Below are 70269 nucleotides of genomic sequence, written 5' to 3'. Positions count from 1 at the left end.
AGGGCGGCTGTTCCAGTGTGTCTCCGGCTCTCCGATTCTTGTCCCAAAGCTCCTCACACGACACGTCATCCACTGTTTCACACCATCCACACTGTTTTACACTCAACCCCCCCCCCCCCCCCCCGGACAAGACTGGACAAGAATAGAGAAAGAAGTCTTCGTCTTGTTACGCCGGTTATAAGAAATGAAGATTTTGCCCTGGCAGATTGATTTGTTTGTTGCTGCCGAATTTCCCTGAATTATTGTTTATACTGTTTTGCAGTGTCATTCCAGAAGTTGGAGCACTGGAGGTATAGCAGCTGGCTGAAGTATGAGGCAAACAAACCACCAAAATGAGTAAATGAGTAAATGAATCTTGTGGGTTATTTTCTACTTTAGTTTCCATGCAGGCTCACTGATGTGTGCCAATGTTTGCCACCCACGTTATCTCATCCAAACTCCAGTTTATTCAGTCGCTTCGAGTCATTCACTCCAACTCTATTTTATTTTCTGTCTCAGAGTCTCTCCATCATCAGGAGGGATAAGCCCAAACAAATCTGTCAAAAGCCTTTGCCGGGCTGATGGTCTCGTAGTGATACCTATTCCCTCTCATTGCAAACGACACTAATGGCACATCGACGTGTGTGCAGATGAACAGATTATTGTGTTTGTGTGTGTATGCTGGGTAGTACACACTCATATCACTGCATTTTTTAATCGAACTTCAGAGCATTTTTTATCATTTCTGATCACTCAGAAGGAATCTTGTCCTTTTGCCCTCCTACCGTAAACTGGTGCACATCAGCATGAGCTGCATGAGCTGCATGAGCTGCATGAGCTGCATGAGCTGCATGCTGCATCAGCTGCATGCTGCATCAGCTGCATGCTGCATCAGCTGCATGCTGCATCAGCTGCATGCTGCATCAGCTGCATGCTGCATCAGCTGCATGCTGCATCAGCTGCATCATAACCGCTTTGTTTAAGTCTCCTTGATTCCTTGTGGACCGACTCAGATCAAAATCCATTACAGCTCTGGGAAAAAATACAGTAATATACAGTACTTGCATTTGTTATTTCATTGATGTATTCATTATAATTTAAATATGATAATTCTGTCAAATGCATGGATGTATAGTCCCTTCTCACTCATTATATTTGCTGCAGTAAATTCATCTCCTTTGTCAGACATCACGGCAGCAGTCTTTTGCAGATGGTTGTTGGGGTTTGGCTATTTCTAAAGTGATAATAAAACCACAGAAAAGGGGGACTTGTGGGGAAGGTGAGTGTGGTGTGAGTCATCAAAAATATCCCCTAGGAGCCATCTCAGCCTTTATTCCAAGCCTCGTAGCTAAAGTAATATCGTGAAACGATCTCACCCTCATCCTCTGGGTGTGTGTGTGTTTGGTCATTGTGAGGAGATGGTACCCCACTGGGTTTAGCATTTTGTCCATAGACTCCCTTTCTGCTGAAGATTAAACTTTACTGACCTCACAAAACGGCACCACCATGGCAACGTTATAGCAAGTTACGCTCTGGCATCTGTTATGGGAAAATATGTCATGGTCTTATGCTTTAGGATTGAAGAATGTAAGTCTTTTAAAGTGCAGGCACAAAACCTATTTGAGTAGATGATTCTATCAGTTTTGCATCCAGGTGTTTTGTTATCTGTTATCTTGTTATCTGTTCTCCTGTGCATTGTTTCTGTCTTCAAAGACAGCGACACACAGGTCTAGATTACGGTACTTCCTGATCAGCATCAGCTGAAGAGCATGACCCTCTGTATGTATATGTGATATGTGATGGTAAAACAGGCTTATTCAGACTCTGTATTTCTTGTGACTGAACTCTTTGATTAGGTCACAGTGACCCAATCAAAGGAAGCAGTATAAATGTCCATGTATCTGACTATGTTGTCAGAGCACCTCTAACAGATGACGGCGATGTGTCTGTGAGACTGTGCTCTCTTTGCTTGCAAGACATGTATCTGACTATGTTGTCAGAGCACCTCCTGCAGATGACGGCGATGTGTCTGTGAGACTGTGTTCTCTTTGCTTGCAAGACATGCATCTGACTGTGTTATTCAGAGCACCTCCTGCAGATGACGTGATGTGTCTGTGGGACAGTGTTCTCTTTGCTTGCAAGCAAATAAATTGACTATTACAACCTTGATCATTCATCCAGACTCTGTTTCATTTGACATTGATTTGATAACACTTTGACACTCTTCTCCCGACTTTTCATAGAAATATTCCACAACAATTTGGCGTTGTCGGCAGGATTCGCTGTCTGTCTGTCAGAGCTCCAGAGGGACTGACCGGAGGAGAGGCCTCTCCCAGGAATCCACAACTGTAGTTTCCTGTCTTATACCTCATTGGCCGAGAGAGAGAGAACCGGCAGACCTGAGGGAGTTTCTGATTGACGGCACGCGAATCCAACGAAAAAGAATTAATTTCTACAATATCGGGTAAGAAAGTTACAATTCCAATTGTAAAAGTAATGGTAAAATTATACTAAGGTCATATGATTTAACAGACACAGATGAATGGTCAAGTAGTCATTTTTTTATTTTTTATTATTTGGGTAAGAATTGTTTTTGACGTTCGTGGTTTCGTTTTACGAATGTGGTTCATGTAAACTCCCTTTTTCATTTTCTGGCATATCACTATTTGCACGCTTTTACGTAGAAGACAGGATTGTGTTATACGGTGATCGTACACACAGATCGCTTGACTACAGATATAGGTTTGTTGTAAGACCGTTGTTATGCGCTAAATACGTGAATTCTACTAAAGCAATTGATAGAATAAGATTCGTGCGCCAATACGTGAATTCTATATTGATAGAATAAGATTCGTGCGCCAATACGTGAATTCTATACTGATAGAATAAGATCGTGATAAATAACTAACGTGAACTTCAAATAACATTTGAAATAAGAATCGTGGTTTTCCACAACATAACGTGAGTTTCAAATAGGTTTGAAATAAGAATCGTGGTTTTCCAACATAACGTGAGTTTCAAACGAGGTTTTTTGCAAAAAGTTTTCCTTCGAGAGAATAAACATACGCTGTATGGTGACGACTGTACTGTAAAGGTAACGTTAACGTATCCACGCCTGAAAGATGGGTGGAAAAAGTAGTAAAAGCGCAGAGCCCTCGGGTCCAATAATTGATATGATGCGACAGAAATATGGAAACTGGTGTTTAGAATGCCTCACGTGCTGGTCAAAGGAGTTTGGTTTTCCTGAAAACGGCTGATTGAGCGCCGCGAAGCTCAAAATGTTAAGAGGGGATTTAGAAGGTAAATTGAAACAGATTAAATGTATGAAGAAAGACCGAGTCAAAGACTTAGAAATAAAAAGGTGAAGCAGATACAAATAAGTTGATGTCCAAGAGGAAACGAAAATAGGTGTAACTGTTTAAAATAGACAGAGAGGCATATGAGCAGAGAGAGAGAGGAATGCAGGGGGACACACACACACACACACACACACACACACACACACACACACACACACACACACACACACACACACACACACACACACGCACACACACAGAGGCACGCACACACAGAAACACAGAGATCTAAGAATTGTATCTCTACATGAGACAACGTTGTCTAACATTTACTGCTGAACTTTCGGCAGCTGTTTTGTTTTGTTTGTTTTGTTCATTTTTAGTCCTTGGTCCTGGTCTGGGGATTCCGCTTCCTGCTGTATGCTCCCCAGCCACAAACAACTTGAACGACACCCACCACTCAACACGTCGAGGATGAAGAAGACGAACGAGACTCGTCAAAATCTACAGAAGGCTTTCCGCCATCCATAAGCCTGGAGAACATCACACAAGAGAGTTGTGTGACATGCAGCATGCTGAACATGAGGATCAGTTCAACAACGGACAACAGAGAAGTTTCGTCAGCACAGATGCAAGCATGCCCAGCTGATAATGTATCAGGGCATGAGAGGAAGCTGAAAGACACTTTGAGACTTTGACACACACCAACTGAAGACTTTGTGTGCCATAAATGTGGCAGCTTGAACATTGAGGAACAGATGCTCACGCTCCATGAACAAGGAGTGGTGGGAGGGCTCGACAATCAGCCATCAGGGGGGGTGCAGCAGGGACCGGAGTGAGACCAGAGCTGGACCAACGACGCGCACACAAATACAACACAGAGGGTGAGTTAACTTTAGATTCTTTAGATGACAAACTTGTACATTTAATACACGCATTAGATACTAGACAAACACCACTCACACTCACATATGTATTCGAATGAGATTGAAGAATTTAGATGATTTAGAGAAGTGGAAATGATATAATGGTATAATAAGAGTCTGTTGGACAAAAAAGTACTGCTGCTGTCTGTTTCTCTGTGTCCCACACAATCTGAGTTTGTAAAGGGGGAGGATTCCACATGTTTCCACATGTTTCCACATGGTACAAGCCCAGGACTGGTGTGAAGGACATGTCTGACTGGCAGCAAGTCAGACTCAATTCACTGACTTCAGCAATATAGAGGATCCTGGTAATGTACAGTAACAAAGATGAAGAGCCGCTCTCGACACGTGTTTATGCCAACAAACACAAGAAAAGGAGAACGCACAACAAAGATGAAGAGCAACCACGACCAGCGCAACAACACGACTTTTGACTCAGACAAAGACAACCCAACGACGCATAACTGTACCAGACGCACCGCAAAAAAAAAACAAAAAAGAAAAAAAACTTGAAACATGATCTCTCAGCTATTCACCAAACAGCTGACTATGTATTGTCATGTGGCAACTAACGACCAACAACTTGACCTGTTTCCTATTACTGACTATGCGGACGACTTTGACAGCGACACTGATTCCTTTGATGATTTTGATGTGCAGGTCTAAAAGACAGATTTCTGTCTTTTTATTCTTTTGTGTTAATTGAATTATATTGCCTGCTACATTTCTGGGATCTTTTATCTCACAAGAACTGTTTTTCTTCAGATATTTCAAGTGATGTATTTTCGAATCATACTTTTGGGTAATACTACTGTTGTTATTGAAATGTCCTTATAACATATTTTTACTATATTGTGTGATTACTATGTAATCAAAGAGTGGAATGTTATGGGAAAATATGTCATGGTCTTATGCTTTAGGATTGAAGAATGTAAGTCTTTTAAAGTGCAGGCACAAAACCTATTTGAGTAGATGATTCTATCAGTTTTGCATCCAGGTGTTTTGTTATCTGTTATCTTGTTATCTGTTCTCCTGTGCATTGTTTCTGTCTTCAAAGACAGCGACACACAGGTCTAGATTACGGTACTTCCTGATCAGCATCAGCTGAAGAGCATGACCCTCTGTATGTATATGTGATATGTGATGGTAAAACAGGCTTATTCAGACTCTGTATTTCTTGTGACTGAACTCTTTGATTAGGTCACAGTGACCCAATCAAAGGAAGCAGTATAAATGTCCATGTATCTGACTATGTTGTCAGAGCACCTCTAACAGATGACGGCGATGTGTCTGTGAGACTGTGCTCTCTTTGCTTGCAAGACATGTATCTGACTATGTTGTCAGAGCACCTCCTGCAGATGACGGCGATGTGTCTGTGAGACTGTGCTCTCTTTGCTTGCAAGACATGCATCTGACTGTGTTATTCAGAGCACCTCCTGCAGATGACGTGATGTGTCTGTGGGACAGTGTTCTCTTTGCTTGCAAGCAAATAAATTGACTATTACAACCTTGATCATTCATCCAGACTCTGTTTCATTTGACATTGATTTGATAACACTTTGACACTCTTATCCCGACTTTTCATAGAAATATTCCACAACACATCATTTTGTGTTGCTTAACCATCAAATGCTGAATTCCTTAGATTGAAATCTTAAGAGATCATTTAAATTCAAGCTGATCATGAATCAGAGAGACAGGTACCGACATCAGCAGCCAACTGAACCATCTGTCGTCTCTTTGAAGTGAAACTGGACACATGTAGCTGCAGCTTGGTTGTCCAATCTTCTTGTTAAATTGGGTCAAATGACAATGAAATTGCACATATGTGCGGCTGGGTTGGATGGCTTGTTGCTGGCGTCATTGCTCTGGTAGGGACAGTCTTCCATTAACGTGATCCTCGACAGAGACAGATTGAAAGTCATAATGTCCGTCATCAGAAATTCACCTCTGCTGATGATTTTTTTGCTACAATATCTGAAAGATCAGCAGGCGATTAAGCAGCAAATCATCAACCAGAGGCACTCTTCCTTCGGCAGTGGATACTGTCTTGTCAGTGTACCAGGTGCTGTTCGTGCATTCAATACATGGTCTGCCTTCCAGCAAATCTAATCCACGTCCTTCAGTAGCTCTGAGTCCAGCTGAGGCTCTTTCCGCCTGCTCTGTCCTAGTTAGCGTCTTGAAAAGTATTTCTCACCAACAATGATGTAGTTTGCACGTTGGTTTTCTCTGGTTTCTCAGTTTTCTCTCAAATTCTACTGACATGTACATCAGCTGGAGAGGAGGTTCTGTTCGGAGGTGTGAATGCCTGTCTAATTGTGTGTTGGCCCTGGCAACGCACAAGATTGTATTCTGCCCTCAGTGTGTGTTGAGATACACGAGATATTAAACGGTTCTTAATTCATGCTTGAGTTATTGGATGGGATCGATGGGATCAATTAGAAAAAAACGACTGGCCATTAGCTACATTAACGACAATAGAGCTGTCATATCGACACAGTAATCAGATTTGAGTGGGTAATATCCACTTACTCTGTTAAAGAAATGAATGATTGGTGGCAGACGCACACACACACATCACTTCCTATCTAGCAAGGTAGGAAAAATTAAAACAAGGCCGCAGTAGAAAGGATGTGGTCAAGAGGTCACAGAAGTCGAGGCAGTTTCATGTGGGAGGTGGCGTAAGGGTCCGGCCTCTTGTTCTCACCCCTGTTTTGATGAGTCAGTCCTGGGTCTCTCTCTCTCTCTCTCTCTCTCTCTCTCTCTCTCTCTCTCTCTCGCTCTCGCTCTCGCTCTCGCTCTCTCTCAGCTCCCACCTCTGCCTGCCTCCACTGCTGTCACTGCATATCAGCATTGTGTTACTGCTAAAATCGCACCATTCCTGACTCTGCTCACCCACTCAGGAGACAGAAACAAAGAAAGAAAGAAATGAAGAATGAAGGGAGAAACAAAGCCAGAGAATATCAACAGTGACCGGATGAACACAGATGAACTAAGATTACAACAAAATAACCAAAAGTTGGTCCAAATGTAAGAGAATGCATTATTTACATCGTGTTTGCTAAAAGAGAATCGATGAATCTTCACCCTGTTTGCGAGGGCCATGCTGTGTGGGACATTCTCCACCTCCGAAAAGCATGCTCCATATTGTGCAGGCATATTGGTGTGGAGGAGAAAATGTAATTAAGTTTTATTCTACACCAAAATCTCCCTGACAGCCGACAGAGTGAGCACATCACCAAAAGTCTCGGGGGAAATTGGAAGAAAGAAGCAGTTTTCACATCAGATCCAGCACTGAACTGCACCCATTAAGCTCTCCTTCGCTGGCAGGCTGCACATAGAAGGCAGGCAGTAACAGCAGCTGATTGCATCATCAGCTGCTGCCTTTAGTAAATCAGATGCTAATTACACACAGATTGCGACTGCAAATAGAAGGAATGCTCTCTGGTGCTGAGTCTTTGCACATCCATCAATTCATCCGTCCATCAGTCAGCATGATCAAGTCATCAAACCTTAACATGAGTTAGTGCGCTGCCTCATCGCCTATATGCTTTATTGGTTGGATAGTTTTATTGAACGTTAGACAGTTATGCTTCCTGCAGCTTGGCACCCTGAAGCTCTGCCTATAGAAGACATTTTACACTTAATGTAAGATGTATGGAAGGTCCACGGCTTTTCTCTTTCAGGCAGTCTGAATGTGCCAACAACTGGACAGAGCTTCCTTACAGCGGTAGAAATGGGTCCTTTACCTACGCTGAGATGAACCATACAGAGCAAACTGCAGAATGATTTGCATGGTGGAGCAAAATTTAGGTTTTTTTTTGTTTTTTTTTGTCTGAACTTTTGAAATATGGGTCCTAAGAACAAGGAGAACATAACAATAACTAGCACCCATCGTGCAATGGGATCACACCAGCCACGACGCCATATCGGACCTGCATGGGGCAATTTGGGGAAATATACATATTTTCATTCTTGTCCACCAAATGTTCTTCTGTTTTCACCTAATTGTTAGAATGCTGTTAACTATTGCCACATGAATCAGCTTTTTGATATCTTTTAAACATTTTGAACTGCAGCAATTTAACTTTTATGATTTTTCAGCCCTTATCAATGAGTAGTATTACTACCACTACTGCTATTACTACCACTACTACTATTACTTATACGACAACTGCTACTAAAAGTAGTAATACTACGACAGCTATTAGTACGACTGCTACTAGTACTACTACTACTGCTACATCTTCTACTACCATTACTATTACTACTACTACTACTACTACTACTACTGTGATATTAAATACTACGACCAATACTACAGCTATTACTATGACTACTGATACTACGTCTTCTACTACTTCTTCTAATTACTAATACTTCTACTACTAATAATACTTCTACTACAACTTCTACTACTACTACAAATATCACTACTACTACTACTACTAGTACTTATTCTAATGCTACTAATACTTCTACTAATAATACTTCTACTACAACTTATACTACTACAAATATCACCACTGATGAATTTATTTAAGCCACAGAAACTGTTCAAATATCAAAATGTTCAGCTCTTTCAGGAGAGGTGTGATATGACTTTTCATATTTTAATCTTTAAGCTTTTTGAATTATTAAGCTTTTTGCAACGTTTTTTGAATGGGTTTCTATGGAGAAGATTTTCAAATCCTCTTAAACTTCTTCAACTTTCAAATCCTTCAACTTCCTCATACTTTCAGCTACAGACACCATTTCAACTTTCAAATGTTGCCGCGTAATTCAGCTTTCCGATATTTTTTAAACTTTTTGAACTGCAGCAATTTAACTTTTATGATTTTTCAGCCCTTTTCTGACTTTATAATGGGTGTGTATTGCACAGCTTAGAGTGCGTGATGTCACCGCTAGAGTGAAGAGGAGCTTGAGATTCTTGTGAAAAAAACATTTGTGTTTTGCCACTGTGTCCACAATCTTCACTCTTCATGCATAGTTTCTGGATGTAGAAGTAGCTAATATTGTCCTTGTCGTAGAAAAATTACTGCGGAATCCCACAGATTTCCACATTTGACACAGAAGCCATTAATTGAGAGGAAAACCAACTTTCTGCTCCATAGAGACCAATGTTAAATTTTGCTTCAAAAACATCTTCCACAGAACACGGTACCCCATTTCTATATCTTTCCCCCCTCCTCCACCCCCCCCCCCCCACACACACACACGCCATTTTAAAATAAAAGCCCCACAGAATGAATCCTAACTGAAATGCTTGTAATGAGTCTGTCATTTAATAACCGGTTTGTGTTTATCTAACATTATGATTCTGTCTCCTCTCCCCTTCTCCCCCACACCCCATTTCAAAATAAAAGCCCCAGAGAGTGAATTCTAACTGAACTGCTTGTGATGAAGCCTGTCATTTAATAACCTCTGTTTATGTGTCAAACATGATGATTATGTCTCCTCTCCTCTCCCCCTCCCTCCCCCACCCAGCCCCACCCTTTCAAAATAAAAGCCTCATGGATTAACTGTATTTAAACGTTTGGCTCAAAATTAGGATTTTTTGTTGAAATAATGAATGCTCTTACTAATACTGCAACAACTACTACTACTGCTAATATTTCTAGTAACTACTACTACAACTACTACAACTTCAACTTTTGCTGTTGCTACTATTACTACTACTGCTACTGCTATTACTGCTACCATAAATATTATTACTACCACTACTGCTATTACTACGACTACCACCACTATTACTTATACCACAACTGCTAATACTGCTATGCCTGCTACTACCAGTACTAATAACCAGTACTAATACTACTACAGCTATTAATACGACTGCTACTAGTACTACTACTACTGCTACTTCAAAAACTGACTTTACTATTACTACTACGACTACTACTTATTATACTACTACTACTGTTATATAAAATACTACGACCACTACTACAGCTATACTTACACTGCTAATAATACTTCTACTACAACTTCTACTACTACTACAACAAATATCACTACCGCTGGAATTCTTTTAAGCTACAGAAACCGTTCGAATATCAAAATGTTCAGCTCTTTCAGGAGAGGGGTGACATGACTTCATATTCGTAATCTTTCAACTTTTTGACTTATTCAGCTTTTTGCAATTTTTTTGAAAATTGGATATCTATTTTCAGCAATGTTTTTGAGATTCATTTCAGCTTTCAGCATTCCAACGCATTTTCAGCAGGAAATGCATTTTCTAGTTCGTGCTGAATATACAATTGGAATTTCATAAACAAAACGTATTCATTTGTTTTGTGGTATATGTGGCACTTACTACCATGAGTATTAAATGCATTGTGGAATTGCAACGACATTAAGATGACAGGTGAACACATCTATAGGTGCAGCAATCATGCAAAAATATGTCTGCATTATAGTGATACTGTAGAAATGACTGATTTTCTTGGCTGTCTCATGTAACCCCATTGCAGCGCTGGTCACATTATCATAACAATGTGTGTTTTAATGGCGCCAGCACTGCATGACAGATTTAAACCGTGTCCCTTTCTAACAGTACCCATTGTGCACAAAAGTGTCCCCACATTGAAGTTTGTTTAATAAGTCCTCCATCCCAGCTAAGATATGGGACGAGTAATGACAGATCTGTTATCTCTTTTGGCCATTAGCCTGAGTGTGTGAGGTTATTAGAGGATGTAATTAACTCCTATTGTACTAGAGACGGGTCATTAGCAAACCAGTCGAAGGCGAGTGTAGCATCGACGCAATTTGGTGGTGACCTACATGGGGTGAGGAGTTAAACGGGCTTTTGTGGTGAGACTGCCAGGCTGTGTCCATGCTGCGTCTACAGCGACGCGTGATCACAAAGCAGCTCTGTTTCTATGATCGCCTGCAGAATGCAGTTGAAGTGCATTGTTTCCTCACTTCATATGCAGATGCAGCATTGCAAAGGCATTCATCACTTTACAGAAGTGTTGGTACTGAGAGAACACGCTGCTTTTGTGAGTCGCAGATATGGAAAACAATAAAACAAAAAGGCCTGTCCAGATCGCATTCTTGTGTGCTTTTATTCAAATCTGCGTCGTTGAAGGATGCTCCTCGTTTCTTTCTGCCTCCAGAGAACCAACTGTCAGCGTGCAGGGAGAGTATCATGAGTGATATTCCTGTTCCTGTACTGGCCTGTCTGTTGTGGTTTATGTTTTACACCAGAGAGCTCACTGGGACGCCACCCATTTACTTCAATATTCAGGTTCTTTCATAGAAGGGATATTTGACACTGTGCTGTGTTACAATAATAGCACTTACTCACCAATAACTAATTGCTCACAGACAATCATACAGATGCTGTAAAACCCTCAAGTCAGCCAAACCTACTTGAAAGTTGGAGTGCGGTGAAGCTCAAGGAGCGCAGACAAAGGAGAGCGGGACTCTGAGTCGAGAGATATGAACTCCGAGGACCAAGTGGAAGCAAAGCACTCTCTCTGGATCAGGAAGCATTGCTCATGTTCATGTAATACTCATTAGAGATACAAACTGATACGACTGAACCCCTCACTCCTTCGTCCTCGTGTCAGATAAGCACAGGTTACGTGATTTCCGTCCACCGCTACTGACTGACGGACACCTTTTTGGGGTTTTTCCTTCACATTGTTTTATGTTTGCAAGCTCTCAGGGCTTCTGTGATCATACTGTCCAATAACTGAACACACATTTTATTTGTTTAATTCTCCCCTCGAACTACGATTTGTCGTTTAGAGTAAAACAGTAAATCTTCCAGCGAGTGTTTGTGTTTACTGTACTCGCATGCATTTACACATTCTTGTTGTATGTCTGTTTTTCTCCACGTGCTTGCTGATGGCTCCCATAAAAGTTCTCATCTTCCACCAGACTAACAGCGCCCAAGTCAAAGTCTCATGTTTGACTTCAGCTGCACGCATTAGCATGTAGAATGCAGCGCAGCAGTTCCTTGTGTTGATGGTTTGGTTGATCGACCGGTCGTCTGGTTAGATTACATGTCTCATCTCCGCGTTGATAGATTATTGTGAACTTGCAGTGTGGTTGTCGTCGGCTCTGGTTTCTTCTGGTGTCCGTTGCGCAAACAGCGGACATGTTTGGTGTTTGTGGATTTACCCGTGCATCGGCTGGGTATGCAGATGGGAGGATTGACCTGCTGAGACCTTGGAAGAGTGCCCTGGCGGAGGACGACGGCGACCTCGGGATGGGCAGGACATGCTGCAATGCAGCAGAGCAGATCAGTGGCGCTGCATGCTCTCTCTCACACACACACACACACACACACACACACACACACACACACACACGCACACACTCAAACACATAAACTGCAGCTCACAAACACACTTCACGCTCGCAAACACACCTACTCTACATAAATACCATTAAACAGCACAGTTGCACACAAATCAATAGAAACACACACACACACACACACACACTCTCTCTTTCTTTTCCTGGATAAGCAGTCGAGGGCGTGTCTTAATCAACCTGCCACTGGCTGGCTGGCTGAAATGCACACACCACCCACATGACTCTGCATGTTGAGCAGCACGTAAACAGGCACATGCTCACACACATTTGCTGCCACACCTCTTCATAGATGCACACGTGTATACAGTCTGTGGGTGCACACACACACACACACACACACATACACACACACACATGATGTGGAAGTAACAAATGAGCGATCATATAAAGTATTGTAGTACACTTCATTTACAGCACTATATAAACACAATTACACACTAAAGATAATGCTCTGATTCATTTTTACAACAGCACCAAAGATAACTTTCCTTTTTCTCTGCATGAGAGCAACATCCTCCTTATCACACAAATAGCCGATACATCTCTCCGTTTTCTTTTTCCTTCTTCGCACTGCAACAACAGTCACTGCTTTACAGATAAGAGGATCACTCAGCTGCAGCAGGACGTCCCATCGGAGGACGATATGCAGCAGCAGTGCCAAGATGTCTGATTCAAACACCAGCACAGCACCGACCCTCATTAAAGAGACTTTCTGGGGCAAATAAGCAAACCCTCTAATTACTCTGAGCAATCACATCAAATCAGATCAGTTTGCTTTACTGAGTGCTCTGGTAATACTTCAACCCAGTGGACGACCTAATACACATTGGCGTTTGTTCTGGCGGACCCATACCCAACCAAACCCATGACTCGATCTAGCTCGAGACGTTTTACAGCGAGCACATTTTTGGTTTTGTTCTTACATGTTCAGCTTTACCCTTTGATCAAATAATAAATACACACACGCACACAATGGTGTCGGAAATCCTTCGTAGTGTAGCAGATGTTGTAGCACAACTGGATTGAGGCTGTTGCAGGATGTGAGGGAAGGTGATGGGTGCAGAGGAAGGGGAGCTGGCTGTTACAGTTCCACCGACTGAACAGGAAATCCCTCCCAGTTTGACCCTATTGTTTGACAGGATGGGACATGGCAGCGCGTGAGGGTTAGGATGTGTTTTTGCTTGATTGTTTAAACTCATAATAATCTCTATTATCATATTGGTTTGCACATGTCCAAACAACTGAGAAACAACTCTCGCTCTGCTCCGTTCTTTTGTCATTGCTGCTGTATGTGACCAATAGATTTCTTTCCTAACATTACAATCAGCTTCACGACGTGTCCAATGTGACTTTTGGCTGCAGGGTCAAAGGTCAGCACACACTCACCCGAGTCATTTCAGCACACGGAAATAAAAGCTGAACAAGCGATGCACTTTTACATAAAGAAGTCTGTTTATTATTTGTTATATATATATCATATGCATCTTCATATAATAGTTCTAATACCAGTAAGTCAAAAATAATAATCATATTATATTTATATATAGATATATAGAAAACTAATCCAATAATCTACTTTTTACTTGGACTTTACTTCCTTGTAAAAAACAACATGGAGAAACGTATAATCTTCTCCCCAGCTTCAATATATAGGCGCTTTAAGGGAGCAAAGAATATCATACAAAAAAGAAAAATAACACCTGAACATTGCATCTTATAGAACTAGAACATCTGTCAGCAGCTTGTAATGGTGACCATCTCGGTTTAAGACACAGGAAGAGGCTGTTTTCTTTTCTTTGCTCGAACATCTTTGACAAATATGCTTTTTGTTTGTTTTTAAATTCAGTTGAAATGTCTGAGAACATTGAAGACGACGGCAATCATGTGATCGGCTGGATTTGAGAGACAGAACATTAGATTACACCAGTCTCATTACACACTGAGGATGAGGGGTATCTGAAGATGAAGGGGAGGAGGCAGAGAGTGGTTAGACAGTCAGGGAAAATATAGGTTTACTACAGCAGGGTATAGAAATTCAAATGTATGTGCTTCTCCACCAATGATGTACATTTGTAAACAGAGGGTAGCAGCACAAACAGCGCACTGTCCTCTCCATCTTCTCTCACTGATCCCCAGCATCCCTCCCTTTCTCTGGGTGCTCTACGGGAGGTAGCCGTGTCACGGTTGGAAGGGAGAGATATCCTCTCTAATCCACTGAGCTGCGGCAGTCTCTGCGAGATTTACCAACCAATAGCACCCCCCCCCCCCCGGAAACCCCCTCCTCTCATAAACTCTCAATATGTAGAACTGAAAACATGGAGGCAGGCTGTTTTCAGGGCTGTGGACGTGGAAGAAGCCATGGACGGCGGGCCATCCGGAGTCGTGGAGGATGGCGTCCACTGGCTCTCGCGTCTATCGAGGCCAGAGACGCAGGAGGGCTGCACCGCTGCCACCTCTGCTCCGTTTGAGGAGCCTATCTGGTCAAGTCGGGGTCAAGAGGAGGCGTCAAAGCTGCACAGGAATAGAAGAACAAGAATAAGAGTTCTCGTTATTACATTGAAACGTTTGTGGGGCACTATTGACTGATTTGATGAACACGAAACACCGGCGGATAAATGCACCTGAGCCACTGCATGCCTCTTTGTTTGGAGTGTTTGGCAGCAACATGCTTTCATAGACTGTGAAGAACCTTTCAGGGATTGTTGTGCTCGGATTGACACGTGTATTCCATGAGATGTTTGGTGAGTATGTGCCGTATTAAATTAACTTGTTGTTGATCACGTACCTATTGAGCCCTGAATGAAATCAGGACGACCATAATACTCAACCATCAGAAATACAAACATTCTGTTTGTCACAGCAGACATTTTGACTTGTTATTGTACGAAAAGCAAAGGTGTTGCTACTGTAACAACATAAGCGACGGCTCGATCGGTTCTATACACGTGTCCCAGTCGGCCGTGACAGTATGGAAGCGAGGTAGCACGCACAACAACAGGGCCCTGAACCTGAATCAGATAAATGGAATCTAAATGTTGACCTGTGAATGTGAAAATATCATATGTGAAAAAGTCTTCCAATGCCAGAAAGGTACAGATCACCTGACTCTGATACCAACACAATAATGGAGTTTAACCTTAAAGCCAATATTCAATTCTTACAAAAAGCCTGCAGTTGTATCTGCTAATAAATTGTTAGTACATGGATTTTGGTCCAGATGCACCAGAGCCAAATGGATTTTTTACAATCTGGCAACCCAAAAGACGCTCTTGGCTTGTTCCTGAACTATAAAGCATGAGCAAATGATTTATTAACCATAAATAGCGCCATTAGCAACAACTTGTCAGATAGATAGAAATCCTATGAAAGCAAATGAAACCGACAGAATATAAGTGAGCAAGATGTTCGTCACCGCAGGCGTCTGTGTTGCTGATCAGCGACACATCCTTTTGTTCCCGCCTGCGTCTTCCTCTACCACAGCGCAGAGCCCGGGGACGGCCATAGGACCCGACTCCAGCACATGAAGTACACCTTCTGTTCCTCACCTGAGTCATTGATATTTCAGTGTGAGATAAGATGGAGTGGGCTGAAAAAGCACAGGCACAGAGGGAATGACGAGGTGAAAAGACTGATGTGGAAGAAAAGGGGGATGCGTTCCCTGGTTGAAAGGGTCACCATATATGAGAGGATGTGTTTGTCATGAATGTTTGTATGCATATGATTATGCATGTTTGTTATGCATGTTTGTATGCATATGATTATGCATGTTTGTTATGCATGTTTGTATGCATATGATTATGCATGTTTGTCATGAATGTTTGTATGCATATGATTATGCATGTTTGTTATGCATGTTTGTATGCATATGATTATGCATGTTTGTATGCATATGATTATGCATGTTTGTATGCGTGCGTGTTCGGGCTAGTGGGGGCGCGACTATCCTCTGGGGAGGAGGTATGTCTTGTCTTGCAGTCATTAAATATTAACATCTCGCCCTCCCACTGGGACCTGATTGAAGATGGAGGATGGCACACGGGGACGGGACAGGGTCACCCCCATGTAGTCCCACTGTAAACCCACTGTGACTCCACCTGGGCCAGACCAGAATGCAAACGCATTAGTCATCCGGAGCTGGGACGCTGGGCTAACTCAAGGACTGACCCTGCAATGACGTGGGATCACAACAGAATATGAATCTGAGATATTGTCTCACCTCATGATTATCAGGAGAACAGAGTAAACATATTCTATTATCCTGTAAAATCCTGTGAGAGCAATTTCTGATTGTCCTCACGAATACCCTCCAACCCAACTGCTAAATGCAGAAAGGTTTCAAGACTCAGCTAAAGGAAGCCCTCTGTGGGCCCTCGTGGAAAGAGCACACCATGACCGTCATTGGCTGTTCTTCTTTTTTCAAAGAGAGGGGTCCTTACCTGTCCCATACCTTGACATTTCTACAGTTGTTGGTGCAGCAGCCGGCTGATATCAAAGCTGTGACAAAGAGAGAAGAAGAGAGAGAGACGAGTTTTAAATGTGTTGTTTGGACAAGAGAGGAGTTCCTCATTAATCGAATGCTTTGGAGCTGACAGCCGTCTTTTCATACCGCCAAAAAAATTGAAATTTAATTTAGATGATGGAGTACTTAAAAGAATGTATTCACGGAAAGATATGTAAATGATGGAATTGGTAATGTTCATCATTGTCCCAGACACCACTTACGCAAAAACTGACTGAACCATGTACCGTACAAAGGAATGTTTTCACAGTATTTTCTTTTTTTGCCGAGAGTTAGATGAGGAGATTGATTAGCTTAGTTCAGCAAAAAAAAACTGGAACCAACAAAACCCCAGATTACTGTATTCATTATTTAGTATGTCAACAGATTAAACAAAAGAGATATAACGTGTTAATAAGTGAGCGTTGGAGGTGCTGGGGGGCAGAGGTCTTCACTTTGGACACAGAAGGCCGTTTCCCTAGCTTTCATACTTTATGCTAAGCTAGGCTTATTGCACCCAGGCACTCGCTGCATATTTAATTCAGATGTTGGTATCAGAATTCTCATCTAACTCTAAGGCTAGAAAGCAAATAAGCGCATTTCCTTCTATGTGTACAGTGCGTTACATCTCACAGGCTTTCATCTTTGTCTTCTATGAACTCAAAGAGTTTTGAGACAGAAGTAACAATCTAGATGTGCAGGTAGATGAGCTTTTAGAATCCGCTGAAAGACATCGTGCACTCCCTCGGCCTACGGCCACCACTTAATGACGTGTTGTGTAGAGCAGCATTCACAACGTTTCCACATTCTCGTCTGTTTCAATCTCTGCTGCAATGGTGCAAGTGACAGCGAGCCGAGTGGCATCAACCTTCACGGAAAATGTGAACCATAATGTACAGGTACACACACACACACACACACACATCTGATTGATCAAAGCGTATCAACTGTAGGACGGGAAGATTACCTGGAGCAACAGCTGGAGACTAAGGGGGGCAGACAGCGAGAGACCGGATCGAGGATTCATCTCGATAGTTTCAACAGAAACATGCTTTTTCACACCGACAAGTGTGAGACATCAAACTATATTGCAATAAACACGATTGTCCTTAAACACACGGCGGGCTCTGGACTCCATCTTGACATCCCTGACCCAAACATCCTGCGCTGTTTTTTTCTCCTTGGCAAGAAAAATGTTGCTGTCAAACCAAATAGTATAAATGTAAAGGTGTGCACGACACACAGCATCCGCCCTCGTCCTCTCTGGCTCTGTGAGCACTTCTGGTCAGACCTTGGTTTGGTTAAGCGGTGGAAAAAGAATGCCTTTGCCTTAAAGCTGTCCAAGCTTTATATATATATATACATATATATATATTATCCCTCTGTACCAACTTTTGCCCTTCAGAACAATTCTTTCATCCTGCTTGATATCTCTCTCTTGATATTGTCTTTCGCTCTCCACAAACAGTTTCCTCCCCATGAGCCTATAATCATGTTTTCAGCACATTTCCTCTCCTTGGCGCGCGAACATCTCTCATTAAAGATTCATGACGCTCTTGTGACCGCCGAGTTCTGCGAAAGATTCCGGTAGCCACCTTCACTGAGTTCCCTGCCCCTTCCAGCACAAAGAGATATGAATGTCAGGATGTACGGAATGGAATTGATTTCACGGCTGAAGCGGCGCTCGTAGAGCAGATAGAGAGCGGTGAATACGTGATCACATGTCACACGAAGACAAACAAAGACACAGGAAGTCTGTAGGAAGTGCAGCTGATAGCTGGAAGCAGGACTGTGTCTGAACATGCTCTGATAGATCGATGCAAACAGAGTGGTCCAGCAATTGGATCGATGCCAGAGAGCTGAAACATGAATTTGTGTTGGTTATATTGATGCAGAAAATTAATATTAGGCCCGCATTACAATGGGATTAGTTCCAGATGTGTTCCAGATGATTTCTCATAATAAACACATGTCTGCGAGGCCTTATCATCACCCGGCCATATGACGGTTGGCGCCTCATTGTTCTTGAGCTCATTACCTTGTCTGGGACACCCCGATCGGTTTCACACGTTTCATATTTTTGTCTCGTTGCATCATTTTCTTTTGTCGTTTTCCGGCTTGTCGCTCTCACAGTCGATGCACCTGCAGTGCTTGCAGTCAGGAATCAGAGTACAACGGTTTGAAAAATCAGTCAGTAATGAAAGACGCCGAAATATTCAAACAGCCGGCGGAAACGACACGGTTTCTTGTTCAACGCATGAAGCGAACTCAGTTCTGGGTCTTTGGACTCGCCCGCTCAAGCACAAGAACAATTAGCTGAAATGGATTTTGCGTCTCAAGGTCTGCAGTCACACACACAGGTCACAAGATTACAACCTGCTGGCTGGTGATGCAGCAGTGCTGTTAACACACAGCAGGCATGTGCCAAAATCCAGGAGAAGTTGATCAATGTCCAATAAAACCTGCCTTGTGATCTCTTCAAGGAGAGTTATACGGAGAGAACGTACAGAGCGCTTAGACGGCGTTTTGTTGATTTCGTTAAAAGCAGGACGTTAAAACCAAAATTGGATTTAAACGGGATGTGAGAGATGTGTAGAGGAAAAAAGGCTGTGTGTGGGTCAGAGCAACAGGACATAGATAATGTGATTACTCAAGAATAATGTGGGGCCTAAGCTCCTTTAAATTGCACCTCTGTACAGCAGAGCTCGAGTGAAAGGCTCTAAATTTCCCCACAAAGAGATGTGAGAGATTGGATGGGGAGGAGCTGCTCCCACACTGAATAAATCACTCCGGACGGGGAACCCTGTTCCCTGCTGCCAGACACCAGTTATTAACTCTGTATAACTCATAATCTTAGTTCATATAAGAGATTCAAGGCTGTTTATTATCAGATCCAATGTCTTTTGTTTCATGAAAATTTGAGAAATACGTTACAAAAATGTTAAAGTAGGCTGGGTATCCGTATAATTTGTCAAAACCAGTAATCACGTTGTTATTGACGTCTGAATCGAGCCAGTAAAGACAAGAACCCCCCCCCCCCCTCCCCCTCCCTCTCTCAACTGATCAATGCAAGGTCATTTCACATGGCCATTCCCTCAGATCTCCTAAAAATCGGCCACATAAATAACTCAGGCCGGCTGGGCAGGACGGCCTGAGGAGATGCGCGGTAGATCGGTGACCTTCCGTTTGGCTGTAGCAGTCAATCAGACCATCGGGGAGACGGTCAGTCAGCCAGCGAGGCCGGCTGCCAGCAGAGCTGCTTGTCTTGACGTCCCTCGGTCAGCTACTGTCAGTGCTGTTACGTGCAACTCTGGACGACGCGGATCAGCTCTGAACGCATAATACAGAGATTATGAGCGGCCGGAACACATTTACCAAGAAAAGCAGGATATTTATGGATTGAAGTCTGTATTTGGTCAGTCTCACAGGAAGGCCCCAGTCTTGTAAGGCTAAACTTCAAGTGGATAGCAGGTCTGGGGTTCTTCATCGCTTTGGTTGCTTCTGCTGCACTCGATCGTAGCACCGATATGCTTATGACTATACTTGGGTTGTCAATCCTGGACGAATCAGCTGTCAGTCAGTGTTGGAGAGACCCTGGTGGCTGGTCTTTCTTATTCAAATCAATAGAAATGACACTACGGGAGAACTCCTTTGTGTAAAGAAATAATAACCCCGAGGTGTCATTCACTGAGACTGGCCTTTTCGAACTCAAGCAAAATGGCTGCTTGAGGATGTCCTAAGCCCACCTGCTCCCTGCAATCATCTTCAAGTCGCAGACCCGCCCGCCCCCTTTAATGTAAGACCCCCGACTCGACTGATGAGACACACAGGCTGCACAGCCACTCAATTTAAAGAGCTTTATTTTCACCGGCAGCATTGGAGCATGTAGAATCATGAATTAAAATCATAATCAACCGGACCCACTTTGGCAGAAGCTAAACTGCGATGCTACTCGCTGACATTTAATTGCTCCTTGAGTCTGAGGTTGCTGTGCAGAAAAATAATATTGTCCACAGTCCAAGCTGGCTTCTCCCTTCACAAGCCAAGAAAAAGTCTCTTTCCCCGGCTACGCTCGGGGCTAGCATAGCATGCTCAGGTAGCACGCAATTAGAGCCAGGCTTTAATATTATCTGATTTAGATTTCAAAAATACTGCACAATCATTTTCATATCTGCTTCCTCCAGACAAAAAGCGTACACATTTTGTTCTCGCCTGCTGTACCGCATCGTTCATTTTTACCCATCTGGGAATTTATAGAAACATATTTTTTAGACAACCGTTACCCGACCCGGTGCAGGATTCTGTTCCGCAGTTTCTCCAGACATTATGTGTAATATAAGAAGCCAAGCTTAAAGTCATTACACTATTGTTACAACAATGATAGGAAATGTTACAATGTTGCACGTAGTGGCTTCACATGGCAGTAAACGGTAACTTTTGAATACCCAGAAATCATGTAACACAAAAGAACACCAAATGACAAAAAGGGCCAAAAACATCTGCAGTTGGTGAGTCGAGGAGTGGCTCCACATTTTGGGATATATACTCACTCGCTTTCTCACAATGTGTTAAATATGGAGCTGGAGCCAGGAGGTCATTAGCTTAGCATAGCATAGGGAATGAAAGCAGGGATAAACAGCTCTGTCCAATCTTCTCAAAGCGGACGTCTGTTTAATCTGTGCACAGAAATGAACAAACAACACTTTGTGGTTTTATGTGGAGTCTTTATGTTAAGCTAAGCTAACCATCTCATGGCTCCATGGTTCATGCAAAACAATGAGAATGGTATCAAATGTAACTCTTGACAAGAAACTAAATAAACACCTTTCCCACAATTCTTCATGAGAAACAGCTGAACTCTTATTGAGCCTTATTGCTGGATGTCCTTTACGCATATTTCACCTAAATCACTCGCTGCTCGTAAAGGGACGATTTTATTACTGGTTCAAATATCTTCATTGTTATATTTATTTTAGGCTATGGTCACAAAAATTCTTCTTGGTGTTGGTTTAACACCTTTTTCTTATTTAAGCTCACATTTATCGTCCCATTAGACTCTGCAGAGTATGAAAATACAGGAATAAGAGAAGGAAAGCTGTCGTTCTGTTATAATTAATGGTCGTCTGTGTCAGAACTATAATGAGTGTGAGGCTGAAGAGATGAGACTAGAGCTGGATAATTGGAGCCCAGCTAAAAGGGTTATGTGTGCGTGTGTGTGTGTGTGTGTGTGTGTGTGTGTGTGTGTGTGTGTGTGTGTGTGTGTGTGTGTGTGTGCGTGTGTGTGTGTGTGTGTGCGTGCGGTTATATTGTCTTTGCGATCTCAGTAATACAAACAGACGTGCACACATCTATATCAAACGGGAAAGACGAGTCACGTGCAAAGCCATGCATGGAGTAACTGTAGACGTCACATTGCCAGGAATGTGTTTTGTAAGTGTGCTCGCATTTTAAATCTTTGTTCTTAAATCAACCATTTGTGTATTTCATATTTAAACCAACGAGATCAGCAGAGCAGGAAAAAGAATACGATCAGAAAGATTTATAGAAGCTGTGCTGGTGCAACGTCAGCCCTTAATTCTTCTTTACATCTGTTGTCCTCCGTGTTCAAGCCCCCTCCACCTTCCACACGGCTGTGTTTTCAGTCACATTGGTGAGCAGCGCGTTCTGCTGTAACTCTCAAAGGTAAATCAATTCAATATTTCAGCAGATATAAACTGCTGTTGTCCTTTTTTAACATGTCACCGCCCATCACTTCTCAGTGCTGTTGAATAATATAACAGGCCGGGCATAGCGTGTAGATCATTGTGTGTGTGTGTGTGTGTGTGTGTGTGTGTGTGTGTGTGCGTGTGTGTGTGTGCGTGTGTGTGTGTGTGTGTGTGCGTGTGTGTGTGTGTGTGGCTCAGATGGGTCCGGATGAGACACAATATTGGTTATTGCACCAACTGTGAATGATGTTAGATTTCCAGCGAGCCACCATTCTTTGCTGCTTCTTTCAGCGCTGAGGATCAGCATCTAATGGCTTCTGTCTTCTCAACTCCCACGAGCCTTCGGACCTCGATGACCGATGTCCTGAGGCTGAAACTTGTTTACACGCTCTCGGACTCTTTTGTCTCTCCCCTCCCTGATGAAAACATCCAATCCTTCTGTAGTCGTGCCTGTTAAAAGGCCCTTTGTATTAAGATAGAAATAATGCAATGCATTGCATCAGATACAGAAAAACAATGTTGAGGCATGTTTACTTCAGAACAATGCCGGGAAGTATAGAAGTTAGGTACGATTTTGCCACGAAAAGCCTGCGGGATGAGCTGAAAACAACGGGGCCTTCGGGGTTACAATAGGTGTGGACATTTACATTCTTCTGCTCTTTAAATAAAACATCTTTCACACTGCTCTTCTCACATTAAAGAAGTTGAAATAGCAGCTTTAGCCCTCCATCATATAAGATACAAATACTGCATCCCATGATTGAAAACAGAACATGAATATAACGTTTAGTTGCAAAATAAACTGTAAATTCCTCAGTCAGCATTTAGAGAAACTATTAAAAAAGTAACACACGAGCACAGAATATAACCACCGAGTACAGTTCAAAGCAACCCAAGAAGTACTTCAATTCTATGTTTGACCTGCAGCTAATGCTCCCAGGAAGCCCGGTGAAAGATGTAATTGAATGCACCTTTTTGCTGAAAGAGTAAAGGAAATGAGCCGGTCTGGAGCAGTGGGGGGGAATGAAATTGATTTCAATATCTCCGAGAGGAAACCTCACAGACCAAAATACTTCTCTGGAACAGAACAAGAGATAATGATGGGAATATGGCCAACCCTCTTTACGTCGGTAGGGTAAACCCATTCATCCGCAGTAATGGGAGCTGCACACGTGCACCGCTGTCATTCTCATCAGGAAAAACATTACATCAAATGCACATGATGCACAATATGGGCCGGAGATTCATGCCCCAGGAAATGGATAAGTACATCCTGCGTGTTGGGAAAGGGAGATAAAGACGCTGTCGGCTGCAGCGGTTTTGACTTGTTATGTTCCCAACATGTTATCTCACTTTCTATCTGTAACAGCTGGTGAGGCTGTAAAAACCATCACCAGCAACGCAGCTCATCGCCACGGCTTGATCAGTGACACAAATACACAACAGACAGGCACCATAAGCTAGCCGAGCAGCAAGACTGTGCAACGTTTTGAAGGAGAATAAGACCCGTTCATCCTCTTACAGATTAAAAGTTGGATTCATCAGCACAAAATTCACCATGGCTCAATTCAATGCACTCAGGGGTTTTGTACCTGGTCTGGTACCAGTATCTTCTGATGGCTAAGCTTTGAACCCCTTTTCAGACATGGAATATGTGGAACTGTTATGCAACATGAAGGAATCATGGATTTTATAAAGTATTTTGCTGTATAATCCTTCATTAACGACCATTAAGAATTTGCTGAATTCCCCCGTAAATTTTCACATCATTCAATAAAATTAACTGGTTATGAAACAGTCTCAATTCAGTATGCCTCGTTATGATCTTAAAATGTAGATTAGAGCCCCTAAGCGAGAAGATTGACGATTTCTATGTATTATTCTTAATGCTGGTCATCTTTGCCAGCGGGTCAGATTTCGGCAAAATCAGACGAAATCCTGCAGGTTCACCAGAAACATCTTCAGCTCAGACTCCTCCAGCCAGGAGCAGAGCTTCGCCTCGCTGCTCCACCGGTCCACGGGTCAACATCACCACGCTGCTGGAGGCCCACTGGAGGGAAGGGAGGCACAGGAGAACCAGAACCAGAACCAGGACTCTCAGACGCTTCCTAAAGGGACTCTGGTTCACAGAAACACTACGCTTTGTCCCCATGGACCGCCTACATCAACGAAAATGAAAGGTTCCTCGCAATAACTTTAAGTTGGGATGCTTGTTGGATGAAAAGCCAAATTATAAATTCTGGTCTGACTGTGATTGTCGTTGTACAATTTTTGTTTCGTTATTTTTTTCCTGCACCACAAAATGTTGAAATTGCCTAATTACAGTGTCCAATGTGTTTTATTGAACAGATTTTAATGATTTTCTTTGTGCATAAGAGATGATTAAGATCAATTTGAATGCACTTCTCTTAACATGCATTAATCGACATTGAGTCGTACAAAGGTGAGGTAACTGAAGACTCACATTCATTTCTCATATTACTCTGTTAATGCTCCTCAACAGACTGAATGAACAATATAAATAACTCATTGAATCTATGCAAGTCATTATGGAGTAAACAACATCAGATCTTCACGAATCAAGACGCCTCAAAAGCTGCCAAACATACAGCTGCACACTTTGTACATGTACCTGATGCACTCAGCTACATCCGCCCAGCTCCACTCACCTGCTTCACTCCGGCCTGATCACCTGATGCCCTCAGACTGCCAGCTCTCAGCGTGACACACAGCTACGGCTGAACAACATCATCATCATGCAACATCGCTGAATGTGGCTACTGCTGGTGACTTTGGGACTGACATGAGGTTCCCTCAGGCCCAGTGCTGCCCTTGTACACGGCAGCTACTCAACTTCCAGTTAATTACCTGTCCTAGCAAGCTAATTTCCTCTTAGCTCAGTGGGCCGTTCTCCATCGGCACGGCGTGAGAGGACAAAGACTGCATTCCACTGGGTTTGCGTGTCGACCGGATGACTGGGGCTCCTGTGGAACATTTGTCAGATACCTCTGGGGTTTGGGCCGCAGCGACGCCCGCGTGCACGCCAAACAGCCTGCTTCATAACTCACACAGCTACTTAGCTGTGGAGCTGCTGGTGGGGGGAAATGTTTGGGTGCATCCTGCAGTGGCCAACTGCTCCGCGTCTGAATACTGATCGAATAATCAGTTATAAAGATAAATCATCACATTTACGTACATCAGAGTTCCAGAATGCTGCACATGCACACGCATCTTCATCTTGATTATATCCGCAGTGCATTATCCTTCTCCCTGCCTCCCCCTGATTTATAATTTAGGCTTGCCAAAAATAATTTGTGTTCTCTTGTTGGAGACATTTCACACTCCATTTCCCATTGACATCACTGTTGTCATGAGGTTTGTGTTGACATTATGGGTAAAGGACCAGAAACGTAGCGTACATTGTTTGCTCCATCCAGCAGAAGCGAGCTTTAAAGAGACAAAGCTGAGGGCGGCTTGATTAAAAATGACAATGATATGCACCGGAGGTAGATTTAAAAAAAAAGCCTAATCATGCACTCCTTGGTTAATGGCTGCACTGATGGCCTACAGGGGGTGTTTTGGATAATTGGTCTCAGGTGTGATTACAAATTCAAATGCCATGATAGCATTTAAAGGTAACATTTTCCCTTTTGCGGGGTTTTGATAAAGACATCCACCTTGGGACACGAACGTCTCCGATGGCCTCAGCCCTCTGGAGCTTCTAACCTGCTCTCATTCCTTCACTGCTGTACAAGATAAAACACATCAACAGTTGGTCAACAGCCAGTGGAGGGCCAAGTTCAACCGGGTTGTTGAGTCCTTGAAAGAGGAGAACAAGACGTTCAGAAAGAACTGGGTGAAGGAGGCAAACCATGTCAAATTTGCCTTGGACAAAAATAATGTGATGGACTTGGACGCAAAGTTGTAAAAGCCGTTGTTTGTAAGAGAGAAGGAGAATGTCACTGCGCTCAAAACTCAGCAAGAGAACTTTGACCTGGAGAGCTACGCCACGCGGAAAGACAGCGAGCTCATCCGGATGAGATGCAAGCTTGCTGCAAAGGAGGAGAGCTTCCAGAGAGAGCAGGAGCAGAGAGACGGAGCAGAGAGATGGAGCAGAGAGATGGAGGAGGAGCGCCGCAACCAAAAGGAGGAAGAGATCAAGCTCCTGACACAGCAAAACGCTGACCAGGTACATAACCTCAGCCTTCAGGAGCTCACCCAACAAACTGACAAGGAGAAGGCGCAGTTGAAGGAGGAGAAGAAGAAGGCCAGGAAGGAGGCGGAAAAGATACTGAAGAAGGACAGGAAGGAGGAGGAGGAGAGGGAGAAGAAAGTGAAGAACGAGAATGAGAAGAGAGAAAAGGAGCAATTGAAAAGACAGAAGAAAGAAAAAAGAGTTGATGGAGAAGAAAGAGAAGAGGAGGAGGTAGAAAAGAGAGGAGCAACATCCTTTCTCTTCTCCTCACCCATCCCCACTATACCCTATCCCCATCCTTCTTCCTACCAAACACCCTCCCACCCATTTACTCCCCCACCACCACACACACACACACACACACACACACTCCAGCCCCATGCTGGCATATACCGTAACATCATGGTAAAACCCAGTTATCCTACTATCGCATACCGTAATCCAGTATGCGGTAGTGCACCGTAAAAAACAGCACCTTACTGGCGTTCCTGCTGCCAGTAAGTTACCGTTAATTTGCAGTGAAATTGTTTAGAGTGCAGCTGTGACAAACATTTGAGTTTCTTCACGCCTCTTAGGCTGTGGGACTTTACAATTTGTCAAGGGGCTGCTTTCCATCCTTCGCCCTGGCAGACGAGCGAAGAAGAGGATAGAGTGGAGTCAGAGGAAGAGGAGAAGTTGAAGGAGGGGAAGAAAAACAACCAGCAATACACTAAAATACTTCCTCAACCCTCTTTCCTCAGCCCAGCCTGGCAAACAGAACAGCCTCCAGCCTCCTCCAGGAAGAGGTCTTTGTAACCAGAGTTCTCTCTGTCCGACAGCTGGTTGTTCACACTGGCACCCAATTAGGATGGAAGGAGAGAGAAAGGCAAGAGAGAGGGGGAGAGGGAGAGAGATAGCCTGGCTTTCGCAGTGACAGTGGAGAAGGAGAACATGATCTGAGGCCAACGCTTCAGTGATGATTTCCTGTTTCAGACAGGCAGCAGCACTTTCCAACAACAGCCGGGGGAGCTGGAGAGTCTGAAATGATGCTGCAATTATAGATTAATATATGAATCTATATAATCTCATTCTATAGAATGAGAATGCATGAGGCAGTGCGATGATCCGTGCTAATTCAAACAGATAAAATAGCATAAAATGCACAAGAATGGAGGATTATGCTGCCAGTGTCTGTCCGTTCTCATTAAGTCAACAATACAGTGGCTTTATAAGAGCTCAACACAATGCAAGTGAAGAAGCGTCTTCACCCATGTACAAAGTACAAACACATGCTGAGCATTTAGAAAGAGCGCTGCAAGAAGCTCACAACACAATGGAAAAGTGAGGATGTGACACAATTGTTGTTGCCATCACGATGTACAAAGAGAACTGGATACAGCGATGGAGACGGTGCCCGTTTGTCTCTATGAAAGTCAAGCCAAAGAAGTTCGACTTCCAGATATCAAATGAATCGGATCTTCCGCAACCACGGGGCCCATAGAGCAGGGGTCCATAGAGCAGGGGCCCATAGAGCAGGGGCCCGTAGAGCAGGGGCCCGTAGAGCAGGGGCCCGTAGAGCAGGGGCCCGTAGAGCAGGGGTCCGTAGAGCAGGGGCCCGTAGAGCAGGGGCCCGTAGAGCAGGGGCCCGTAGAGCAGGGGCCCGTAGAGCAGGGGCCCATAGAGCAGGGGCCCATAGAGCAGGGGCCCATAGAGCAGGGGTCCATAGAGCAGGGGCCCATAGAGCAGGGGTCCATAGAGCAGGGGCCCATAGAGCAGGGGCCCATAGAGCAGGGGCCCATAGAGCAAGCGCACTTCTTTTAACCCATCTGCTCGGTCTCACTTTAAGGGCCTAAACATTTCGATACTTAGGTATGTTGATTTATCTCAACAACAACAAAATTAGCTGCTGATTTACAGACGTCTCTTTCCCGATGTAAGTCTATGGGGAAAATATGTTTGGGCCCCATGACGTCACATGACGGACCCGTAATACGGTTTGGCCACAATTGGCTTCAGAGTCCGGCTTGGTTGTCGTGGTTTGTGGTTTATGATGTTGTTGACCGTCCGCTGTGATCACATGATTCAGATGTAATAACAAGCAAAAGGCAAATGGTCAAATCTGCTAACGTCAGTTGTCAACAGGAGGCAAAATGAATAGCGAGAAATAAGTTCACATAGTTTCAGAGATAACTAAGACGTTTGAGTGGTGAGGTGACCTGTCGTCATCATAAACTGTTTCGTGCCTGACACATAGCAGCAGTAACTAAGGGGAGGGCGTGGCTTTACCAACGGTCAATTGCAGTTTTACACTGTGCGTGTGTGTGTGTGTGTGTGTGTGTGGCATGCATTGGCATCACAAGGGCAGAGGTTCTCACACACACACTGTAGTGTCTTTTTTTCCCATGCAGCCTTTCTTTTCTCCTCCCGATCATCTGAGCAGCTTAAGCTAATATGCAGAACTTGCGATTGCTGAAGCAGAAAACATGATCAAGTCTCTCCTCTTTTTGAAAAAGCCCCTCTGCACTGCAGAGATCCTACAGGCTTAGCCAACAGTCTGTGTCAGGAGACTACAGTGTTCATGGCTGATTATCTTTCACTAGAGCGAGTCCATCACATGGGAAGATGGACATATTTGATCTGGGTCTCAGCTGAGCTGAAGGTTTCATTGTTTATTTGCACTTTACAGGCTTTACGGGCCCATTATTTTATACGGGCAAGACAATATGTATTGCTATTCAAGCCACATGCAGTTATTGTATTTTGAATGTATGCACTTGGTACTCCCTGAATTCTCTAAATGCCTTTTTACGAACATCCCTTTTGTGTTTTTCCGGGTCATTGTTGAGATGAGACGGCTTCTTTTCTTCTGGTAGAAAACTGAAGATTTCTATCATTTTACAAAGTAAAACTAAGAATGCTTCTCGTCGTTTTGGAGATCATAGCCCTCGCCCCGGCTGTAAACACAACAGAATAAGTGTGATAAGCTGACCAAAGCAGGCAGCAGCAGTTTGTATTGAAAGGCTGCAGAGGTCAGAGTGATGTTTTGCTTTCATCTTGGATTTTGTGAGGAATTGAAATGGCCTGAGCCGTTGCTGTCGAGTGGCACGTGTACATGATACTTTGATTAGTCTGAATAAAACACTGCGACAGTGACACTGGATGGGACACATCCACCCAAATCACACACACACACACACACACACACACAAGCACATCAAAAAAATGAAATAATCCTGTGCAAAGGGCTTAGAGGATAATCCAAGTGAGTGGAGTGTACTACATCGTCACAGGAATCAAATTCCCTCTTCGTCCAAAAAAGGACATGGCGGTAAGGATGGGCCAGTGGATGACAGACGCAGACACAGAGCTGCTCTCTTTACTTTACTGTTTGAATAGTTCAATCTGTCAGCAAAATTCCAACACCAAAATACAGCCGAAATGTTGACGCAATTCATTTCGTATCAACACCACAAAAGCAAAATCTTCCACCTCCGGCTTAGTTTGCATGTCTCGATCGAACTGTGCTGTGACACTTGAAGTTAGTGTCCTTGTCAGGTCAGTGGAGGCATGGCGTCGCTGTGAGGACATCCATGATAGAGATAAGCAGCCATTCTGATATACCGTTAGGACTCTACAGCAACACACGCACACGTTTCTCACACACAGGCTGAATGAAGTCTTTATGAACCTGGTTAAAGGCTGTTCGGTGCATGCATTTCACTCTGAGCTAAGTTCACAACAGTTATGGCAAACCACCAGACATGAGGGCCAGTGAGTGCCCTGTGCACTCGCAACATTTTCCAATTCAGGATTTGCGAGGCATTAATGCGGCGTGGCCTTTTGCAGACATCATATGGGTTTCAGGTTACAAGAAGATTGAAATATCATATGGAGCTGCAGAGTGCAGATAGAGCTGAAATAGAAACAGAATTATGATCCAACTCAGAGTTGTGTACGTGTGTGTGTGTGTGTGTTCACAATAATCCACTGCAATCAGTGGAAATTGCAAAACGGCTCGAGAGAGCATGTTTACGAGACTGTTAGTGTGAGGCTACAGTGGCTGTGTTGTAATTATTGTACTTCAGCAATTTAGTGTTTCAATTTAACAAAGTTGGGAGGATGTTTACAAAGAGGATGGTATGATATCCTGACTGTGTCTCCAGTATGACTTATGTTCCAAAAACACTACATCTCCCATAATGCAGCTCAATATGGCCTCTTTGTTAGGCCATCCCTGTCTGACTCCATGTTTGTAACAGTCTTTCTGACACATTTTCAGTTTCCAAAACCAACGGGATGACCCTGATGACATCACAGTTACATCATCAGGCCATCAGCCATGACAAAGCTACTCCAGAGCCACAGATTACATCATACAACTGTTCCAGAGGCCATAGTGCTCCCTGTGACTCGTGAACCGATCTTCATGTGTAGAGTCTGCCCCTTCGAGTAGCACTTAAAGGTCACAATGAGATAGATTGTCTTTTTAGAACGAATACATATCAAATCAATAGTTATAAATGACTTACCATTCAGTAACATTATTATTATGCTGATGTTTTTTGTGCGAGACTTGTTTAATTCGTTTGTAACGACTTGCTTCCTGTTGCGGCCTCTTTGGCCAGGTTGTCATCGTAAATGAGAAGCTGGTTCTGACTCATCTGGTTAAATAACGGTAAAATAAAACCAACAACAGCATCTCGTGCACATAACTCCTGAGAGGTAATTGAACTCCTTCCTGTACGTGTAGGATGTGCTCCACTCTGTGGACACTGTTTCTGTTCCTCTTGTAATATCAGCCTTGTTTTCCAAAGTCAGGCGGATATTTCACCTTGAGGAATTTGTCCTTTAGCTTCTGCCAGCTCTGTGCCACTCAGCACTTTTTCCCCCGGACTCCAGAAATCATTATCAGCCACCGTGGGGTATTTAAACAGCAGCCGAGTTGGTACTTTGATATTCCTCCTTCTCTCTGACGTCCTTAGCTCTCACTGAGATCGGCACAACTGCAGCAAAGTCAGGGCGGTGATTCGTGCGCGTGTGTCGCAACGCTACAGCACACACTGATATCTGAGCGCCGCTCATTTGAGTCCAATCCGTTCAATTCAGATACAGAACGTGTAAAATAATGAAACAATCAGAACCCCGGATTTCCTCTCTCATCCACTGAGTCAACCCACATCCCTCTCGAGATGCCAAAACAATCAATAATGCTGCACATTTATTCCACTGGTCAGAATGAGGAAGAGTTTCTCTGTCAAATAAGTGCATCATCGCATGTCACGCAGCAATCTTCCTTTCTTATGTTTACATTTTTGCAGAGACAAATAGATTATCGCCAACGCCACATCCTTCTTGTACAGAGAGACAACACGATACCAACACTTGAGAAGATGTTGTGTTAACTGTTGGTGCACTAGTGTGTGTGTGTGTGTGTGTGTGTGTGTGTGTGTGTGTGTGTGTGGGTGTGTGTTTGTGTGAAACTTTGAGTGTTGCACAACGTCCTCCTCTGCAAAGTTTTTAGAAGTAATTAGAAGATCAAAACACGGGATGATCACATCACATGCAGTCACATCACAATGCACACACACACACACGCACACACACACCTACCATTCATGCCATTGTAGATGCTCCGATGGTGTGGCGACAGCTCGTCTCCTGCCGGCCTCCTCTGCCCGTCTCTCACAGGGCTGCCAAACTTCACATGGTCAGGGCTCATACTGTACTGGTGCCTATGAGTTTCGGGGCTGCCCCCCTGGACCACGCAGCCCTTTTCATGGTGCTCTGAGGCCCCTAAATGTGCCTGCCTGGGCTCGGGGCTCCCGCAGCCAATACTGCTAATGCTGCTCCTGTGGTGCCTCTGATAGAGCTCCCCGCTGCCTCCCTGACCCAGGAAGTGCTGCCTCTGGCCCAGGAGGAGGTCAGAGCTGTGGTGCTTGGGGTGCTGCTCCGGACTGCGTCGGCCCACGTTCCTCCCGTATTTTTCCGGGCTGAGGCCCCGCATGGCTCGGCTGTGGTCAGGCACGGATATGGAGCCGCAGCGGGGCCGGCAGAGCTGGGGCAGGGTGTATGGGTACTCCAGGCTTGTACTCCGGTGGCGCCCAGTAGGGTGCTCAGGGCTGGGCACCTCCCTGTCTACTCCGCTTATGCTTCCTATTCCACTGATGCTGCTGCACCTGGGTTTGTGCACAAGCTCGGGGCTTCCTTTTTCCCCACCGCTACCAACCCCACCCACCCCTGGAGCCAGGTGAGGCTGCTTATGTTGAGGGTGGTCGGAGCTGTCGGCGCTCCCTGCGCTGGAGGTGCTGCTCCCGTCCCCCACGTCTCTCATCAGGAGGCCCTGCCCGGGCACCAGCAGCAAACTACTCTGGCTGGTTATGGAGTTGCGGCACCCGCCCAGCCCTACACTCCCTCCCCCTCCACTTCCTCCACCCCCACCTCCTCCACCTACCACCCCTTTCTCCTCGTCCAGCAGCAGGCAGAGCTCCTTCAGCTCCAGGTTCTCCCGGATTACCTCCTCCTGTCGGAGCTCCAGCTCCTTGAGTTTCTGGAGGTAGAGGGTCACCTCTTTGCGCATGATGCTGGCACTGTACCGTCCCAAGCGCTGCCACTCCCTGGATACACGCTTGCCTTTCTGGCGGTCGTCGTCCAGGAAGCAGCACAAGTCCCGCAGCTCACGGTTGTCCTCCTGCAGCTTCTGATTAATATCCTGAGAGGAGGAGAGGGAAAGTGCAAGAGGAAAAGAGAGATTTAAACTGAGGCCCTAATCAAAAGCTCTCGTAAAAAAAGACAATGCTGATCAGGGCAGAAACAACACCAATGTGCTTTTAATTTGGTGCAAAATAAGATCATTTGTCTTCTAAACTCCAACTAAATCACTGCAACCATTGTCCAATTTCAATCCATTTCAGCACTCTTTTAGATATCAGTCTAACGCCGCAATCATAATGAAATACAATTCTAATCCTGTCTGTCTTCCCCACAAAAGCACTGACTCACTGTGTGCCATTCAATGTGAAGTATAGATGAGAGCGCTCTGCAGGAGATGGAGAGGCCACACGGATATAAAACTGGGTTAGAGCAGTGAAATCACACACCCCTAACATTTTACACCCAGCAACATTTACTTACACATCCCTCCTTCACCTCCCCTAGAGCTCCTTCCTCTCTCCCCTCCCTCTCACACTCTCTCCCTTTCTCACCCCTCCAGCTCTTTCCTGTGTAATTAGGCAGCTTGGATGTGTGGAGAGGTGACGAGTTCTCCAAGAAAGGAAAATGATCCCCATGTGTTTCCTCTGAGGCCACCTCAGGCTGGGTCTCAGCCTTATCTGTAAATGTTGTGGACATTGTGCCAAAGTCGTCTTATTAGCAGTGCAGAAAATGAAGGCAGTAGAAAGGTTACTGCAAAGGCGAATGTTTGCATACTTTCAAAGCAAATGCCACGTTGCTCTAAAGGCAAGATAGTACTGCACAGATGTATGTGCAGGAACTGTCTAGGAATGTGAGGTGTGTGTGTGTGTGTGTGTGCGTGTGTGTGTGTGTGTGTGTGTGTGTGTGTGTGTGTAGCTCAGACAGAGAGATCTGGACGCCAGATTTGAGCATTGGCATTTGAATAGATTCTTCAGTCATCGGAGGAGGACTTTTTACTTTACAGCCAAGCTGCATCAAATTAAACTGTTGTTGACCTAAATGAGGTTGAGCTGCCCATGAAGCTATAGGATCTATACGTGCATCTATCAGATCCTCATACAGGCCCTCACAATGGCACAATGAACTTCAACGATACCGTCTATTCTCACAGCATGCTTGCAGACGCGCTCATTACGCAGCAGCACATCCCTCATGCTATGCGCGTTCTCAGGTGCGCTCCAAAACTATGATCTCATCCTTCACCGATGCGCGCCCCCTCACCTTCAGCCCCCTGATCTCGTTCAAGTGCAGCTGGAGGCTGCGATTGACCTCTCGGATGAGATTCCCGTGGTCCAGAATCACGCTCATCTTGTCGGCCTCGGACCGCCTCAGCCGCCGCACCAGATCCTCCTTGGTCCACTTGAGCAGCTCCTCGTCAGTCAGACCGGAGATGTCCTCCGCTGGACTTTCAGTCTTCGCTATCGACAGCTGGAGCTGGGGCTGGGGCTGGGGCGGCGGAGTCGCCTTCTCCATTGGCACAGCTCCTCCGGCACCGACAAAAAAATGGCAGAAAATAGTCAGAGGCTCGCTGACAACCTCCGCTCGCATCCGCTCCCCGGTCGACTTGAGGTGGAAAACGGTTACCGGCAGAAAGTCCGTCGCATAGTTCGGCCTTTTTTGTCTTCTTCTGTTGCTCGCGACTCTTCCACTCTCTGCTACAGAGCAACAGCTGACGATGCCGGCTGAGAAGCTGCTCTGCTGTCTTATCACTGCAACATCCTCGCAGCCAGGCTGAAGTGTGGCCAGCCTACTCACGGTGTGAGCTGTCGCCTCGGTTCAGCTACATCCAAATTTGGTCCCAAACGTGGTCAAAGTGAGAAAAGCTTCGGCGGACAGTCGGTGCACACACACACACACACACACACACACACACCTGCCGCCTGCAAGTTCAGCACACTGCGAAAAGAGAGAGGAGAGAGTCCGCTGTGCACGGCAGAAACACAGAGAGGAGAGGGCGCTCTCTTCCCCTCTCTCTCTCTCTCTCTCTCTCTCTCTCTCTCTCTCGCTCTGTTCTCTCTCTCTCTCTCTCTCTCTCTCTCTCTCTCTCTCTCTCTCTCTCTCTCTCTCTTTCTCCCTTCAGGGGTTGAAGCTTCACCGAAAATGCTGCTTGGTTACAGCGCCACTTCATGTTCAGAGACGCGCTAAGCAAGCTGTGTGAAACGCTGAGTTCACTTCCTTTACTTGAATTGCAAGTGGGAGAACCCAGGTTTCATCTTGGCATATAAAAGCGAGCAGGCTATTTTATAGTCATTTTATTACTCCTTTTATTTTCTTCACAGCATATATTTCAATTATCCTCATATCCTATGGAGTGCATTGGATACATTTATTTTTTGATGTAAATTTGGAGATCAATTCCATCACAACAAAATAAATAATGATTTGCTTTTAACATGACTTCATTCAGATATGCAAGAGTCATAAACCTCAGTAGGCCCCACAGAAATCATCTCAGAAAAAACTAATCGTATTTATAGTAACACTATTATTATATTATAATAACTATTATTATTAATTATAACTCTCAATTGCAATAAAGTTAAATGTCGAATGTATTGACAACCAACAATACCTTTCAAATATATGTAGTAGGGTATATTTAAAATTAAGGGTAGAATAATGCCCTCTAAATAATAGTGGAATAGTCACCTCTCTACGCAGTGAGTAGCTCAACTAAGTAGTGAGATAGCAAAGAGTGGAAACAAAGACTGGTCTAATCACACTGTACAATAATGTCATCAGATAACCTCTATAACCCCCTCACAAAGCCATGGGGGGAGATACCGGCGTTGCAGTAGGCCAACACTGTGAACTGCATATAAACTACATGTCCCATGCTTACCCTCTTCCCTTGTGTGCGCATAGCACGCCCTATTGACGTCACTGATAGAAGAGCCAATAGGAGGCGGATGAACCTGGAGTAACACGTCATTTTAACAAAGTGCAAAGAGCCGGGTCTGGTAGGGAGCGATCCCCTCACCGTCGTATTTCTGTCCTGTACATCCGTTTGCTTTTACCTCCAAATGCTGTGATTTCTTTTGAACACAACAGACTCTTTTGCTCGTGTCTAGACTTGAGACCAACCTGATATAAGAGGTAAGCACCCGACCTAACTTTGGCCGAAAGTAGGCCGCTTCTATTCAAAGAAGGGACAGGAAGTGGGTCGATGCTACATTCCGTTAGCTAACCCAGCCGGACGCACAACGAAGCGTTAGCTTTGAGGGGTTTGAGTGACGGATATTTGGCAACGACGGTTAACACTAACGTTTACCGTACAATTGACGTGGTTTCTACAACACTATCGTTACTAGTAGACGCAGCGAAACCGCCGCTTGTTCATCTCTGAGTAGAACTACTGTTAACCTTCAATGATACGTGGCCTGTGCTATCTAATGGAAGCTAACCGTTGTAAACATCTTTCAGAAATAGTGAATATTTCTATGATTTACGTTAATACAATTATGTTTCTTTGTACTTTCCCCTCAGAGTAAACGCCACACAATCAACCCCACTTCCCCTTTATCACATATGGGCAATTTACTTAGGTCAACAACTTTTTTGTCGATTTATCTCCTCGAGGTGATGTTGATGCTCCTCAGGATGCTTGTTTTGTCCGACCAATAGTAAAACAAATACCAAAATATTCAAGACAGACATGCAGAAGACAAAGTAAAGCAGCGAAACTGGAATTAAGGAATGCGTGTCATTGATGATTCATCAATATTAAATTAAGTGAGGAATGTAATTGGTAGGTTCACGACTGTTTATTCGGAGCCCTACCTAGTACCCAGTTGTCTGGCATGAGATCATATTGTACACTCTGAAGTATTATTATACCCAGCTGACAACACAAGAATGTTACTTTGTTTGTTTTGTGTAATCTCAACAAATGCACCTGGTAAACCTGCTGAAATACTGTTTCATTGCTCTGGAAATATCAAGTTCCTCTGATCGCGGTGAGAAACAGGCGGAGTGTACTGTTTATACAACCAGATCTACTGTGACACTTTGTCAAAGGTGTGACGTCTCACTGACGGGCTAACAAAGGTGTAACCTAAAAGTACGACTGGGATTCCTCTGCTGTTCCAAAACATGCTGTTCAGGTGTGCTTAGCACAGGTGTGTGCGTCATGCCTTTGTATATCTGCGTCTTATTTTAGAATGGGAGGGGAAAGGAGCACCTGTATAAAGAGCGGCTGTCTGCAGCCAGTGGAGAGCAGTACACTTGTTTAGTCTGCCTTTGTCGGAGCGACTATAGCCACTGCTTCTATTGGACTTTAAAATCATCACTGTGATCTGTTGTGCTCCGTCTTTGCTGAAGCTCGGCGATGGCGTCCTACCAGGAGTTCATCCAACAGAACGAGGACCGGGATGGGGTGAGATTCAGCTGGAACCTCTGGCCCTCCAGCCGCCTGGAAGCCACCAGGCTCGTGGTCCCCGTCTCCTGTCTCTTCACGCCGCTCAAGGAGAGGCCTGACCTTCCGCCGGTCCAGTACGAACCAGTTCTGTGCAGCCGGGCCAACTGTAAGGCAGTGCTCAACCCACTATGGTGAGTTAAACAATGCCCCTGCTTACACATGTGAACTTTTTAATGTTTGTTTTAACTGCAAGTTATCAAAAAACAAGAATTTGTGGATTCAACATTTAATTTGACTTATTTGTTAGCCTTTTTTTACACGTGAATTGCGTTCAACCAAGCAACTTTCTAGTGCCGACTATGTTCTTGACATTTCTTCATCTTAGTATTCCTCAAGTAAAATAAAATGGGTTGCAGGGAATTTGGTGCTTTGTATGAATAGCTTTTTCCTGCATCAGCAAATACTAGGTGTGGTACATAAGGGTTGCATATGTGTCACTCACGGTTACACTCCTGCCACGTGGGCGGATCCTTAACCCAATTGGTTTGCTCACTCCTTCACAGTCAAGTTGACTTCAGAGCAAAAATATGGGCGTGCAACTTCTGCTTCCAGAGGAACCCTGTAAGTACTGACGTTCACGGCATTCTTTAATTAGATATTATGCATGGCTGATAATTTGGACTCGCTGCATTCCTTTATTGAGGTTGCTAATCCGGTTCTGTGTCTCTGCAGTTTCCTCCCTCTTACGCAGGCATATCTGATGTGAACCAGCCAGCGGAGCTCATGCCACAGTTTTCTACCATCGAGTACATAGTACAGGTAAATACTACATGCATGTCTGCACTCTGACCCTGTGCAAGGAGATTGTATATACTCTGTTGTGTCCTAGTTGTGGGTCAGACAATCAATGTGTTCAGTGTCATCATGGGAGAAAAGGCCCTGTACTCTGGGATCAACACTAATATGGTACATTGGAGAAAGAGGTTTGTCATAATCATGTAGTGTTTTGATATCTTAAGTTCTACAGTCATTGACATAAACAGAAACATCCTTTGCTTTGCAGCCAACGTAGTAACTATGCCAGTGTAACCATGCAGAAACAAAATGTGTAACATTCCTCTCTCACTTATTTACAGCGTGCACCCACAGCCCCTCTGATCTTCCTCTATGTGGTGGACACGTGTTTGGAAGAAGAGGACCTCCAGGCCATCAAGGAGTCCCTTCAGATGTCACTCAGCCTGCTGCCCCCCAACGCCCTGGTGGGCCTCATCACATTCGGACGCATGGTTCAGGTTCACGAGCTCAGCTGTGAGGGGATCGCCAAGAGCTACGTGTTCAGGGGCACCAAAGACCTCTCCTCCAAACAAATCCAGGTCGGTGGCGCCAAAGGAATGAGGCAACTGAGATATGAGACAAATTAGGAGATTTATGTGTGAAAGAGCCCGACTGTAATAACTGTTTTTCTTTGGTGTGTTTCAGGAGTTGCTGGGTTTAACAAAGCCAGCAGCATCGGGGCAACAAGGTCGCCCTCTGGCACCTGAGGATGCTGCCGCTTCCTGCAGGTGAGGAGCAGCATTAACACTCATCTGTGGTCTGTTAGCTCTTTCCAAAAGTTAGGAAGTACACCTCGCAGCTCTTCTTTGTCCAAGGTGTGCTTGTGTTCAAATACAGGTTCCTTCAGCCCGTGCACAGAGTGGATATGAATCTGACTGACTTGCTCGGCGAGCTTCAGAGAGACCCGTGGCCTGTCCCGCAGGGCAAGCGGCCGCTCCGCTCAACCGGTGTTGCGCTGACTGTTGCTGTCGGCCTGCTGGAGGTAAAGTCTACACACGCGCGTGCAGAAGCTCAGATAATATTGTCCACAAAGTTTGGATACTAATAAAACCGGACTATGAGTATCTTGCATGTGGTTGTTTACCACAAGTTTCAATCCAAATCCAACCTTGTTCTCTGGATACGAATGAATTATCAGTCCTGTAATGAGGCGCTTCACCGTCACCTGAACTTTGGCCTCTTCAACACGACTGTGCCACATGTAACTGTTCAGCAAGGCACAGACTGCCTGATGACTATCTCCTGCAGGAACCGTACGTGAGCTCTGTCGGTTCAAAGGCTCGTTCCTTGTTTGCCTTCTGTCTGTTCCCTCCACCGTTACTCTCCTCTTCTCCTACAGCTAATCTGAGCGGTTATATAACTGATGCAACAGATCGTTCCGCCCCGCTGTACTCCCTTTCAGCACATAGGAGACGAGGCCTGATTAGAATACATTTGGTTCTTTCAGGGACTCCAGATTCACTGATTTGTCGAGAGGCGTTTGACTTGATGAATGAGTCATTTTGCTTAAAAAGCAGAACTGCACAAAGTGGTTAGCTTCCACCATTCGTTGGCTTATTTGTTTGATTGCGAGTACACTTTGTCCCTGTATAAATGAATCACTGTTGACGTAGAGCTTAACAGCTGATTTCTGTGGCTCTGTGATGATGTGGCATTCTACCAAAGGTCTGTTTCTCTGACTCGAGACTGCTGGACTATGGACTTAGTTGGAAGTGTTGGCTGTGAGGTCTGCCCTCTGAAAACTGATTCCCAGAAAGCACTCAGCAGACCTCTGATGCTCTCTATAGATACATTCAGTTAAAGCTAGGCTTTGTAATCTTGAGTACACTCGATTTTTGAAATAATCTCACCAACAAAATCATCCCAACTGTTTTCCAATGATAGCAGCACTTGCTTCAGCCCGTCCCTCCAAAGCCACGCCCCCAAAATGACTACATTGAACGTAAACAACAAACATGGCTGTTGTTGATGCTCACAGCTGTTTAAGACTCTTTATCTCTTCATCCTCAGGGTACGTTCCCCAACACGGGGGCTCGTGTGATGCTGTTCATCGGAGGGCCCCCCACCCAAGGCCCAGGCATGGTGGTGGGAGACGAGCTGAAGAACCCCATCCGCTCCTGGCATGACATCCAGAAAGACAACGCTCGCCATTTGAAGAAAGCCACCAAGGTGAGCCGGTGCAAGAGCCCTCTGCAAGTCTTTGCATTTGCACCAGTAATTGATTGAACTCTTCCTTTTACAGTTTGTTGTTATAACTGACTTTTGTTCATGGACATTAAATCGTCATTTCATGTCTTTTGTCTGCTTGTTTGTATCACACAGTACTATGACGCCATGGCCAACCGCTCCGCAGTGAATGGCCACTGTATCGATATCTACGCCTGTGCCCTGGACCAGACGGGACTGCTGGAGATGAAGTGCTTATCTAATCTCACCGGGTACGGCAGCACTCACTGTTTGATTGATTGAGGGTTGTGGGGTTATATTCGTCTGACTGTTGGGGATGTGTGATTCTGTTTTACTTCTCCTTATTTTAACGCATAAATACCGCTTTCAGAAAATATGTGAGTCTAAAGAAACGTGTTCTATTTAATTATCAGGGGCCACATAGTTATGGGAGACTCCTTCAACACCTCCCTGTTCAAGCAGACCTTCCAGAGAGTCTTCAGCAAAGACTTCAATGGAGATTTCCGCATGGCCTTCGGTGGTGTCCTAGAAGTCAAGGTAAAGACGTGATGACATCATCCGAGTCCCGATGAATATCGTGTGTCAATCACTCAAACGTGGTGATTCTCTTCAGATAGCTCTGTACTTGCATACTTATGTCGTGTGTCTTTCTGTCTTCCTAGACATCAAGGGAAGTGAAGGTTTGCGGGACCATCGGACCGTGTGTTTCACTCAACTCCAAGGGCTCGTGTGTTTCAGAGACTGTGAGTCGCTGCCCAGCAGTCAAATTCCTTCCTTCACACAATTGTATTGTCGTGCGAGAGCTGTTGTTTCCAGGCATCCACAACAATGTGTTCTCTGTCTGGTGTAGGAGATGGGTATCGGTGGCACGAGCCAATGGAAAGTGTGCGGTCTCAACCCCTCCACCACTCTGGGCATCTATTTTGAAGTGGTGAATCAGGTAAAAACCTCATCTTGTGAGCTCTGATGGGATTACTGTAGGCAGACTAAAGTACAGCCGCTAATCATATCAAACTAGTGAATACTTGTGATGGGATGAAGGCTTTGTTTAGTGAAACAATGACTTCTTTTTGTGTTTTGCTTTTGGTAGAAGGCCGTTTGTTCGGCTCATTCAAAGAGAGAAGTGATTGACGATAGTAGTCTGACTGTCTCTACTGTTTTGTGTGTGTGTGTGTGTGTGTAGCACAATGCACCAGTCCCCCAAGGTGGCCGAGGGGCGGTCCAGTTTGTCACCCAGTACCAGCACTCCAACACACAAAGGAGGATACGGGTCACGACCATCGCAAGGAAGTAAGACACCGTGAACCTCTGCTCCTCTCCATGTCAACCTGGAACATTATCATCAACAAGCTAGCTTAGACTGTCCAGTGAATATTCACTTCACGCACCGAGAATCAGTTTGTCGCGTTAGTGCGTTACTCATGCAAGGAATTTGGCACAGCAGTAAAACACAGTGACTTATTTTAAAATGGAAAATATGAAAATTGACAGGTGTTGGCGATGCAATGAAGCCTTCGGAAACCTGTTTGTAAGTGCGTCATTCGCACCACACCCGTGCTCACCTGCACCTTTCTGTCTGTCCCCACCTAAGCTGGGCGGATGCTCAGTCCCAGATTCAGCACATCGAGTCGTCGTTCGACCAGGAGGCGGCCGCGGTGCTCATGGCTCGCCTGGGAGTCTTCAGAGCGGAGTCGGAGGAGGGACCAGATGTCCTGCGCTGGCTCGACAGGCAGCTCATCCGCCTGGTGAGTGCCGCTCCCACGCCTCCCTGCCTGCGCTGTGTGATGACAACAATGCATAGTTGGCATAGTTTGGATTGTGTGCTATAGAGCCGATCCGTATTTGCTTACGTGTCATGAGCCGGGTTATGTAAGGGTTGTGTTCAATGTTTGAACAGTGTTTTGTCTCCCTTGGTTTCAGTGTCAGAAGTTCGGCCAGTTCAACAAAGATGATCCGACATCCTTCAAACTGTCAGAGTCTCTGTCCCTCTACCCACAGGTGAGCCTATAATAATAATGCCTACCCAATCATTGTAGAGCTGATTAAAATATGACTTGATCAATAATTATAACATTGTAATATGAATGTAATTGACTAACTTTTTTCCTGTCCTCCACCTGCAGTTTATGTTCCACCTGCGGCGGTCGCCCTTCCTGCAGGTGTTCAACAACAGCCCCGATGAGTCGTCCTATTACAGGCACCACTTTGTCAGGCAGGACCTGACCCAGTCCCTGATCATGATCCAGCCCATCCTCTACTCGTACTCCTTCCATGGACCACCAGAGGTCAGCCTCACCCCCTCCACACCGTTGTTATTATTATTATCAGCGTTAGAGGAGCATCGGGACCTTCGTAAGAAATGTGTGTCAGCTATGTGGTGCTTGAGTTGTTCCAAACTGTGTTTTTCTTCGCAGCCCGTCCTCCTGGACAGCAGCAGTATTCTGCCAGATCGAATCCTGCTGATGGACACTTTCTTCCAGCTGGTTATTTACCACGGAGAGGTGAGACCGTTATATCCATTTACCGGTACATCTCCAGCAGGACGACATTTGATTTATCCCCTTTTAGATCCAAAAATCGCCACCTGTCGGGTCATTTCTTGACTTTCTTTCTAGAGGATAACGACACATGAGCTGATACAGAAGGCTGTTTCTTAATGCTGTCAATTTCCTTTTTTGTTTCCAGACCATAGCCCAGTGGCGTAAGGCCAGCTACCAGGAAATGGCCGAGTACGAGAACTTCAAACAGCTGCTGCTGGCTCCGCTGGACGATGCCCAGGAGATCCTGCAGACGCGCTTCCCCATGCCGCGCTACGTCGACACGGAGCACGGAGGCTCCCAGGCTCGCTTCCTGCTCTCTAAGGTCAACCCGTCGCAGACCCACAACAACACCTACGCCTGGGGACAGGTACGGCATTATACGCTACAGGAAAAGATTGCTTTTAGAGGTCCACAACATTCGGTGGATTTTCACCCGCTTGTCTCGCTCCTCATGCAGCTGCAGTGGAAGTTATTTACAACCTCCTGCAGCGCTTTCATAACGCGTCAGTACAAAACTACAATTTATGAAAGTTTCCGAAATTCCTCATTTACTTCTTTCCGTCAAATGAAGTCTTTAAAACCCCCGGATTGTCTGTACCCCTGGGGGGGGGGGGGGAGTTTAAAGGCAAACTGTCGGAAAATCCAGCTAACCTCTGAATTTAAGTGTGGGAGATTGAAAGCTGAAAATAGCATCAATCTCTTTATTTCCCAAGATAAGAACTATACGCGCTGTTTATGAACACTGACTACATCGACTGCGCTCCCAGAATGAGGTTATGAAGAGAACAAGGCCCCGCGTCAGCCAATCTTAGTGATGAACCAGTTTTGCTCCACTAAAGTGATCATGGGATCAGAGTTATGTGATGGAAAGATCTGTCCGCTCAGTGCATAAACCACTCGGCCTGTGTTTGCTTCCTGTGCGTCTGTAGGAGGCGGGCGCCCCGATCCTCACCGACGACGTCAGCCTGCAGGTCTTCATGGACCACTTGAAGAAGCTGGCCGTTTCCAGCTCCACGTAGACGTCTCTATGCCACCACAAAGACATCAGACATTCACGCAGTGACATCGGGATCCATTAACATTTATTTCCCCTGCTAGTTTTTAAATGAGCCAGACCCAGAGAGTCCACTGTATGTGCTTGCTTGAGTCCTTTATGGAGTCGTGTGTGACATATCCACGCTACAACATGAACGGGAAGGAAAGAAAGAAAGAAAGGAGGGTGGGGAGAGACACATTCCTCATGTGAAAAAGAAGTGATATTTCTACTCATTTTCATTAACTTGTTATTTATATACTCGAGACTGTCCTCATGTAAGCAATATCAAATACTCTCTCTTTTATATTTGATATTACAGAATAATTAGACTAATGATACGTTCTCTTGTTTTATTTGTGTGTGTTTGTCCTATAAATATGACTACTGCATCAGAGTTGGTTAAATGTGCTGTCCAAATAAGCTGCTTGTATGTGATAACAGTTTCTCATGAATAAATTCTGATGGTACCTTCTGACGCTGGAGAAGTGTTCACGGGGCTCATCGGGCTTCACACCGATCGCTTGTTACCGGTAGTCAGTTCATTTGACGTGTAGATTTAAAATCCGACGTGGATTATACCTGTTTTCCAAGAGAATTCCCTCTGAATAATCAGGATTAATGTTCTGAGGAACGAGTCAATCGCATCAACTCAACTGAGACCGACTCCGTTTTCAACGACGAACGTTGAGCTTTGTTTGTTGCTTCATAAGGCACTCTGTAGTTTAATCCTCATCACCAGCTGGTATTTTGCACCTGATGATTGCCCAAGTGTCCTAATCACACTTCAATACTCTAAGTCTGTATGAAGGTTGTTTGATTTAGATCCTGTTATCCGTATGAAGCCCTGTCGGCAGGAAACTGTCGTGTGTCCTCGCACCAGCATGTACTGCCTGTTCACAGAGCATTTTCTCCGGGATAGAAACATATAAACTGAGGTAACCAGAGATGCTCGGTTCATTCCCCAGGCATCTGTTAGTTGCCGTGCAGCAGGAGAGGCCTTGCTCTTGCAGGTCTAGCGTTGCAGATTTGCACGCAGCATGTTGCTACAACAGTAGGTCGCACGGCACTCTCCCTCAACAATTGTCTTTTTACATTTGTTGCTACTGTACACAATGCCTGCACGGCATGCAATCCCAATCATAGAACCACTCGCACACCATCTACTGTCACGTAAGCTGATTTCAGAGCACCCAGACACTGGTTTTGAGGATCAGTGAACTGCAGATTATGAGGACTAATTCTTGGGGGCGATCTGTTTAGAGGCAAATTCTACTCTGAGCAGCTTTAAGCGGAAGTTGCCACTGAAATACAAATGAAGTGTGTCAATCAAGAGCTTATGCCTCATCATGTTGAACTCTGAAGCCACATATCCGAAGGTGTTCAAGGCCAAGTAAAGAGATGCAACGCAGCGGCTCTTAATCTCCTGACAGACTGCTGCACAATGCCAAAAGCTCCTTTTGGGTCCGTGCATTGTTCAGTTGAGGTCGGTGCAGCTGCGTGAGCTGTGACGCCGTGCATGGATATGAAATGATGTCATGAAGGGAAAGCAATCATGTCTTCATTTTAATCTGTGTGTCTCTGCTCGTGTCCATCGTGAACCACGCGAAGGAATGCGGCTGTGCATGTTCGATGACATTCAGAGGAACAAAAGAACATTCATATTTATCTGACAGTGATCATTCATGATGCTCATGTCCGTGTGATTCCCAGGCTTCGGCAGAGCTGTAAGGAAATGTGTTATTATCTCCTATCAAATCCCAACGGGTCAGTTCTAGTCCAGCAGCCGGAACACTCCATGCTGCTGTCTGTCCCAGATACCTTATGTAAGATTTCTATATGGAATATGTCAGAGCACGTTTATATAACTCTGATACACAATGCTGTAGTCACATGATGCCTGCCATGAAAAATATAGTTCTGCTCCTTTGCTGTTTAGATTAAATGAGCTAAAACTTGAGTCTGAATGTACATTAATATTGTATGTGAGTACATGTTTTTAATTCCAAAAAAGCTCAGAGCAACAGATGTATAATAGTCACCTGGGTGTGAAATAACAGTCCAAAGGAACCTTCCGTTTAAGAGGAGCAGTAATAATCATCTTTATATTGCAGATTTCAGCAAATTTAATGGAGAGGAAAAAGAAGCATGGAGAGAAAAGAGTTTAGTCTTAAACAGTGATTCTTCTCCTGGAATCATTTCAACCATTACCAAAGCAGTTCATCGAATTGCATTTCTTATGTGTATGTCTACAAGCCTGTATGATAAAGAGCAAGTGCTTTTTGAAGTGATTGATTGATTTGAAGTGCTGATTTAAACGCATGTAGGATGTTAGAGTTATAAATAACTTGTACATGTGAGACCATTGTTTTTTTAGCCAATAATGCCAAATTATTTGGGGGGCTGAAGAACATTTTAGGGGGGCTGAAGCCCCGCTAAAATAGGCCTAACGACGCCCCTGGTACTCAGGGCGCTTTGGTGGCCTGATTTGTCTGTTTTCAGAGTCATGTTGAAGTGCGGCTCAGCCTCCGGGTGGCTGAACATGAGGGCGTGCTGCTGAGGTGACAGGATATCATATCTGGCCTCATTTACTCTTGTACGCTTGTAAGCACTCTTTGCACGGAGGCTCAAACGACTGGTTCTGTGAGCTCATTCTCACAGAAGAATGTCAACATTTGTGTTGACTCTGCCAATTTCCTCTCACATGCAACGACCCTGCTCTGTTCTTCTTTGCCCTTAGGAAACTCCCCACACTTTTAGTTTTAATAACGCTGGCGATGTCTTCACGGTTATCATGAATTGTGCTTCAGGGTGGTTCTTCGGGGTGTAAGATGTGGGTATTTAAGAGTCTAATTAAAGATGCCATTTCGTTACTCTTGTAGCTATTGTAGAATCCAGCTGACGTGACACGTCCAGCAAAAGGGACTTAAAGTCTTTCTTGCTGATGCCGCTTCCTTTCTTTGTGATATTTAGTCTCTTGTGGCCCCCAACTTGATGATTTTCTTTTTCTTCTAAATGTACCACGATAGCTGGAGCAGCCCTGAATCCTCTTCATCGTGCAGTTCTCTCTAATTCTGAAATGTGGAGTGAAATATGTCTGCTAGTAATTATAAGTTGATAAGTTGTGAGGAGATGCATCCTATTAACAAAGAGAGAGAGAGGGAGAGAGAGAGAGAGAGAGAGAGAGAGAGAGAGAGAGAGAGAGAGAGAGACAAACAGAGAGAGAGAGACTCGTGCATCTTCTCCACTTGTTCACTACAAAGTGAATTTCTCTTTGTTGTGTTTTCTATCAGCATGGCCTGGGCGTCCTTCACCTGCTGCATGGGCGCATCAGTCACCACACTCAACTCCTACACAAAGGCCGTCATCGAGTTCAGGCACAAGCACAAGACCTTCCAACAGAGCCTACGCGAGGAGCGGGAGGCTTTCGGGTATTTACGGGAATGCTCCCTGCACTCCATCTCCAAATCTGTGGAGGTTTACTCCAGCCAGACCCTGAAGAGTGGCAGCAAAACTCTCACGCCTGCAGACTCTCTGGACCTGAGTGACATTGCAACGTCTTTAGGGGAAGAGCAGTGCTGAACATGTTCAGTGCTGAACATGTTCAGTGCTGAACATGGCAGGACAGTTAGGTGGTGGCGTCGCTCTCGGTGTGGCAACGTGATGGATGGAAGCGCTGTCGTCCACATGTGGTCGGCATTCAGTTTGGGATGCTAATAGCCTGATTAAAGTTACTGTGAGGAACTTTGAACTGGTTATGAGTTTCATGTTGTTGCCTCTATATGATTTTCTGTGACTAAACAAGACCATCAGCGAGAGGATTGGCTAATTCTATCTCGGTATTCTTTGTGCAAAATCAGATTAAATGATGTCGGTTCACCAGAAACATGAGAGGTTTTGTAAATGGACTCTGGTACTCAGAAACAGGGCCCACCACAATCACACAAAATGAAGGTTCCTTGTAGCTTTAAACATGTTTCAGTCAATCAATAAATCAATGCAAAGACACTGGTTACTGGTTTTCATTCATTGTGAAATAAAGCCACAAACAGTTATTGCAAGTGATGTTTCCTACATACATGTATCTTTGTACACAGAATGACTGGAAAGATGTGCATCATGTCTCTGTTACATGTTCACTACCAGTTACTTTTATTGTATTTGTATATTAAGCCCAAACAAGCATTTGCAACATCATACTGTATCAGGAACAACTACAGAGAAACTTGTGTCATAGAACCGTCACAGTATTTTTAAATCGGGTACACATTCCCATTGAAAGCAGAGTATTGTAGGTGTTAAACATGTCTGGAGGGATCTTTAGTGTAACTTTGGAATCACTGGCTGAGATCAAAGTGTGAGAAGACAGATGTGTGATAACACCTAAAACTCAACAGCTGATCTGTGGCATCAGACATAATCCCTGTAGAGGGCAGTGTTGACTGAACAGGCTGTTTGCAAAGTTACGTTTCACTCAATTCCTACTGGTGACTGTGTTCTTTATTGTTTCGGCATTTCTTACAATATAATGTGATGCGAGGGTGCATACAAGTTGCCTTCTTTATTTTCACTCGATATCAACAGAGTTGTTGTGTTTTCATCCATCACGGAGTGTAAATGACAGCAGGTTTAGTCTGTTTTAAGGGTTCATTGGATGTTTTGTTGTTCTGCCGGATCAGCAGCTCAATCAAGGAGAGTGTTACCAGCTTTGCCTCATTGACTACCATCTCGAATGATGGCACGACAAAAGGACGGTGACACACGTTCTTTTATTAAGTATCTGATATTAATCTACATTTCACAGAGAAGATAATAGCATTAACAACTTGTGTTAATGATGCAGAAGTTACATTAGGCACAAGATCAGACCTAGTGTATATGTGTTATAATACCTATTTATCTTACTTGTATACTGTTTTAGAAACATGTTCAAATATATTGGTAAAAGATAAAGAGGTGGACCTGCACTCTCTTCTAGCCCTGCTACAGGAGACATATTCGCACTTTGTTCTTTTAACTTTACAGCAGGATTGAACAATGTAATTCTGGAGAAATTACCTTAATCATTGACTTATAACTGATGCTAATTTATCGAAGGTCGACGACTCGAATCCAAGTGTGATTTCCGTCCTCTGTTGTTCTTTTCAGTCGTGTGCCTTCTCCCCACAGTGAGCTCGACGGCTGTGGTCAGTAGCCGTCGTCATACTCATTCTGGGCCTGTTGGCGGGCCAGCATGGCCTGTATGAGGGCGCTGGAGCCTGCCGGAGCTGAGTTCTGTGGGGGAGCTGGGACCCACGGAGGCCTGTCCTCTTTCTCTGCTCTCTCTCTGGCTTGCACGACTTGCATCATGACACTTGACACAGAGGACGGCAGGTCACGTGCGTCCTCCTCGGCTCTTTGTCTGGCCTGCACGGCCTGTGTGAAGGCGCTCGAGAATGACGAGTGTTGATCTTCATCCTGGTCGTCAGCTCTCTGGCGGGCCAACATGGCCTGCATCAGAGCGCTGGGGGTGGAGATGTCGGAGGGAACGGGCACTCCGCCACTGCTGCATCTCTCTTCCTCCTGTTCAAGCTGCTGGCGAACGAGTAACGCCTGAACCATGGCGTTGGAGTTGGACTGACCGGTCGAGGAGTGGTCATCTGGACGCCGCTTGGAGTGCTGAGGACAGGAGAGAATATGCAGCGAGGTTGATCACAAATCTCTGTGTGAAAGGTGAAGAGTGACCGTGAAATCATCTTCACATCAAACCTTTTTTTGATTCTTCTGTTTGGATTTTTTATCAGGCTGGGACTTTTGGAGGTTCTGGAGCTTGTCTAACAAGAAGGACTTGTCTTTCCCTTCCTGGTGGGAGAAAGAAGAGAGAGAGAGAGAGGGAATTATCTGACATGCAGGCATACCAAAGGGCAACCAAGCAGAAATACACAAAACAACATTTGAATGATGGCTTTTAAAACACACTCACATTAACAATCCGTTGTCTCAGGAGGCCAATAAGCTGCTTGCGGCCCTGAGTAACTTGCCAGAAGATGAATATAATGACACTGAGAAGGAAAACATGATAATATGAATGACAAATTATTGTAGAGACTATTTGCATAAACATGCTAAATTGTACATGAGTACACCCACACACAAGCACACAGTGTGCCCACATTATTGAGTCTATGATTCAATATTCAAATGAATGTCAGTGAAGCTGTGTGATGCATGTGGCTGAATTGAGCACCATGGTTACCCTGCAGGACCCATTCAATGACAAACGGATGTTTAATGTCCCGGCAAACCTTAAACTCAAAGGTCTGAAAGGTTGGACGTGACATATACTTTACACTTACATTTCATCATACTCGTATTTCTAAGGATGGCAATTTAGCATCGTCCACCTCAATTTCCACATGAGATCTGAATTGAATTTGTCCGATAGGCCCACCTCGGTTTAGGACCAAAAACATGCAAAACTAATGACACTCCCTTTAGCCTTCCCATGTTAGCATGCTAACGCGCTAAACTGCCCAACTGAACATGGTGAGCATCATGTGTGCAAGCGTTGTCGTCGTGAGCGAGTTAGCCTCGTGATATCAGTATTTAGCTCAACGCACCGCTGTTCCTCAGTATTAAGACATTTAGTTGATGCTCTGCAAATCCAAATCCAACATCTTCTGACGTTGAAGATCATGTGATATGATTGCAAGATTAAGAACATCAACATTGAGAGTGTAAGGTCTGAGCAGCACATGACACAATACATTGGGGTGGGCTTTTCTCCTGGGCTTGATCTGCAAGACCAGAATGAGTGAAACCAACACAATCCATGTCACACACTTACATGATGATGAGTGAGATAAAAAAGTAGAAGATTTCACTTCTGATGACATTTTCGTAGATCCAGACGGCCGATTGAGAACCAGGGATCTTCTCCAAATCATCTATCCACACTCCAACCACACTGAAGGTGTTGTTGAGTCCCCGAAAAGGACCGCACTGCTCCGAGGGAGTCAGACTACAGCGCAGGACAAGGTGCACAAAGCAAGACGTGGGTTTGTGCAGGTAAAGGATGCAGCATGTATCAAAGACCGGTACTGTTGGGTTTTGTTCGAAGTTTCTTCCTTGTATAATAATTGTCTTTACGTCAGGTTGTTAATGTGATACAAAAGTTTGTAATATTAAAAATAGGTCATGTGCTTGTACCTCCAGGCGGTGTATGCAACCACGGACAGGGCTCCCACAAAGAAAGGGAAGAAGAGGAGGGCGATGAAGATGGTTTGCATCTGAGCTGCTCTGCCCGACCGTCGCGGAGGCTGGCAGTTCTGGACCAGGCTGACCTGGGTAAGCGGTAACCAAACACACACACACACACGTGAACAAAGACATGTAACACCAACACCATTTTCCACTCATTATTATTGCAATACCTCGTGGTATTATTGAAGTTTACAAAAGCATGAGCTCATTTCTGCCTAAACATCAAATCTGTTTCACAAGGTCTGAACACAAAGACCTCATAAGCGCTTTGAAAAGCATTCCTTCAAAGGTCGTTCAGCATGTTCATAAAACATTCAACAACGCAGATCACATTACCAATCATGTGAAATGACTTCACTCTGGGATTGATTGACGTTTCGTGGCACAGAACAACCAAAAGGTTTGCTCCACAAACCCTACCTGCCTTTACTACGAACCATCACATGCTGTCAGTGTCATGAAAGGATTTCATTCAATTATTGAACCAGGTGCACAAATAGCGTAACATGAGCCTGAAACATTGCATAGAGAAGCTCGGCCGTTCTATCTTCCTATGGCCGCGTGTCATCATGGCAGTTCAGCTTTAAATCACCAAGGACTCTCATCTTTATGAACCTGCATCTACCTTCTTTACGTAAAACAAAAGGAAAAATTTGAGAATCTGGATGGCAGGCAGCAGAGGAGAGAAGTAGATTCCAATCCTGCGGGGAGATAATAGAAGGTAAACTTACTTTTAACCAATAAATTAGCTCTGAGAGCAGAAGAGACAACACAAGTCCTGTGAGTGAGCTCTCACTGTAGATGTTGGATGTATTGATCTCACCAGGCCAGAGTCTGTGCGTAGATGAGTTCGAGGACATTTCTGGCTACGTCAAACTCTGGAACCCCGAGACGAGGTAGTAATCTCGTCCCAATCACACTGTTACAAAAAAGTATGATTCGTTTCACCAACTGCATTTCTATGATTGTGAAGAATAAACTGAAAGTGTGAAACTCACTTGCTGAGAAACTCTCCAAAGAAGGATCCCAACATCAGAAAAAGGAAATCAACAATAACCAGACGGTACAACGCCTCGCCCACAATGGACTCCCAACACTGTGGAGAGCACAACAGGTTCATCAATGACTGTCTATCGACTGACTGAACTAATATCGGTGTATTTAAAGATGGCAAGACAGGGTTGGTCCCTTTTAAACATACTGAATACTTCTTAGCCACCACATTCATCCAGTAATAACACAAGACGGCCAGAATGGATATCTTGAGGAACACGTTTCTTTGGGAAAAGAGAAACAAAAAGATTATTGATGCTTGAAGGTACAGTTTGACTTTATGGGAAATATGGCTATTTGCTTTGTTGTCGAGAATTAGTTGAGAAGATTGATACCACCACTGTGTGACCGTACAGTAAATACAAAGCTGGAACCTGCAGCCGGTTAGCTTAGCTTAGCATAAAGACTAACAACAGGTGGAAACAGCTCACCTGGCTCTTTCCGAAGGTGGACAATTCTTATGTGTATTCATGCTAATTGTGGTTTTAGAGGTGAATAATCCAAATTAGATATTGAGCTTCTGACGAGCTGCTGGGCAGTTTTTGTGACCTTTGGACAGAGCCATGCTAGCTATTTCCCCCCCGTTTCCAGTTGTTATGCTAAGCTAAGCTAAGTTAATCAACTTCTGGCTCCAGCTTCATAATGAATAGACAAATCTATCAATCTTGTCATTTAATTCTTGGCAATGAAGCAAATCAGTGCATTTCTAAATGGCACATTCCTTGATCATGTGTCCTTTAAGTCACATGATATAATGTGTGCCCGCAATCTAACCTGACCACCAGAGCGTAGATCTGTCTGCGCTGGCTGGAGTAGTGCTCAAACTTGTTGAAGAGGGAGTAGAAGAGCGGGACAACCAGGTTCATCAGAGACACCACAAAGGGGACCAGGAGAGTCTCTGCCTCCTGAAGCAGAGACCAGTTGGCAGCATCTGCTGGCAGCATCTAGATAACAGATGGAGGTCAGCTGACGACAGCACAGACAGCAAACACTGCGTGCAAAGAAATGAATCAAACCCTGCACTGCCGGTAAATGACTTGACGCATTACTGTAAGTTATGAGCTTATGACACGTGCTGAGTCAGATCAATACTTCACCATGCCATGAAGTATTATCCTACGCAGTTTATCCACGCATGCAAACAAAGGGATCAATAGATCTCTCTGTTAATACTGCTTTTCCAATTAGTTTCCAGACAGAGAAGAAACCTTTTTTTCTGTTCTCTGTCGTCTCTGTCAAAGAAAGACAATTCGTCCAATTCAACAATAAGACTAATTGTTCAATCTTTACTTGAGTACCTGCTGTTGGTATTGGCAGAGATAATAGATGCTGGCTCCACAGCCGACAGCCAGGCCGGTGGAGAGGAGCCAGGATCCCAGATCAACCCCAAAGTGCTTCAGCTCTTCAGAGAGGGTCAGCAGCTGCCTCTGGGCCTTCTCTGACAAAGACTCCTGGAGAGATGGCAAGAGGATAATGGTGGCGATGGAAAATAATGAGGCTTCGTGATTTGTCTTTAAACAGGAATTAACCTCTGACAGATCAGAGTGTAGGACATTTGTTCAAGGCGCATTGTGCGCATATCAATCTGACTTCCAGAATGTAACTACAAAGTTCAGAGTAGCAAGTTGAGAAATATGAATTAGTGGAAATGTACTGTATGAACATGTCGTTCAGAGCGGCTTGTTTCAGATATAGTTCATGATTTGGAGATGAAAAGATCCCACAATAAAACGACTCTCTCTTCTCCACCTGGTGCCTTGAGTAACAAAAGGTAGAGTCACCTTGAGTTGGATGCGTAGATTGTTCTTGCGCTGCCTCACTGCCCTCTCGTTGGTGATACTAAAGTCCCAGCTGCAGAGAAGCTGCCATGCACTGTTTGAAGTTGGGTCTGCCAGTATATTGTTTTTCTTGAATGAGCTGGCCATGCTGCGAGAGAGGAATCGGAAACGTTTCTTTCTTTGCATTCAAAGGGCTGTTAACCTGAATGACAATTAGAAGGGCGAAGGGAATCTGCAAAAAAACTCAAATATTGTGATCTGCATTCTAGTGATACAGAAACTGAACTAACCTGAAGATAAGTGCAATTCCACACAGCACCATGTAGACTGCAATAGTGAAGAAGTAGGCCAGCTGCATGTTGTACTCCATCAGGCCATGCAGGGTTGCATTGCTGTAGCCACCGTAGTACATGACGGTGTAGTGGAAGTAACCCTGGAGAAGCCCAAACACATTTACTATGCATTGGAAAGAAATGTTTGTTACTGACCATCATTTGGATAGTTGTGGATTTACGAGTCTCAACTTACAGCTCCAGATAGCATCTCCAGTCCGCTGAAGCTCACATTGGGAGGTATGTTGGGAGAGGGGTCGTAAACGAGCAGCGGGATGGTGATGAAGCCAAAGTTGACCAGGAACGAGAAAATGTTGAACATGAGCAGCCACTTGAGGAACACGAAATAGATGAGGACACTGGTGCCAAACTTGCCACCAATCTCTTTCATGATGCCTTGCCACAGCTCCAGGGTCTGCCTGGCTGAGCTCATACTGTAGCCACACCTGCGGAAAGACTGAGAGAGCAACTTGTGACATGTAACGCACACAGCACAGCTTATATATTAAATGGCTGTACTCACAATGAGTTGTATGGTGTTTACTTACCAGTGACACATTCTCAGAGCAGTCTGCAAAACATGTGAACTGGCGAGATTGCGTGGAAGACTTAAACGCCAGCACGTGGCTCCTGTGGAGGTCATTGAGAACAGTATTTGGTGTGATAATGGCATTAGTACCTTGAAGGTCTATATCTCCTGATGAATTGGAAAATTGCGACACAACGCCGCGGAACAACCTTTGGACTTTGTGTCATTTTAATAGTTTCTTGTGAAATGCACCTTGAATCAAGAGAGCAGTGTGTCTATGTGTGTGTGTCTGTGCACAAATACTCTACGTATATTTTCCTCCAGTGATCTCCATTGCAACACAGTCCCACCATGTCTTTGCAGACAGACTTTTATTTTATGGCTCTCAGCAGGGTGTAACGGTTAACCTGAGATAACACTGACAAGGAGGCGTATAACCTTTAACTGCTTGTCAGTCAAGACCCACCTGATATGTTTCTTCTCGTCAAAGCTCATTGGAAGATTCCGAATGGCCCGAATTCGGTCTCGTGTTGACAAGGCAACGAGCTCCGTGACCAGGTTCTGTTCCTCTGTCACACACAAGATGACAAGATAAGACCTCCCTGTGATCTTTACATCAGGTGTCACTCTCCACATCGCTGCAGCTCTTACCGGTCTCCATCTCGTTCCTGATGGCGTCCTCTGTGAAGGCTACGTTGGCGGGATCCCCGTTAGGAAACATGCTCATCCTTCTCATTGTTATTCCCCTCCATCTCATTGTCATGTGACCTGGACGTACGGACACGAAGAGAAGAATGTGCTTCGCTGATGAGCAGTGATCGTCCAGAAATATCCCTGAGAGCTTGATGTACGATGGTGAACTCACGAGGGGTGACATCGAGGTTTGCTTTTTTAAACACTTGCAGCTACTCACACATGTAAAGATCTACTCTCCCACCACAGCTTGCCATTGATTTACTTTTGTCTCTTTATATTTTCGTTTAACCTTTGTGTGTATTTTGCCCACTGTAAATACATTGATTGAAAGTGCAGCTGATAGCAGTGCACTTCAGTGTGAGCTAATGTGAGTCCTATTATGTCACTGAATTTACATTATCTTCACTCCTGATAAAAACTATGTAGCTGCTGACACCAGAGTCAGAGTCAGAGGACTCTTCATGTAATATAAATTAAAAGTTTTCCACAACCTTCCTATTATGTCCTTCGGATTAAGACAACCCCCTTCCCCCTGTTTTATTTTCTTTGCCAACTTCCTTGTCTTCCTTGTCATGTCGTTCATGTGCGTAGCCGCCTCCATGAATGATTATCCAGAAGGACTTTGCTGAGGTAATTGATCATCAAAGTCAACAGGTCAAAATGAACGTCACATACTTTCAATTTGTGTTTTGTCATGCACTCAAAGGAAATGTGCACACAATTAAAAACAAAACTCGAAGCTCATGAATCAACAAAAAAACTGCGAAACACAATTCCATTATTTTCTCTCAAATAGAAATTCTAAAGGAAATGTTAAGGATTGACACTTTAACGAAGTAATGTGTGCGTGTTTTCAGCGATACCACAGCAGAGCTTAGAATAACTGTGAAAAGAAGCCATTATATCTGTGAAGTAATATCAGTTTCACCATTACCTGACGTTGCAGAAGAAAGGCGGACATGAGGTGATTGATCATGCTGCGAGTCAGGTGGGATTTGGAACGTGCTGTGATCTGAATAGAAGTGAGGAGATACAACAGAAGTATCAACAGAAGTGTCCCTTAGCAACATATAGGGGCACGTGCAAACAGACGAATGATGTTGGTTTGTTTCTGTTCAGCGTAGTTCAGCTTGGTCACTCACTGAGGTCATGCTGCCATGACGGACTCTCTGAGATGAGGCCCATGGGAATGCTTTCCCTCCCCCTCCAGCTCTCCTCTTGCCAGCCCGGCACTCTCCCCACAGCAGCGTCCCCGCCGGCCTGACCGGTGGAGTAATGTTCGCCCGGCCTCTCGCCCCTGGCGTAGGGGTTAGTGTGGTGGGTTTTACTAGGAGACACCGAGACCACACGGAACAAATAACGTTACGCGACTGATCAATCCTTTAGCTCAGACAGTTTGTGTTGTTGACGACTTAAGAGCCCAGGGGTTATCAGTTCAAGACAGGAACTGGAATTGCAAGATCATTATCTGTGATGAAGTGTCATAGATATGGTTAAGTGGGTCATTTTAAGTGTATAATATCCTAAAAGGAAGTGCAGGATTAGGTTTCCACACTAGAACATAATGGACGAATAGATGTGTCCCTGACTTTTACTGTCATGTCTCATTTTAGAAACTTTTCTTAATACTGTAACATTTTAAGCCAAAAGCTGAAAAATGAATTGAATCCCTCTTCCAGCCTGGGAAGATAAATACCACACCGCTGCTGTTCCTTGAGGACATCCTGTTCATTCCCTCACAGTACACAACATGCCCTTTGATTACAAGTAAAGACACAGCACTCCCTCAAACACACGCTTTGATAAATGAAGGGTTTTCAGGATAAATGATTCACTGATGAACATTCAATGACAAAAGCACATTTTATGTTTTATTTCCACAAACCTTCGATCAATTTCCAGAGTCTCGCTGTCATGGTAGGCAGGGTTGAAGAATCCTCCGTTTCTGTAACTTGTCATGAGATCTGTCAAGTCGATCCGTTCCCTCTTCTTTGGAGACGGCGACGATCCTTCAGCTCACCCTGTCGCAGTCACTCTTCAATGTGTTGATGTTTGTGTCGTCCAGGTTCAGCAATACACCGTCAAAAAAACTTGCTCTTTACATTAAGTTATAACGAGAATGATAAGAGTATATGTCTTCATTACTTGATGTGTTGAGACTTCAGCTGCCGGCTAAGCCAACTGTAATACTAAACAAGTAGCATCACATTGAGGCCAAGTGCCTGTCTTTGCTCAGAGTAACAGCTACATTGTCGGGGGGAAGCATGTGTAATCTAATCCTCATCTGTTCATCATTAATTCATACAATAGGTTTGGTTTCCACCACATGCGGTAGTCTACGGTTCTCACACAGAGTCACTGAAGGATGGCAAAATAGGAAACAACCAACAGAAAACTACAGTCTGACAAATCAACAGCGGATGTTCGAGAGAAAAAGCTCACACAGTGTCCCGGTATATATTTGCTGCTATATGTGCAACACTGTGAAGATGATGAAAGTTATTGACAGACTAGATTCTGGTCTGTTCTCGACCCCTGCTTACCTGGTGGTGGGAGAATAACAGAAAGAAGTCCTGACAAAATGCTGTAGAGTTTGAGGAAAGTGTTTTCTAGTCTGTTTCAACCTGTGAGTCAGCCTGAGAAACACCATCAGTGAGAAACAACGAAGGACTGTCTGGTTACCAGGAAGTGTGTGCTGAGCTCATAAAGGTAAAAGTCCACTGCCTCTGGATAGGCCACGTAAATCACATGTGGACACTTTGTATGGTGACAGAATAATTAAACCCCTCAGGTTGAAATTGAATTGGCATCCAGGACTTCAGGTGGGATGTTTTATCTGCTGTTGGTTTACCTGTAGGTGGTGCTCAGTTATTGAAGTTGTTAACATAGACCTGGCAATAAATACAGTAGATATATAGATATATAAATAGTATTGAGTTGCATTGTGGGAGATGTAGGGATGCAGTGTTTTTGACCCATTGAGCAAACAAAACGTGAACTGTGCCGCATCTGTTTTAACTGGTTTTAAACAATCTTTCTTTTGCAAGAGCCCAGAGTTTTTGTCAGAGTATAACTAAAACGATGAGTATAACCCTTTAATAATGTTAGACTCTATTTTAGACTCTAAGACAGGGGTGTCAAACATACGGCCCGCGGGCCGGACCCGGCCCACCACGTCATTTTATGTGGCCCACGAATCCGCCAGCAAAAAAAAAAAAATAATAATCTTTTTTTTTTTTTTTTTACAAAAATTTAAAGTTAGATGTGAAAATAAAAATATCCCCATGGTCGAAATTATGAGATAGAAAGTCGAAGTGATGAGATGGCATGTTGTCTGTGTGCCGACATTAAAACTATCACAACAGGTGGACAGGAGATGCAACAGCCCATAAAGAGGATTTCCAACAAGTTTCTCAACATGCGTACTTCTCTGTACTGAAACGTCATCAGTCTCAGCCCAAGTACTGTTCCAATTCAAAGTTCACATCGAGCCAAGCACGGCCCTAATGCCCGGATGTGGCTCGCTCTGCCCATTTTACCCGGGATGCATCGGAGGTGACTTGTCTGTACTTGGGACAGCCAAATATCCCAGAATGCATTTTGCACCAGCAACAGGAAACAATGGCGGAGGAGAAATCACACAACTGGAAGTACGTGTTGTGGAAGTCACAGATATCCCGGGAAACTAAACTAACTATGTTAGGAGTACCGTAGTTACATTTACACCGTCTTACATTTACAACCGGCCCTTTGAGGGCGACCGTGATGCTGATGTGGCCCCAGAGTGAAAATGAGTTTGACACCCCTGCTCTAAGAGGTTCAATTTCTCTCTTTAACAATCGAACACAACTTTATACTATTATGTAGATGAGGGTTTAAAAAAGGAGTAACAAACATATTTATTATTTAAAATAGACTGTAGATTTGTAAACCAGTCAAATAAGACGGAAGAAAATAAGAAAAATACGAAAAAGGTCCAGTAAAATGCAAAGATAAAAGTATAAGGCAGCGGGCTTGAGGCGCGAGCGGCTCCTGTGTCCACATGATCCACATTCAGGAAGTGGTGTGTGGGACAGCAGGGGAGAGGCGGTGTTGTCTTCCTGACAGCGGAGAGTCCACTCCCAGTGGAAACAAACACTTCTAGGTCCATTTTAACGAATACAATTCAATAAATAGCTTTTCTATATTGTTTTCCAGTAAAGAGAACAATGGAGGTCGACTCAGGTAAAGTTGAAGTTATAGTTACTTGTGTTTGCAGCTAACGTCCTTATCAATAAGTTAGCTCGGCTAGTTCAAACTCACCGCAGCATTAGCTAAACCAGCTAATGATGCTAGTTAGCTTCAATGTTCAGAGTAAGAGCCGACAACGACAGGCTGACAGCTGTCACCTGACAGTGAATACTTTGAGAAAGAGTCACAGTTGGAGGAGTCGTGCGGTTTGCGGTCATAATAAAACCCGCTGTTTGCGTTTTAACTTGCTGACTCTGCTCCTCGGTTCGCTTTTAACTGGACCTTGGTGAACACAGAGACAACAGAGTCCCTGTTTGTCTTAATGTTACACTTCTTTATAAACTGGTACGAGCTACTCTCTGGAATGTGATGATGACCAGCACACTAATACTTAATAAAACATAAACACGATCCTCTTGTCATTTTAATCATTGTGAAACGTCTGCTTCTTACAGTCATTGTGCCCAGCATCCATAATAACACTGATATCTGACAACTCAGATATATTCAGACCCGCTCAAGACATTAACACACAATTTATAACGAAATATAGAATCATAAAACTACCTCCCAACGTGTCTGTCTCAACTATGGGAAGGCATTGTAACACATGAACGATGAGTGAATTGGACACAGATGTTGGCATCTGTGTTGTTGTTTTCTCTGTGTTGGAACATTATCACCATCTTGTCACTACGACTATACGACCTTCAGTAGCGGTGAAAGATTATCACCTTTCAAAATGTGTCAGTTTTAATCGCATCATAACTGTTGGAGAGTTGTTATCAGACAGTAGCCTTCAGCACCACACTGTCAAATACGATGCTGTCTAATCATCTGGATTTACGTGTTCTAGTTTTCTACACCGATCACAGTGGGAGAGCCAGTAACCCGCTGCTGGACCAGCTCCCCAGCTACCAGTCCCTGCTGTACCGCAGGAAGTCGTCAGCCGCCGGCCCCAAACGAAGAAACAGCACCAGGGCGCGACTCGGCTCCTCCGGCAGCGGGAAATGGGGCGCGAGCACTGTCGGCAGAAATGAGGAGAAGCAGAAGAGTCAGATGGCTCAGAGACCCATAAGGGAGCTACCCAAGACCATGGCCGAGAAACGCAGAGACGAGTACGAGACCCACTGCTGTAGTATCACTGAGATGTCAAATAGACCTATGTTTAAAAAGTATCGTATCGCAACAAACAATGTGTTTTGACTATTAGAACACAGCGCTTGGAGGAGAATCGCGAGCTCAGCAGTTTTGGACAGTTGAAGGTAAGCACCCGCAGGTGCCTGAGGAGGCTGAGGGATGATGTCCATGAATGGCTGAGCTCCCTGAAGCTCTGGAGGGGAGACATCCACATGATAGAGGGTGAGCGATAGAAAGGAAATGAGATGGACTGTCCTGAGCCTCAGAGGCATTCATTGATTCCTACTCAGGATGGCACACATGAGTAAACACACTTCTGTGTACCAATTGTGATGTTGTTGTCCCAAAAGTTAATTTCTCCCTTCGTTCTCCTTTCCGCTCAATAGGGATGTTCGGCACAGGAATCCTGTCCTACTTCTCCTTCCTGCGCTTCCTGGTCATGCTCAACTTGATCATCTTTGTGCTCATGTTCAGCTTCGTCATGTTACCCATCATCATCGCCCCGAGCGCTTCAGGAAACATCACCTACAACCAGAATGACGGTGAGAGAGGACGCTCGCTTGTTTCGACTTCGAGCGTAAACTAGGCATCGCGTGGTCTGAAGCTTGTTTTTTTCTTGTGTTTCACTGCAGGAAGTGTGTGCAGTGTTTATCCAAGCAGCGCCCGGAGAGGTCTGGTCATCTTTCATGAGCACATTACAGATCTGCTGTCTGGGGGAGTAAGTCGTTTCACTCAGACGTGAATGGGTTCTGGACGAACGGAAAACAAGTTTGTATTTGGTTTCTTCACTCCCCTTCTGTGCTTAACCTGCAGGGCTTTCTGGAACAGACCTATCTGTTCTACGGCTACTACAAAGTGGACAAAATACACTTCCCAAAGGCCACTTACAATTTGCCGCTGGCCTACCTGCTGGTCACTATAGCCTACCTGTTCCTCAGCCTCGTCTGGATAGTGAAAAGGTAAGAAAAAGACAAAGCTCATTGGGAATGAACTGGAAGTTCCTGGAAATGTTAATACACTTCGAATTACTGTTCTTCAAGGTCCGCCACGGGATTCAAACGTAACCTGATTCAGGATGAGGATCGCTTTCAGAGCTTCTGCAACAAGATCTTCGCTGGCTGGGACTTCTGCATCACCAACGAGAACGCTGTGCGGCTGAAGAGAAGCAGCTTGCTCTACGAGCTCAGGGTCAGCGGCTCATTTCTGTTCAACGTAAACCTAAACAGCAGCATAGTGTAGGAAAATATAAAGCTAAATGTAGTGAAGAAGTATACGATGTCTAGCTCTTCTCAGGCATTTAGACCCGTTTTTTATTTTTCTCTTTAGTGTGTTGCAAACGTTTGATCTTTGTCTGTCTGCCTCGTTCTGAACCTGCACAATCTTCTGTCCGCAGACGGATTTGGAGGAGGAGAGGATCAAACAGAAAATAGCAGATCGCACCCGTCAGGAGAGATGTCGGATTTACCTAATCCGCCTCATTCTCAACCTTTTTGTCATCGCCGTGCTGGCGAGTTGCTTCTACAGCATTTATCAAGCCACCATCTTCTCCCAGAAAGTGCAGATGGATAAGATAAAGGTAGTGACGTGTCGCCTTTGTTATCATCCTTCTCTCCGAGTAACTGCTCGTCACAGAGTCGTGCACTTGGAACCACATTGTGTTTGATTGCAGGAGAATTTCATCGTGGATCTCATCTACGAGTACCTACCCTCAATCGTCATGACCCTGGCCAACTTCATCACCCCCCTCCTCTTCTCCGTCATCATCAACTACGAGGACTACTCGCCTGCGTTCGAGATCCGCTTCACGTTGATGAGGTACGGCTGACTCGCGCATCCCTTTTCTCACCGCTGAAGCTGTACCTGATGGCACGAGGAGACACGCGGCATGTTTGCCATGAAAAGATGCAAACAAAGAGGAATTAATACACGTCTGTTCTGTCCTCTTTGTCCCCAGGTGTGTCTTCATGCGGTTGACCAGTATTGGGGTGTTGCTCTTCTCTCTCTGGTCTCAGATCACTAAGTGTGAAGAGGAGCAAGTGTGCATCTGTGGCTATAACCACAAGCTTTACTCTGTAAGTCACTTTCCTGCATTCCAGTGCACAACAGGCACGTCCTGTATTGGGGCCGATAAAGACATTTTACAATCGATCGGAACCCGTCATTGAGCTACACTGAGCCCGATCCCATCCTTTAGTTTACATCGGCTGCCACAGACGTTTCATCAACTCTCCCCCGCTCTGCTGACCTCCTCGTAAACATCCGATTGATTTTAATAACTTAAATGTGCTTTGAAGTGTGTACTGTGCGGCTGTATTATCTATATCTATCTATGATCAACATTAAATGACCCGGATCGGGATCTGGTCCCTTCATTCGTGAGTGAGCGCCACATGTGTTCAGTCCTTTGTCACTCCGATATGAAATGGATCGTTAAGCTGTAACACGTGGAGCTGATGCTGGTCTGGGCCGACCTCCCCACAGCGCTCTGGTGACGTATTCAAAGCACTTTTTATTTTCCTGTTTCCTTCTCGTCCACAGTGTTGGGAGACCCGCGTGGGCCAGGAGATGTACAAACTCACCATCTTTGACTTCATCATCATCGTCGCAGTCACCATCTTTGTGGAGTTTCCCAGAAAGTAAGTTCTCATCTTTAAAAACAAACACATCTCCATCATCTCAACTGACTCTGAAGGTGCGTTCACACCTGTAGTTCACTTGGACCGAACCGAGGGAAACGTTTTTACATTGTTGCATTGTTTTTAGTTCTGGTCTGGTTCCTGTTCTTAATGCATGTCAAGAGGCAGAGACATGTTACTTTTATGAAAGTATTGGGTGTCTTCATGTCTTTCCTCTGGTCTTTCTCCCCCGTTGTGCTTCCTCCACGTGTGACCGTGTCCTTGTGTTGCTCCTCAGGCTGATAGTGAATTACTGTGACTGCGGCCTGGCTAAGTGGTGGGGCCAGCAGGAGTTTGCTATTCCTCAGAATGTGCTGGAGATCGTCTACGGTCAGACCATCTGCTGGATCGGCACCTTCTACTGCCCGATTCTGCCGGCCATCTGCACCATTAAATACTTCTTTATCTTCTATATCAAAAAGGTAGGTCTAAATCAAACTGTTTGTGTTTTTACACAGATCAAAATCAGAGTTTGTGATGTTCTTATCTGCTCTTTGTTTTAGGTCTCGTTGATAACAAACTGCCGTCCGGCCACACGTCCGTTCCGAGCTTCCAGCTCCAACTTCTTCTTCCTGGCCGTGCTGCTGATCGGCCTAGCTCTGGCCTGTCTGCCCGTCACCGTTAGTGTGGCACAGTGAGTAATGCACCGTCCACAACCATGTTGAGTTCTATCTTCACTTCACTGGGCCGCATCTGAACGTCACCGTCAGAGTAAGTGAAGCGTCGCTCATTGCTGCTGTCTACGTGTGCACAGAATAAACTCGTCCTGGGCCTGTGGACCGTTTGTTAACTACAACACGTCGTGGGAGGTGCTGCCGACGGCAGTAGCCGAGCTGCCTCACGGAATGAAAGTACTCCTCTTCGCTCTCTCGTCAGAGGCCTTCGCTGTGTCCTTCTTCGTTGTCACGTGGTACGTGTGTCCGTCCGGTATTCCAGCATTTTAACGGTTGACAACGAGTGGTCTTTTCTCTGCTTGGCTGTGATTTTTGTCATTTCCCCGTGCAGCTTGGCCATGTTTTATGTGATCGCACTAGCTGGAGCTCACAAGAGAGTTATCAACCAGCTGAGGGAGCAGCTAGCTATGGTAGGTGTTTCAAGTTTATTCACCTTCTTCTATTTCTCTTTTCTTAATCATGCATTGACCCAGCTCGATCAGCATTTGAGTTTTTACTAAATAAATTGGGATCTACTTTCTGTTTTCTGTTTTGTTTTCCCAGGACGGCCGTGACAAGCGCTTCTTGATCCAAAAGCTGTGCCAGGCCCAGAGGCTCTCAGCCATCAAATCCCCGGTGTCCAAATCCCAGCCCCGCAGGAGCAGCAGCAGGAGCAGCCCCAGCTACCACACCAGCTTCTCCAACAATTTCAATCAAGGTGTGTTTCTGGCACACGCGCAGCCGGACTCCTCCACACACGTGTGAGGCAGGAGCCTGATCTCACACACCAAAAGAGCAGAGACTGGACAGACGGACTGGAGTTTCAAACCAAAGTAATACCTTAAATGATGTGAGCTGCTACAGACCGGCTTACATTAGTTTGGTGTGTCTTTTCCGTGTTCTTTTGTTGACAGTCTGACGATCATGAAACTATTAGGAGGCCACAATGTTCACGTATTTTTAAACCAGAATGATCATTGCTGCTCAGATGTTTTGTGGTGTTTTGCTGCGGCGTGCATCTTTTCCTTCTGAGAAGGACTTGCATCACTATAACCACTGGAGTTTGAAAAATCTTTCTGAATTGTATGCACTTTAAATGTATTAACACGAGTGTTTTCTTACTTTTATAACTTGTGTTGACATTGCAGTGTGTTCTTGCTGCGTCTTGTGTGTTTTTACCATTTGTCACTATCAGAAACACTGTGGGTGTATAATAATGCAAAGAACAAATGTATTTCAAAATACTAATCTGTAATCATGTTACCATTTAACCATCACTGTGACTGTGTATAAAGTCTACATCATATACACGTCCCTCACCTACCAAACAAAAACGAAGAATCGTAACGACATACACATTTACACACACACACACACACACACACACAATTCTTTTCTTCCCTATTTTCCAGTGTAGGGGGGATTTCCAGTGATTTAGTATAAGTTTCTTAGATACCATTGATAGAAAAAAAGAATAATCCAACTCTGCAGATACCTCTATGCATCCTTGTATTCAAGTGGATGGATTACAATTTCATTTCACTCCCAATACCTCTGATAAACACTGTTCTATATCAAATGAAATGTTCTGACTTGTGCAACAATCCTTAAAGTGTGGATCACTGAACATGTAAATCCACATTTAAGTTGGAAAAGGGTGGAAAACTGACAATTTTTGTTACTCACATATATAACGTGTGTAAAAATACTATTTTGGTCAGATTTGGGTAATAAATGCTGTTCTACTTTATTATGATGCGCATTGTATAACTGCGGTGACTGGAAAATAAATGCTGAAATTTGTCAAAACAATCTTCAATCTTTTTATTTCCTCTTTTTACCTCACAACGGTCTCGCTGCTGTACTACCTCCGAGCCAGCAGAGGGCGCTGCTCCCGGAGCTTTGCTCTACAATGACAGCAGCTCAGCTGGTACGGAACCGGAGGCAGCGTGCTGTTGCTCATCGAGAGATCAGTCAGCTAAAAAAAAATAAAAAGGAGATGTTGAAAATTACGATCCGGGCGGACGTAGGAGCCCTTTGGCTGTTATGCTGCATCACCTATACCCAGTTCTCCGCCGTGTCCTCCGATGACATCGTGGTGGCATGCGGGGGGTTTGTGAAATCCGACGTTGAGATCAATTACTCCCTGATCGAGGTGAGAGTGGCTCGCTAGCTGCTAGCTAACAGCTAGCAGGTTCATCGTAGTAAGCTAAAGGTTAGGCGGAGATTTGCTTGACTTGCAGTTTGAATGAAATGACCACAACAGCAGTCCACGTTATCTCAAAGGCTGCTTTCTCTTGCTAGCAAACACAAAATTGGGACAATGTCTGTGACGTTGTTTTTACGTCAATGTAGCTATCTGCTAGTTTGCTACTGCGGATGTTTTCTCTACGCGGTCACGGTTTACTGAAAACCCCATTATGTTGGCATATATTACATTACTGTTCTACGTTATTTGTGTGAAACGCTGTTCACTCTTAAACCTTAAACCGGGCTGTTGAGCAGGAATACGTTAGGTGCTAACAGTCCTAATCCTTGCTGATTCACAGGCTCCATCGGATTAGTCATTTGCCTAATTAGTGACATTAACTAAATCCCAGGTAGACTGATCCGTTTGTGAATGACAGCTGCTACTAATTACTCAACCAATTAGCCAATCAGCGTCGTATTAAAGCGACAGAGACCGTACTGCTGCCATAGCAGTTAAGGTTTAGTTAATATACTGATTTAATGATCATGTTCTGTCTTCTTTCATGATCAGATCAAACTGTACACCAAACAAGGTTCCTTGAAATATCAAACGGATTGTGCTCCAATCAATGGCTACTTCATGATCCCGCTCTATGACAAGGTATGAGATTCACTCCGTTGAGAACTTCTAACTTTCTTTTTGTTCCACTGGTGATGATTGTAATCTACAGACGTGTCTCTTTCACACAGGGAGACTTTGTTCTGAAGATCGAGCCGCCTCTTGGGTGGAGCTTTGGTAAGATTACATAAACACCCACATCCTCAAAATTGACCAGATTTTGTTTAAGCCAGCTGTTGTCCACGAAATGCTTCACGGATGTTTGCATCATTTATGTTCTTGCTTCATCTGGGTCTAACCTCTCACCAGAGCCAACCAGTGTTAACCTCCATGTGGATGGAGTGAGTGACATCTGCACAAAAGAAGAAGACATCAACTTTATTTTCACTGGCTTTTCAGTCTCGGGAACGGTGAGAAGTCTGAAGGATTGCATGCCTCATTAATGGACACATGTAGTCCTGGACACCCTAAGAGCTTCTCTGCACACCTTCAGGTTCTGAGTAAAGGCCATCTCCTGGGTCCGGCGGCTGTGGAGGTCAGACTGACCCGAGCGGGAACCGAGGAGCGACTTCAGAGTGTCGTCACACAGCCTGGAGGAAAGTAAGTGGCTCTCACCTGTTCTTTTTGTTAAGGCTTCACAAGAGTTACTCTGCAGTAAACATGCGTCTCTTAAATTGTTCGCTATTTCAATGGCTTCCCTTTTTTAAAACAGGTACACCTTTTTAAAAGTACACCCTGGAAATTATGACATCACAGCTGCTCATCCCTCCTGGACTCTGGAGCAGGTCGGTACCTTCACTTCAGTTTTTCATTGGACCTTCTCAACACGCGCAGACTGTATAGAAACATGAATGTATCGCATGTGATGTCGCCAAAGCCTTTTTTGAGGACCGTTTGAGTTCAGGTGGTGGTCTTTCGGTTTGCTTTGTCATTGACTGGAGCTAGAAAGTCTGTGGAGCGATGAGCTAGCAAACCTTCCTGTGAACCCAACATTAATTATCTTTTTTGAGGGGGAACACAACGGGGATATTTGGGGGCAGATATCACGTCAACAGTTTATGCCACACAGTCGTATAAATCGTGTGAAAGCTGGGAAGCTGAAGATTCATTTTAATTCAGCTCAGCAGTTTGTCAAGTTGTTCTCGTCATAAATTAAAATAATTAATTCAAATAAATAGGACATCCCGGTGGAACCATATGATGCCATTCTCACGCTCACTTCTGTCTCAGAAGATGTTGCAGCAATTTTTGGAGTAAAACCGTTTATTACAGAGATTTGTTGGTAAATTGAACGCTTTCTTTTTCATCACTTGAGAGTTGATCAAAAGGATGATAAATCCCTCCAGAATACCAGAGTAAGACACCAAGCCATGCATCCTCTGAATGACAAAGGTCTTTAGTTTGTGGTGGTACTGTTTCATGAGGCTGATCGTCCTAGAGGAGACAGCTCGCACTGCTGAGCGGAGACCTTTGGGACAGAGTTGGAATAGATCAGCAGGTTCATCACGAATGATCTGAAGCTGTAACTTCCACGGTGACCTTTTCCGTCTCCCGACAGAGCACCACCTCAGTGCTCGTGTCCAACGGCAACGCCCCGGCTGTCGACCATCTGGTGGTTGGAGGCTACGATGCCTCGGGAGAGGTCCGCAGTGACGGAGAGCCCATGAAAGAGGTCACCTTCCTGCTGTACTCGGCCACAGTCAAGAAAGAGGTGAACCAACATTATTATTTCATATTTATAGAAACTACGAGGAGTCAAAATGGATGATTTTGGGTGAATTATAACCACAAAACTAAGTTACTGCTCCATGTTTATTTTATGTGTTCAGGACGTTGGGGGCTGTAACACATCTCCAGTGGAGGGGGCCGATCCTGGGGACAGCTCCCTGGTCTACCTGTGCAGCGCTCTGTCCAGGGAAGATGGGACCTTCGTCTTCCCCTCACTGGCCAGCGGCGAGTACACCGTGGTAAGCTCTCTGTGAAGAGCAGAAGAAGTTCACTTAATAAAGCTGTACTCGTTAAGATTTCACTCCTGGTTGATTTGGCGACACCAATGGCAGGCGTCATTAGACTTCATGATATTTTAACTTGAACATCTCTTGTAAATCGATGATTTCTCCTCCTGTGAACTCCCTCCCTTAAGGTGCCCTTCTACCGGGGAGAAAGGATCACGTTTGATGTCGCTCCTTCTCGGATGAATTTCAAGGTGGAACACAACAGCTTGAAGCTGGAGGTAAAGAATACAATTATATCTCAATACTAGCTTTCGTGTTTGTCATTATCTTGTGACTGCGACTACATTGTATGCACGCTTCCACATTGTGTCGTGTGACGCTGTTTCTTTTGCTTTTCCCGCAGCCCATCTTCCGTGTCATGGGCTTCTCCGTGACCGGCCGAGTTCTCAACGGTGTCGGTGGGGAAGGCGTCCCCGATGCCACGGTGTCCCTCAACAATCAGATGAGAGGTAGCCGTGCTAGAAGACTCCATGCTTCAGTTTGAAAAGCAACAAAAGTATCTAAATATTGCAACACTACAGCTTACGCTGCTGTTCTGTCCTCACAGTCGTCAGCAAGGAGGAC

At 44.7% G+C, this 70269-nt stretch overlaps 5 protein-coding genes across 6 annotated transcripts in view; 3 read left to right on the top strand and 2 right to left on the bottom strand.

Moving 5' to 3' along the window:
- Nucleotides 1-14856: 14856 nt before the first annotated feature.
- ccdc85al (coiled-coil domain containing 85A, like) lies at nt 14857-35450 on the bottom strand. Of its 2 annotated transcripts, XM_079278245.1 has the most exons (4): nt 34824-35450; nt 32523-33621; nt 16972-17029; nt 14857-15046 (listed from the first exon to the last, which is right to left on the bottom strand). In XM_079278245.1, the coding sequence occupies exons 1-4, from the start codon at nt 35148-35150 to the stop codon at nt 15028-15030; spliced, it is 1503 nt and encodes a 500-aa protein (XP_079134371.1). In that variant the 5' UTR covers nt 35151-35450; the 3' UTR covers nt 14857-15027. The 2 variants fall into 2 exon arrangements, with proteins under 2 accessions (XP_079134371.1, XP_079134372.1); XM_079278246.1 differs by lacking the exon at nt 16972-17029.
- A 1106-nt stretch (nt 35451-36556) lies between these two features.
- Nucleotides 36557-45048, top strand: sec23b (SEC23 homolog B, coat complex II component). Its single transcript, XM_079279156.1, has 19 exons — nt 36557-36698; nt 37923-38150; nt 38523-38580; nt 38692-38778; nt 39096-39332; nt 39439-39521; nt 39631-39775; nt 40804-40962; nt 41116-41231; nt 41394-41517; nt 41643-41723; nt 41831-41920; nt 42164-42270; nt 42572-42725; nt 42901-42978; nt 43104-43265; nt 43395-43481; nt 43666-43887; nt 44450-45048. Exons 2-19 carry the CDS (start codon nt 37930-37932, stop codon nt 44537-44539), a joined length of 2301 nt encoding a protein of 766 aa, XP_079135282.1. The 5' UTR covers nt 36557-36698; nt 37923-37929; the 3' UTR covers nt 44540-45048.
- Nucleotides 45049-49740: 4692 nt separating this feature from the next.
- On the bottom strand, nt 49741-56250 carry tmc5 (transmembrane channel like 5; the record flags this gene model as incomplete). The annotated part of the gene is made up of 17 exons (XM_079279344.1): nt 49741-50211; nt 50302-50394; nt 50516-50594; nt 51380-51553; nt 51742-51875; nt 52421-52496; nt 52619-52714; nt 52794-52891; nt 52997-53072; nt 53623-53792; nt 54147-54299; nt 54630-54774; nt 54917-55059; nt 55155-55415; nt 55507-55588; nt 55954-56056; nt 56139-56250. 17 exons carry the CDS (start codon nt 56248-56250, stop codon nt 49741-49743), a joined length of 2466 nt encoding a protein of 821 aa, XP_079135470.1.
- Nucleotides 56251-60267: 4017 nt separating this feature from the next.
- On the top strand, nt 60268-66665 carry tmc7 (transmembrane channel like 7). Its single transcript, XM_079278235.1, has 16 exons — nt 60268-60407; nt 61270-61531; nt 61627-61775; nt 61940-62095; nt 62186-62271; nt 62367-62512; nt 62594-62741; nt 62947-63129; nt 63223-63368; nt 63508-63625; nt 64092-64189; nt 64467-64650; nt 64732-64862; nt 64983-65138; nt 65234-65312; nt 65446-66665. Exons 1-16 carry the CDS (start codon nt 60392-60394, stop codon nt 65644-65646), a joined length of 2259 nt encoding a protein of 752 aa, XP_079134361.1. The 5' UTR covers nt 60268-60391; the 3' UTR covers nt 65647-66665.
- Nucleotides 66666-66851: 186 nt separating this feature from the next.
- The window catches only part of nomo (nodal modulator), a 12285-nt gene continuing 8867 nt past the window's right edge, over nt 66852-70269 (top strand). Inside the window, exons 1-11 of the mRNA XM_079277918.1 lie at nt 66852-67036; nt 67643-67732; nt 67822-67867; nt 68000-68100; nt 68184-68290; nt 68403-68475; nt 69249-69401; nt 69520-69657; nt 69834-69923; nt 70049-70154; nt 70253-70269. The exon at nt 70253-70269 is cut by the window's right edge and continues 134 nt beyond it. Coding sequence (XP_079134044.1) covers nt 66881-67036; nt 67643-67732; nt 67822-67867; nt 68000-68100; nt 68184-68290; nt 68403-68475; nt 69249-69401; nt 69520-69657; nt 69834-69923; nt 70049-70154; nt 70253-70269 — 1077 coding nt within the window. The 5' untranslated portion in view covers nt 66852-66880. The remainder of the gene's footprint in view (nt 67037-67642; nt 67733-67821; nt 67868-67999; nt 68101-68183; nt 68291-68402; nt 68476-69248; nt 69402-69519; nt 69658-69833; nt 69924-70048; nt 70155-70252) is intronic.

This window comes from Melanostigma gelatinosum (assembly GCF_949748355.1).
Source record: "Melanostigma gelatinosum genome assembly, chromosome: 11".
NCBI lineage: Eukaryota > Metazoa > Chordata > Actinopteri > Perciformes > Zoarcidae > Melanostigma > Melanostigma gelatinosum.
Note: the sequence above shows the minus strand (reverse complement) of the source record. Positions and strands in the feature narration are given on the sequence as shown.

What these genes read in the sequence shown, in the direction of transcription:
- sec23b (XM_079279156.1), top strand. Translation starts at nt 37,930, where the DNA reads ATGGCGTCCTACCAGGAGTTCATCCAACAGAACGAGGACCGGGATGGG. An exon ending in TGCTTATCTAATCTCACCGG is followed by an intron (nt 41,232 to 41,393) that starts GTACGGCAGCAC and finishes TTTAATTATCAG; the next exon opens with GGGCCACATAGTTATGGGAG. An exon ending in TGGTTATTTACCACGGAGAG is followed by an intron (nt 43,482 to 43,665) that starts GTGAGACCGTTA and finishes TTTTGTTTCCAG; the next exon opens with ACCATAGCCCAGTGGCGTAA.
- ccdc85al (XM_079278245.1), bottom strand. Translation starts at nt 35,150, where the DNA reads ATGCGAGCGGAGGTTGTCAGCGAGCCTCTGACTATTTTCTGCCATTTT. An exon ending in ACGAGATCAGGGGGCTGAAG is followed by an intron (nt 33,622 to 34,823) that starts GTGAGGGGGCGC and finishes TCCTCCTCTCAG; the next exon opens with GATATTAATCAGAAGCTGCA. An exon ending in CATCTACAATGGCATGAATG is followed by an intron (nt 17,030 to 32,522) that starts GTAGGTGTGTGT and finishes TCTTTGTCACAG; the next exon opens with CTTTGATATCAGCCGGCTGC.
- tmc7 (XM_079278235.1), top strand. An exon ending in GCCGAGAAACGCAGAGACGA is followed by an intron (nt 61,532 to 61,626) that starts GTACGAGACCCA and finishes TTTGACTATTAG; the next exon opens with AACACAGCGCTTGGAGGAGA. An exon ending in CAGATCTGCTGTCTGGGGGA is followed by an intron (nt 62,272 to 62,366) that starts GTAAGTCGTTTC and finishes CTTAACCTGCAG; the next exon opens with GGCTTTCTGGAACAGACCTA.